Source organism: Panthera leo, chromosome D1 (assembly GCF_018350215.1).
Source record: "Panthera leo isolate Ple1 chromosome D1, P.leo_Ple1_pat1.1, whole genome shotgun sequence".
NCBI lineage: Eukaryota > Metazoa > Chordata > Mammalia > Carnivora > Felidae > Panthera > Panthera leo.
The window spans coordinates 70,735,768-70,787,196 of NC_056688.1; the positions used below are offsets into that span (position 1 = coordinate 70,735,768).

Consider the following 51,429-nt stretch of genomic DNA (forward strand, 5'->3'; position numbering starts at 1 on the left):
CTGCCTCCCACACTAGCAGAACAAAAGGGAAGACGTGGCATGAACATCCTGCAGGGCTGCTGCTGCTTCAGGAGCTGGAACTTCGTGGACTGTGATATGGCCTAACCAGTGCCCAGAGCTGGGGGATCAGGGAGGCACCAGGAAGGGTCCTTCAGATGTGGAGAGAGTTGCCTTGGTCTGTGGTTTTAGTGCACTGAGGTCCTACTATTCTGCTTCCATCCTCAGTGAAGTGAAATTACTTGACAGAGTCTTAAAATAAGCTTCATTTTACTTGAGCTACCTTGTCTCACAAACAAACCCTCCCGAGACACCCACTGTGGTCGTCAGCCTTGGCCTCTTCCCGCATGTTCTCCTTCACCATGCTGATTCAGAACAGACCCGTCAACTGGGAGTTGAACTGCCCGAGAGTTCTGATCATGGCTGGTCTGTGATATCACAGTGTTTTTAAATGCAGGAAAGGGAAGTTCTGAAACATGATCTTTTTTCCTCCCAGAACACTAACCGTTTTGTACGCTTCTTTTCAGGTGCATTGTACCATTGTTTTGTATTTTATAGTTATAAAACTCTTAATGCTCCATTAATTAGCATTGCATAAAGTCTGTCAACAGGAAGCGTTACCTTCACATTTGTTTAGTCTCTCCAGTTATGAGCAAGGTTAACTCCCCATCTTGTCTGATTTCCTTTTACTGTGTCATTAAGGTTTTGGGGTTTTCTTTATGGTTTGTGTTAGGCAGACATTAAAAGTTTAAGTGGGCATTCAAGGTCTTGGTTGTGAATGGATTGCTTTTTTCATGCTTTCATTTTTGGCTATTGATTGTAACAACTACATATTTTCAAATCTGTTTATGTTCCCTGCTGACCACTTGAGGAAATGAGGAATTGTCCAGTGTGAGAAGGGGTGCAGAGCAGAGATGGATTTGTGTCACATTCACATGTTCCGTGTCTCTTGTGGACAGTGTTTGAGTAATGCATAGCCTTTGTGAACATTGGGGGGTGTCCCTTCCCCCTTTTTCCCTGGGAATGAGCCAAGTTAATTGACCTGTGCTAGCACCAAATCCATGTCCTTAAACCCTCTGAGGGCACAGTCAGTACAGACGTTTGCTTTCAGCAGCTCTCATTTCTAATAATTAGAGCTACCTCGGCCACTTTGGGAAATATTAATTTCTATGATATAAAAGACTGAAATGACTAATTATTTGGAGATTGATTGCAGGTTTTCAGGCAATGGATTAAAGGTTGGTCTAAACAATGTCTTAAAAATACGGTGTACTTTGAAAATTGCTCATGTAATATGTGTTCACTATACAAAAATAAGAAAATGCCCATAAGTTAAAAAGAAAGAAAGAAAGAAAGAAAAGAAAGAAAAGAAAAGAAAGAAAGAAAGAAAGAAAGAAAGAAAGAAAGAAAAAAGAAGGAAAGAATGCTCACAATCTTACTACTAAGAGATGACTACTGTTATTTTGGTGTCTTTTCTTCCAAATAGTTCCCTGTGTCTGATGTACATGATTACACAAATAAATATGCATACTCGTGGGACTTTCAGTCTCCATAATCATGCAAACCATTTCCTACAATCAATCCCGTCTTACATACCTGTATCTATCTATCTATATCAATATTCACATCTGTATCTACAACCCTGTTCTTGTTTCTCTGGAGAGCCCTAACTAATACACTCAGTTTCTCCATTGGTAACATCTTGCAAAACTATAATACAGTATCACAAACAGGGTATTGATATTGATACGAACATTCCATCACCACAAGAATCCCCATGCTGCCCTTTTATTTATTTATTTTTTTAATGTTTCATTATTAATTTTTGAAACAGAGAGAGAGAGAGAGAGAGAGAGCGTGAGTGGAGGAGGGGCAGAGAGAGAGGGAGACACAAAATCCCAAGCAGGCTCCAGGCTCTGAGCTATCAGCACAGAGCCCGATGTGGGGCTTGAACCCAGGAACCTCGAGGTCATGACCTGAGCCAAAGTTGGAAGCTTAACCAGCTGAGCCACCCAGGCACCCCTCCCATGCTGCCCTTTTATAAGGCAACTCTGTCCCATTCTCCTCACCTCTACTGAGTCTGTTATCCCTGGCAGCCATCAATTTGTTCTTCATTTCTGTAATTTTGTTATAGAATTTCAAGAATGCTCTATAAATAGAATCACACAATATGTACTTTTCTTGGGTTTTTTTCCCACATAACATAATTCTTTTTTTAACTTCTCAAAATTCATAATTTTTTCACTTTGTGTAATTTCACATAGTATGCAAAATGTAGCGTGTATCAATAATGTGTTTTGGTTTTTTGTTTTTTTATTATTGCTGAGTATTCCATGGGGTGGATATACCCGATTTGTTTAGCCATTCACCCACTAAAGTACATCTGGGTTGTTTCCAGCTTTTGGCTATTATAAATAAAGCTGCTATAAACATTCATGTAAAGATCTTTGTGTGAACGGAAGTCTCCGTTTATCTGGGATAAACACCCAGGAGTGCAATTGCTGGGTTGTATGGGGTTGTATGTTTAGTGTTCTTTTTAATTTTTTAATTTAAATTTTTTTTAATGTTCACTTCTTTTTGAGAGAGAGAGAGGGGGGGGGGGAGGGGCAGAGTGAGAGGGAGACACAGAATCTGAAGCAGGCTCCAGGCTCTGAGCTGTCAGCACAGAGCCCGACATGGAGCTCAAACTCACAAACTGCCAGATCATGACCTGAGCTGAAGTCAGATGTTTAACCGACTGAGCCACCCAGGTGCCCCATGGATGTTTAGTGTTTTTTTAAAACTACCAAACTTTTCCAGAGTGGCTGTACCATTTTACAGTCCCACCCGCAGTGGGACCAGCAAGCGATCTGGTTTCTCTGCATCTTCAACAGCATTTGGTGTTACTTTTTATTTTAGCCATCCTAATAGGTATGAATTTCTGTAATAGTTATAGTGCTACTCAAATGATCTATTCCACATTGGGCGAGTTTGGTTGGTTTGTGTTTTTCAAGGAATCAGTCCATTTAACCTAAGTTGTCAAATTTTTGTATGTAGAGTTGTTCATAGTATTGTTTTTTAAAAAAACTGATTTCTCTTGCCATTTGCAACAGTATGGATGGAGCTAGAGGGTATTAAGCGTAGTAAGTCAGTCAGAGAAAGACCAATACCATATAATTTCACTCATATGTGGAATTTAAGAAACAAAACAAATGAGCAAAGGGAAAAAGAAAGAGAAAGATTAACTAGGAAACAGTTCCTTAACTGTAGAAACAAACTGATGGTTACAGAGGGGAGGTAGGTGGGGGGATGGGTGAAATAGGTGATGGGGATTAAGGAGGGCACTTGTGATGAGCACCAGGTGTTATATGGAAGTGTTGAATCACTATGTTGTACACCTGAAACTAATATTATACTGTATGTTAACTAACTGGAATTTAAATAGAAACTTAAAAAAATCATTGATTTCTGCTATTTATTATTTCTTTTGCTTTGGGTTCATTTTGTTCTTTTTCTAGTTTCTTCAACGGAAGCTTAGATGATTGATCTGAGATTTTTCCTCTTTTCTAATACGTGCACTTAGTGTTATAAATTTCCCTGAAAGAGATCTTCTATATTGCATGGAGAAACCTTAGTGTAACTGCCACGTATATAGCTCCCTACCGAGGAATTCAATTTAATTCAGCAAATATTTATGGAGTGCTTGGGCCAGGCACTATTCTAAATCCTCAGTATACATCAGGGAACAAAGCAGACAAAGATCTCTATCTTTGTGGAACTTACATTCTAGCTGGGGGAGACATGCAATAAATAGCATGCATAATTTAGATAGTATGTTAGAAAGTGGTAAGTAGAGGAACAAAAAGTACTGTAGGAGAAGAGGAATGGATATGGGGAACTATCGTGTTTAATACTATAGTACTTACAGTACTGCATTTGATACTACAGGTGTAGTATTGAATAGGTTGGTCAGGCAGGCCTTGTGGAGGAGTAAAGATCTAAAGGAGTTGGTCAAGCCAGTATCTGGGGGGTATGCTTCAGACAGGTGGGGTGGCGAGAGCAAAGGCCCTGTGATGGGAGCATGCCTGGATGATCTGAGGAAAAGCAAGGCAGACGGTGTGGCTGGAGCAGAGTGAGCAAGACAGAAAGTGGTAAAAATGAAGTCAGATTATAATGGGGGCCAGGTCTTTAGGTCTTGCTCTGAGTGAAATTCACATTGCAATATGTGAAGCAAAGGAATGACATGACCTGGTTTAGGTGTTCAAGGAATCACTCTGGGTGCTATGTGAGGAATAGAGTACAGAGTAGAGAAGCAGGTGACCTCATGGCAGGTGAGAGGCAGTGTGGCTTGGAACAGGTAGCAGCAGCAGGCATGGTGAGAAGTGATTACATTCTAAATACATTTCCAGAGTAGAGTTAATAGGTGTTCTTCATAGATTGGACTCGGGGTGTTCAAAAAACATAGACAGCTGTTGCAGCAATTTCTTGCTTGACATGTCTCCAAAGGCAAGGGAAATAAAAGCAAAAATGAACTATTGGGACCTCATCAAGACAAAAAACTTCTGCACTACAAAGGAAACAATCAACAAAACTAAAAGGCAACTGACAGAATGGGAAATATATTTGCAAAGGACATATCAGATAAAGGGCATATCAGATAAAGGGTTGGCATCCAAAATCTATAAAGAACTTAGCAAACTCAACACCCAAAAACATATAATCCAGTGAAGAAATGGGCAGAAGACATGAATAGACACTTTTCCAAAGAAGACATCAGATGGCTAACAGGCACATGAAAAGATGCTCAACAGCACTCATCATCAGGGAAATACAAATCAAAACCACACTGAGATAACACCTCGCACCAGTCAGGGTGGCTAAAATTAACATCTCAGGAAACAACAGATGCTGGCGAGGATGTGGAGAAATGGGAACCCTATTGTACTGTTGATGGGAATGCAAACTGGTGCAGCCGCTCTGGAAAACAGTGTGGCGGTTCCTCAAAAAATTAAAAATAGAACTACCCTACGACCCAGTGATAGCACTACTAGGAATTTATCCAAAGGATACAGGAGTGCTGATTAATAGGGGCACATGCACCCCAATGTTTATAGCAGTGCTTTCAACAATAGCCAAACTATGGAAAGAGCCTAAATATCCATCAACTGATGAATGGATAAAGATGTGGTTTATGTATACAATGGAATACTACTTGGCAATGAGAAAAAAGGAGATCATGCCATTTGCAGCAATGTGGATGGAACCAGAGGCTATTATGCTAAGTGAAGTAAGTCAGTCAGAGAAAGACAGATATTATATGTTTTCACTCATATGTGGAACTTAAGAAACTTAACAGAAGACCATGGGGAAAGGGAGGAGAAAAAAAGTTACAGAGAGGGAGGGAGGCAAACAACAAGAGGCTCTTAAATACAGAGAACAAACTAGGGTTGATGGGGGTGGCAGGGGAGAGAGGAAATGGGTGATGGGCATTGAGGAGAGCGCTTGTTGGGATGAGCACTGGGTATTGTATGTAAGCAATGAATCATGGGAATCTACCCCCAAAACCAAGAGCACACTGTATATCCTGTATGTTAGCCAACTTGATAATAAAATAAAAAAAAAACCAAAAAACCACAGGCATCTGGATAACCACCTTGATATTGATCCATAAACATAGGTGACCACATTCCATACCACATGCACCCCTCCCACCTGTACAACCCTGCTTGCGGCTTATTGGACAATGGGAGGCACTTACCTAGGAGCAGCTGATCAATAGGCTGGACATGAGCCTATAGAGTATCCTGGCATGGAAGTTTCGCTCAAGAAGGTGGCAATTAACTGTGCCAATGATTTTCTCTTTCAGGAATCAGAACTGGAGAAATAAGAAAAGATGATCAGTGAAAGCAGAAGCTGAAAGACACAGAGAGAAGGCAGTATTCAGACTTCATGAGTAAGCAGAAGCAATGAATAAACAAGAGCTCTGAGCAAACAAAAGCCTCACGAGGTAGCAAAAAAGATATACAAAGTGACGAAGGAAGTGATAGACCATAACTAAGAGTATCAAATTCTCAGGAGAAAGTCAATGGCCTGGGTCACGGGCCAACCCTGAAGCCAGAGGTACAGTCACCTCCTGTGTTACCGGAGGTGGGGGAATAGTACTAGACAGGCAAAGACTACAGGTGTGCCCCAGCCATGTAAAGTCAGGCTGGAATCAGCTCTGTAAGAGCCAGCACTACATTTGAGCCAAAATTCTGAGGGTACAAGGAAGCCAGAGAGAGGAGCGGAAAGCTGTCTACCAAGAGAAGCAGAAAGTGTAGCAGGTGCTCAGAGAGAAGCAGGGATGGCAGATGGTATGGCCACAAGATACACCACTGCATCTCACCTACCTGTTTCAGTCCCATCCTGGGGTGTCCTGGCTGTGCTGACCGCTGCACGTTAGAGCTCCCAGAGCGTGTCCTTTGTAAAAGTTTGAAATACCTCCTTCCTGCTTGCGTTAGTGGGAGTCGTTTTTGGTTAATGCTCCAGCGATAAAAATGGTACGTTTGGCTGGAAATTTCTTGGTGCCTACTTATCCCTCCGGATTGAGCATGGCAGACAAGGTATAAAAGGTGAAGATGCAAATATATGGGATAAAGAACTAGCTGGAGGGGTGCTTGGGTGGCTCAGTCGGTTAAGCGTCTGACTCTTGATGTCAGCTCAGGTCATGATCTCACAGTTTGTGAGTTCGAGTCCCACATCAGGCTCTGTGCTGACAGTGTGGAGCCTGCTTGAGAGTCTGTCTCTCTCCCTCTTCCTCTGCCCCTTCCCTTCTCTCTCTCTCTCCCTCTCTCTCTCTCTCTCTCTCTCTCTCAAAAAATAAACAAATGAAAATTTGAAAAAAAAAACCTAGCTGGAACCATGTGAAGCATTTTACATACCTTCTCTCATTTAATCTGTAGGGTCAGGGAGGTAGCATTATGGCTCACAGGGAGGCTCAAAGAGGGTAAGTACGGTCCGTCTTCATTATTCACTTAATCTGTATTTGCAAATTTGCCTACTCACTAAAATTTATTTGTAAGCCTAAATCAATACCCCCAGTGCTTTCGCAGTATTTACAGACCTGTGCAGCGTGGTGAAAAAATTGAGTTGTTCAGCGTGCATGTTCCCAGCTAACCTAAAAAAAGCAACACTCTGAAACCTTTCTGTTTCAGCTCTCACACTGTAAACAAGTTTCCGTTTTGCAGTGTATTTAGTGCTACATTTTTCACATTTTGTGCTGTTTGTTGATGACTTCACTGTTTAAAATGGCCTCAGTTGTAATGTCGAAGTGCTGTCTGGCGTTCCTAAGCCCACGAAGGCCGTGACGTGCCTTACGCTGAAAATATGTGTCAGATAAGCTTTGTTTAGGCAAGAGTTATAGTGCTGTTGGCTGTGAGGTGAGTCAATAATATACATTAAATGTTCTGTCTTTAAACAGAAACTTACATAGCACGAAAGCTATACATTGATTGGCTGATGAAAATGTCATGACTGGAGGCCCGCAGGAATCTACCCCTGTATTTCCCCTAGGAGTAATAATAGTTCAGTATTTGCTAATTCAGTGTTTGTAGAGACTTCACAGAGCGTAACTACTATGAAAAACAAGAATCCACTGTCACACGTGCAGGATCGGAACAGTGGCTGCCTAGCTCCAAAGCCTCCCCTCTCTGATTCTGGACACCTTGTGCTCATTCCATTCCACCATGCCATGCTTCAGAAGAGAAAGAAAGACTTCTCTGCACAGCTTCCAGTGCTCCTTCCACTGCGCAATGCCGCCTTCTCTAGAACTTGTTGCCTAGTTGGGAAATGAGCAGGTAGGAAACGACTGTGGAAAACGTAGTAGAATCTATGTTAGGGCTGGGAGAGTAATGTGTAGCAGTTAGTCACCACTTATCTCTTAAGTATATGTGGCAGGCTTTGCTCATCTACCACAGCCCTTTTCCTGCTTCAGCCCTGATGGGGTTTCACAGTCCTCAAGATAGGATTCCAGGCAACCACTACCAGTTGATCAGAGTTGGCATCCAACGTGAAACTTTTATGTTCCCTGCATGACAACCTGCACCCTTGAAGATTAAGCATGCACTTGGAGGGTCTGAGTTGCCAGACTTAAGGAACTTTAGAGGTAAAACAAATGTGTCAGTCTGTTTCAAAGCCTAGACCTTCTGGTTTCTCTGAGAGTCCAGTTAATTGCCTTTGCAAAGGCTTTCTGGGTTCCTTTACATAAAACTTTGATCCTGAAAGATTCATCTGGATGGGAACATCTTCCTTGGTCATCTCTGAATCACCTGTGACTGGAGCACTGTCTAGCATAGAGTTGGTGCTCAGTGATATTTGTTGGATGAAGGCTTGGGGACCTAGACTGACATCTATCTTCCCCAGGGAGAAAGAGTTCTGATGTAGGCCAGTGACAGTATGGAATCCTTAAGGGCACAAAGCAGGGCAGGCACAGCAGGGGGTGGGATTTTCAGGGCAAGCCATCAAGAAATTGTAAATGAAACTGACTTGGAGCTACATTCTGTTGAATCTCTCTGCCTCTTTTTTTTTTTTTTTCACTTCTCTTCATGTTTTCTCCTATGGCTTACCTCTTTACTTCTGGTAAGATGGATCTCAGAATCCCCAGCAGGACTAGGCTATAGGCATACAGGGAAAAGGAAGCATGAGCTGGTAGCTAGTTTTGGTCCTGAACTAAAGGACCCCAGCTTTCAGTTTCTAGAGCTGCTGGGCACCAGTTCTGCCCTTTCTCACAAAGGACTCAGGACGTTTACCACTGCATCAGCATAGCCCAGTCCCTCTCTTCCTCTGCCCTATTTCCTTTCCCCTTCTTTCCTCCATTAGTCATGACAAATGGGGTTTGATAAGAAATAAGGAAGAGGTGATGGGAAGTCAGGCCATGAAGAGATGGATATATTTGGCTGGGAGAGCCTAAAAAGAGAATGGCACGTAGAGCACCAATATAGCATGGTGGTTAGGATTGAAAGAATGTTGTTAGGTTTCTGGACCATGTTTGTTATTTTAGTCACAACAAGTAATGTTCAGTCAAAACCTCTGCCCTGGTATTGGGAGAGCTAGAGAAAACTGGAGCCTTCCAATCTGCAGCTAATTCTGGGGAAGTTGTGTGGTACTTACAGCCATGGGAGACAACACATGGGCTTTGGAGTAAGATTGAGCTGGGTTACCACTTGGCCAGCTCTGTACTGTGGGGCAGGTTCCTTAATCACTCTGGATTTTAGTTCTTTCATCTGTAAGTTGAAGATAATAATAGTACGTACTTTATGGGATCATAGTGACTAAAAGAAATGAGGTTTACAAAATGTCGTAAAGTGTTCTTAGGAAACTCAAATGGTATCGTTATCATTACTAACATGATCATCTTGTGTTATTTACTTACACATAGTGAGGTATTTCCTTTTTTTCTCAGCTCTGAGGATGGAAGCAAAATAGACTTGAGTTTTGAGTTTCTGAGAATTCATAAGAGGAAGACAGACACTCAGACAGTCTGTCTGAGAAGCAATTCTGATAGTTTAAGTGTCAGGAAGCCCACAGAATTCCCCAGCAGTGACTATAATGGGGACTCTAGTGACCATTAGTTCTCAGGATCATAGTGTGACTGACTAGGAAAAACACAAAAGTCTTACTTTGGGCAAGTTTGCCCACACTGCCTGCTACCCTTCCTCTACAGGCTTGGATAGTAAGGGGTGGCCATCACCAGTTTAGCCAAGAAATGAAACAATTAGCCAAAGAGCTGGCTATTAAGCTACTGTAAGCCCTGACACATTTGGCTTTACCTCCCCAGTCTCTGTGACATTTACTTTGCCACAGCTGGGCTCACTGATGCGTACTCCCCCTGGCCCCCAGGTTTTGCCCATCACCCATTGTGTTAGTTTTAATGCTGCTGTTACAAATGATCAAAACCTTGGTTGCTTCAACAACACAAATATATCATCTTATAGTTCTAGAGGGGTGCCTGCGTGGCTCAACTGGTTAAGCATCTGACTCTTGGTTTTGACTCAGGTCATGATCTCATGGTTTTGTGAGTTCAAGCTCCACATTGGGCTCTGTGCTGGCAGCTTAGGATTCTCTCTCCCTCTCTGCCCTTCCCCCACTTCACTGTCTGTCTCTCTCTCTCTCAAAATAAATAAATAAACTTTATTTTTAAAAAATGATCTTATAGTTCTAGAGATCAGAAGGGCAAAATCAGCCTCACTGGGCTAAAATCAAGGTACTGGGGGATGCCTGGGTGGCTCAGTCCGTTAAGCGTCTGACTTTGGCTCAGGTCATGATCTCTTGTTCACGAGTTTGAGCCCCACCCCACATCATATTCTGGGCCAACAGCTCAGAGTCTGGAGCGTGCTTCGGATTCCGTGTCCCTCTGTCTCTCTGCCCCTCCCCAACTTGTACTCTGTCTCTCTCGCTCTCAAAAATAAATAAAACATTAAAAAAAATTTTTAATAAAAAAATAAAATAAAATAAAATAAAATAAATAAAATAAAATAAAATAAAATAAAGGTTTTGGTAGGTAAAATCAAGTGTTGCTTTCTAGAAGCCCTAGAGGGGACAATCTGTTTCCTTACTTTTCCAGCGTCTGGAGGCCATCTACATTTCTTGGCTCATGGTCCCCTTCCATTTTCAAAGCCAGCAATGGCAGGCATCGAGTCACCTCCACTGGCTTATCACATTTCCTTGTGACTTTTCTGCTTCCTTCTTCCATATTTAAGGACTCTTATGATTACAAAGGGCAACCTGAATAATCCAAGATAATCTCCTTATTTTAAAGTCAGCTGAAGGGCACCTGGGTGGCTCAGTCAGTTGGGCATCAGATTTCGGTTCAGGTCATGATCTCACTGTTCCTGAGCTCCAGCCCCATTGTCGGGCTCTGTGCTGACAGCTCAGAGCCTGGAGCCTGTTTTAGATTCTGTGTCTCCCTCTCTCTCTCTCTGCGCCTTCCCCTCTCGCACTTTTTCTGTCTCTCTCTCTCAAAAATAAATAAACATTTAAAAAATGTTTTTAAGTCAGCTGATTAGTAACCTTAATTTCATTTGCAACTCTTGCCATCGTTCCACAATTTCCCTTGCCATGTAAGGTAACATATTCATAGGCTCTAGAGATAGGATGTGCATATCTTTGGGTGCCCTTGTTCCGCCTTCAACAACTATTATCTGTTATGCCCTGCTCTCTGCTTCTAAACCAGAATTTAGAATTTAGTGAACTCCCTCGGATACCAGGCCTGAGCCATCCTCTTGGTGAATGGTGTCCTTGAATCCCATGCTGGAGGAGCTGGTCTCTGGCCTCACTGGCTCCCTTCCCTTCACTTGACCTTCATATTGAGGATCAAGTGACCTAAGGTGTTGTATACTGAGCCTGCGAGTACTCTGGTTTCCCTGCCCAAACTGGTGGGTAGGGGAAACTTTTCTTTGTTTCTTCAACAATATTCAGATTTTTTATTGTGATAGCTGGCTAATAGATCCAGTTTTTCTTTGATGAATATTTTCAAACATAAGAAGCTTATCTGTCCATTCTATGGCACAGCCTTATCTGATAGTACTTTCCTTAACTCAATTAATGCCTGAGGACAGTTTATACAAACTACAATAATCATTAGCTACCAGTGCCTAAAACTACCCGCAGGCGCCTGTACTTTTTAAGACATGTACATAAAGGCATGCTCATACCTTCTCAGACACATGCACGAAGGCACACTCATCTACACACACAGTGGTCAGTGCAGTGGGAAAAAGATCTTAAACATCTGTTAAGACATGCTAGATGTCTACAGAGTGATGTATGGAAGTGTTGAATTACTATACTGTACACCTGAAACTAATATAACACTGTATGTTAACTAACTGGAATCAAAATAAAAACTTAAAAAAAAACCCAAAAGATGTGTTAGATGTCATCTTACCCTAAGGGGAAGAAAACGTTTATTGAGAACCTGCTTTGGTGTTGGAAACTATATATTCTTAAACTTACTTTAATTCTCCTTACAATGCAGGAAAACAACTTTTATAATCGCTCTTTCACAAATGGGAAAATTGTGGGGTGCCTGGGAGGCTCAGTCGGTTAAGCATGTGACTCTTGATATCAGTTCAGGTCATGATCTCACAGTCATGGGATCAAGCCCCATGTCATGCTGTGCACTGATGGCAGCAAGCCTGCTTGGGATTCTCTTTCTCCTTCTTTCTCTGCCCCTCTCTGCTCACGTATGCCTGCACTCTCTCTCAAAAGAAATTAATAAACATTTAAAAAAAAAATTGGGAAAATTGTGACCCACAAATCACACAGCTAGTAAGATCTCAACCTTTCACTCCTGGACTGTCTGTTTCTAAAATCTTTTTTTTTCCCCTTTACCTGACCAGCCCTTAAAGCGAGGGATGGGAATGTCGAAACTGTTATTACTGGAGTGACCCCTAGAGTTTTATTGAGGTACCCAGGGACTCCTCACATGGGGGGTGAAGGTGCTAGGTAAGAGGCAAGCCCAGTGGGCTGGGCAGTGGGCTCATTCCCACCTTCAATGAGGCCAGCTCTGCTATTATTCGTTCCACATATTGGGATGCAATGTAATATTTCAACAGAAAAAAAGATGGGGTGCAGTTCTGCTACAATAGTCTCTTGAAGGCCATTAGACTAGAATATGGCCACCATATCTCTGGGACTGTGGAAATCCGTCCTAATTGTCCCCAATTAATTAACCAGTTCTTCCAATGCCTTGGTTATTCTCTGAATGTGATCAGGGGCTTTGCTGTCTAGAATGAATGAGATCACCTCAAGTTAGTGACTGATGCAAGAATTATTAAGGTAGAGAAGAAGCAAGATTCTCCAGGCACTTTGCTGCACCACACACAGAATATAAGCTGAGGGCAGAAGGGAAGTCAGATTCATGTCAGAGAGAGTGCTGATCAGACCCTAGACAGTGGAAGATTCTACAGAAAAGGAAACCCTGACGGTGATGGTGAATGGGGTATGAGGAGGTACACAGATATTTTGAAAATTGTCCCTTTTAGGGACTATATGCAGTTCGGATATTGATATGGTCCCTTCTGAGAGTCTGCCTTGCCATACCACTGATTGGCTTGTAGTGAGTCAATATAAGACTCTCAAAGCAAGTACAGTCCCATTAGAGTATCACTTATTTAAATCTGTAAAGGAGATAACAACTTTGAAAATTTAAGTCAGCACCTCCTAGGCTACCATGTCTGGGTGAGTCACTATCTTAAAGAAGACAAACAATCATATGTGGAATATAAGAAACAAAACAAATGAGCAAAGGGGAAAAAAGAGAGAGAGAAAGAGAGACAAACCAGACTCTTAACTATAGAGAACAAACTTATGGTCACCAGAGGGGAGGTAGGAGAGGGGATGGGTGAAATAGGTGATGTAAGGAGTATGCTTGTGGTGACCAGCACCAGGTGATGTAGTCACTGGAAGTGACTGAATCACTATATTGTACACCTGAAGTAATATTACACTGCATGTTAACTAACTGGAATTTAAATAAAAACTTAAAAAAAAAAAAAAGACAAAAGATAAAATGAAAGCTACATTTTCTCTTCATTCAGGGTATACTCTTACCCCTGCTTCCCTGAGTAATCCCTTGCTTCCTTGGTAATCCCTGCTTCCTTGGTAATCCCTCAATGAAGAATATTAAAAATAGTCAACATTAATTGATGAAGCTCTTGAATCTTTACAAGCACTTGAATCTTTAACAGAGCCTCAAACTGTCCTCCCAAATCCACCCTGCCCCTCTCCCATAGTAATAGGGTTCCCAAGTTTTAGCTGTGCCCAAGCCTACCTGGAATATCCCAGCCTCCCTTACAGCTAGGTGTGACCATGTGACTAAGCTCTTGTCAATGAAATACAAGCAAAAGTGTTATATGGCAGCTTCTAGCAAGTTTCCTCAAAAGATAAATGGTACATGCCTTTTGTCTCTTCTTCATCCTTTCCCCCATCCTGCTTCCTGGAACACAGAGGCGATGGTTGCCTCTCTAGTTACCATCTTGGACCATGAGGGTGGGGCCCACACTGGGAAATGAAGAGCAATGAGCTGAACCCGGGTCCCTGAGGAGATTGTAAAGAAACTCTGTATTTTCTAACTCAGGACTTTGATTCGAAGGAGAAATCAAATATTGTTTAAATCACTTATATTGTATTTCTGTTTCTCACAGCCAATATTAATACAAAATGATACACTCTGTACTAGGTGCTATATTATTCCAGTTTTGCAAATGAGAAAACTGTGGCTTAACCAAATTAAATCATTTGCCAAGGTCACCCAACTAGTAGATGAAGGAATTAGAGTCTGAATCACAGTTTTTGCCAAAGCCCAAATGAGAAGCTCTCCTCGTTGTTTACTCTCAGACCATGAGGGCGATAGTCTCTAAACTTCTCTGGTTGGCAAGAGCCTTTAAAGAAAAGCCCCTGACAGTGTCTGGTCATGAGACTACAGTCTTCAACTTGCCCCTCCATCATCTCTTTCAAAAATAAAATTCACAAGCCACAAGGGTCATGGTGAGACTCAATTGAGTATCATCTTGTGAGTTCTGGGATGTCACAGCATCCACCAGGGGTCTGATTTGCATGAAGACTTTTAGGCCTTCTGGGAGAAATGGTATAGAGGACCATGGGAACTAATGACTGGGACCCTAGGGATATGGTTGACACCCTTGAACAGAGAGGGCATGATGAATTAGGCCATAAACCTAGGAGGAGGGCAGATGCCTGATGGTGGAAAATCAGAGGACTATCTTTTTTTTTTTTTTTTTTTTTTGTATTTATTTAAGATTTTTTTAAAAGTAATCTCTACACCCAACGTGGGCCTAGAACTTACAACCTCAAGATCAAGAGTCCCATGCTCCACTGAGTGAGCCAGCCAAGAGCCCAAGAGGACTATCTTTAGGTGAGAGTGGAGTGGAGCTGGGCAGTTGAAGGGCATATCCATCTTGCTATGGGCCCAAGTAAGATAGGTGATGGAGGCTGAGTTAGGTGGTGTCACCAAGTGAGTCCCAGACCATATCAAACCTTAGTTCATTAAAACAGCTTCATGGTTATATGAGCCCAAATGTACTTGTTTAGATGCCAGATGATCTAAGATTTGTTGGAAATGCTTTCACTTTTTAGAGGAGCAATTTCATTCCATTTTAGGGTTAGAGAGAGCCATGGTATGATTAAATAGAGCTAACACTGGTATGGTGATCAAGGTTGGGGGACAGAGGAGGCAAATTGACAACATCAGCAGAAATAACGGAAAGGGAGAAATGGACCCTCTTCCCCTTGACTGCACACATCTCCATCAAGGGGAGAATCACAACCAGTGGTGGACAAGGGGCAGATGGTTGGTTTATCTGAAGACCTAATTAGAGGCACAACTTAGGGCTCATCTGACAACAGGCTCCTTAGGAATTGGAGGGAATATTATAAGGTATGTTTCATAAACCAGATATAAATGGACAAATTACTATATGATTCCACTTATATGAGGTACACAGAATAGTCAAATTCATAGAAACAGAAAGTAGAACAGTGGTGACCAGGGCCTAGAGAGGGGGGGGAATGGGAAGTTGTTGAGTGGATCCTGAGCTTTAGTTCTGGAGATGGACACTGGCGATGTTGCACTCCAAACGTGAATGTACTTAATACCACTGAACTGCCCACTTAAAAATAGTTAAAATAGTAAATTTTATGTATATTGAACACACCTACAAAAAGGTATGTTTTAATGTGCAGGGCATACATTTTTCCCCCAACCTCTACATCCCACTGAAGAAAGGGAGCCCCAGGTAACCAACACTGTGGCCAGAAATCCTGTACCTTTCGCTCATTCCTGCCTTGACCCTGTCTTCTGCTCAGTTTCTGCATTTACTTGCTTCTGACATTGGGCTTCTCCCATTTTTGACCTTGTTCCTTGGACTTACTGCAGATTTGGTTGCTAAGGCTCAACTGCTGACATATATTCTTGGAATACATTTGTTCTTTTTCTCTGTCTCAATTATATCCCAGAGGCCCTGGGGAACTCTGGACCCCTGCTCCCTGAAGCTGTCCCTACCTCTGGGGCCTCACTTTTGCCTGTGGCCCCACCTGGCTTAATTTGGCCTCTCTCAAGGGCAAATCAGATACCTAATCACCCAGGCCCACACTGCTGTCTCTCTTCCCTAACCCCCTAGACTCTAGGACCTACAGTACTTATCATCTACGGAGTTTCTTGTGACAGCCCTCAAGAGAGTGATAAGAGCTGAGGCCAGAGATGACCAGGCCACTCTGACCAGCTCCAGAGACAAGATAAACTAGCAGAGAGGCCCATGAGTGCACAGTGGCTTATGTGGCCAGCCTAAGAGTCAGGTGGTTCTAATAGCAGGACCCACAGACCATTTTATGTTTTGCTTTCTTTCCTGCTGTTACACTGATGAAGGCTGAGGCTTCCCTGACCAGTGCAAGCTAGATAAGATTGCCTCAACTACCTGGTTCCATAACATGGAGGAACACAAGCCCCCTGCCCCTCCACCTACTTTTTGGGAATTTTTAGAGGTTCTTTCCTAATCCTCTCTGCCTCCAGCCTTCTGCATTTGGTTTCTAGATCTGCATTTGGTTTGCTTGCCCCCATTCAACCCAAGTTTTACCAAGATTCAAGCAGTTATCCAAATATTTCATCTCAAGCAGTTAATTCTCCCCTATTAGGAGCACTAGTACTAACCTTTAACATAATACAATTTTCTGTACTCTTATATTCTTTTAGTTTTAAATGTTATCATATCAACGAAGCCAAACGTGATGAAAACAAGACTATCAATGTGATCCATGCCACTCAGAATAAATTAAAAAGCTGAAACCCTCCCAAATCAGACCTTATATGATAGCCCTTTCTATATTTATACCCAAGTGGATACCCTTTACCTCCAGTCTCCTTAGATTATGCAGCAATTCCTAAATCTAGTTGGATATTTGTCACCTGGGGACCTCTGATCAAGCCCCAGATATTCCAATTAAGTAGATGAAAGTGGGGCCTGGGGTTCTACATCTGAATTGAGGGAAAAATTCCTCAGTTATTATTTAGGATCACTGATAGCACTGGCCTCATCTCAAGGGCTCAATAGCCACATGCAGCTTGTGCCTACCATATGGGTCAGTGCAGATATGGAACATTTCCATCACTGCCTAAGGTTCTAGTCAATAGTGCTGATCTATACCATTTATTGTCCATAGCACTTACTGTGATGTTTAGCAAAGGTAGCTTTACCCTAATCCTTCCTCCAACTTCCAGACTCTTACCACGCCATCAGGACCATCACTCCCTTAACAGAGAACCCTCTGGACCCTCAGAACCTTCTCTGACTGTTCCCTCTAACTCTTGGCTTTATTTTGTTTCCTCCATTCAGGGCCAAGATATGGTGGTGGGGTCCTCTTTGCTCCCAGCACATGCTTCTACATTCTTGTGAAAGACCCACACACCAGCAGCCAATGCCATTTGGTTATTATTACTCTTCTCCTTCTCACTGCTTTGCTATCAGCCTCCTGGTCATCTCATTCACTGAAGACTTTTACACTGGGCTCACAGTGTTCCTGTTTACCTCAGACCTTGCTGTCACCTTGGATAATGCCAACATCCAGCTAACAGTTGGCCTCTCAGTTCCTTGACCTTCTCATCTAAAAAAAAAAAAGAAAAAGAAAAAGGTAAGAATAATGGGGCACCTGACTGGTTCAGGTGGAAGAGCATGCAACTCTTGATCTCGGAATTATGAGTTTGAGCCTCACACTGGGTGTAGAGATTACTGAAAAAAAAAATAAGTAAACTAAAAAAATGGTAAGAATAAGAACTAACACTTGCTAACACTAAGCTAACACTTAGACCAGTCACTAGTCTAAGTAATTAGCATGTCGTGTATTAATTCATTTGATTCCATGACATCCTTGTAAGATAGGTCACTCTTGTAATTCTCTCCATTTTACAAATGAGGAAGCAATTAAGTAATCTGCTCATGGTCGTGTCACCGTTAAGTAGTGAAGGCAGGACTCAACTCAGGCACTCAGGTCCCAGAGAGCATGCGCTTCTGTTGCTTCATACTTCCTCCTTCCGATGATGATCTTTCTTCCATTTCAGCTTCCACTAGCCACTTCCACTGTCATACCGTGAACTCTGCCATCACCTCTACCTGTATCACCTTCAAATCACTAATTCAGGCATCCCAGCCTCTGACCAACTTCCTCTCCCTCCAGCAGGTCAATAAATCCAATCAAAGTAACAATAATAGCAGTTACATAGTCTAAGAGTTTTTCACATGTTAACTCATTCATTCCTCACAATTCTGTGATGAAGGGAGGTATTACTACCACTGTTATACAGATGAGGAAACGGAAGCACAGAGAGATTAAGTAACACATGTAATGTCACACAGCTCATAGATGTCAAAGCCAGAATTGGAATCCACTCAGACTCCAGAATTTCCATTCTTATCTACAGTGTTAAGGATGATAAGCCTGGAGTTGTGGGGAAAAGCATTATCATCTGAGGATTTTTTTTTTTTTTCAAACTACCCATGCCTACCCTCCAGTTCCAAATGTTTGCTTGTTTATTTATTTTGAAAGATACTTTCAGATTATCTAGACATTGGCCTCATATTGAGAACCACAAATCAAATCATTTCAACTACCTCCCAACCTGGCATTCTAGTGGAATTCAACCAACTGCTGTCCCACTAGCCTTTGTCAGGATAGCTTCGCACAAACAGGTCAGGGTTATGCCTGAGGGGCTGCAGTGAGCAGGGATGGGCAGATTTCTTGATGCCTATATAATAGTTGATTTTTTTTTCTCATGTCCATCTGATTCAATCCAATAGCCAGGAAGAGAACCAACTGTGTAACTGTGGAGTCTCGGAGCAGCGATTTGCTCCTTGGCAATATGATGGCTTCTAAGACAAGAAGAAAGCAGAATTAGAGTTGAGCAAAGAAAGTATTCTTGGCATAGGTCCAGGGGAAAAGCAGTCTGGCTGAAACGGTTCAGTTCCCGTGGCCAGGAAGCAGCTATCTACGTAAACAGGAAGTAGAGAAGGTTGGGGGATAGGGCAGTGGTTAGATGGTGAGAACAGGAGCTGACGCCAGATGGGTGTCAAGTGGTTACATTGAAAAGAGATTCTGATATAGGTCCTGACTTTGCACATTAACCAGCCTGCTCTCACCTGGGAGGCCTGGTTTCACCAGAGTGTCTGTCTGTGCTGTATGTGATGGGTCCTACTCTTAAATGGATACATCTTTGAACACCTGCCTTTTTTGCTAGTTGTCTGCTAGGTAGTTTTATTTTATATGGTTTAATAGTCTAAACACTCTGGAGGATAGGGCTATTATTTCCATGTTTGTAGGTGAGAGAACTGGCTCAAAGGGATTAAGTTACCTTGCCCAAATTTATTTACATTACACCATTATACAGGACACTTTTGAAAATTGTCTTCTCTCTGGGATGTCTAGGTTGCTCAGTCAGTTGAGAGTCTGACTCTTGATTTCAGCTCAGGTCATGATCCCAGGATGGTGGGATTGAGCCCCACATTAGGCTCCGTGTGCTGAGTGTGGAGCCTGCGTGGGATTCTTTCTCTCTCCCTCTGCCCCTCCCCCCTGCTCACACATCTCTCTCTAAAATAAAAAAAAGAAATAAAAAGAAAAAAGAAAATTGTCTTCTCTCTGAAAAGTGACTATTGAGCATAACCTATTAAACAGAGAGTGTGTGCATTTTCTAAAGATGCCATAACAAATTACCACAAACCTGTTGGCTGAAAACAATAGATTTATTTTCTCATCATTTTGGAGGCCAGAAGTCTGAAATCAGGTTGTCAGCAGGCCCATACTCCTTCTGAAAGCTCTAGACGAGAATCCTTCCTTGCCTCTTCCAACCTCTGGTGGCTCCAGACATGCCTTGCCTTATTGGATGCAAAACTCCAGTCTCCTCCTCTGACTTCACACGGTCTTTCCTCATTGTCCTCATCTTCTCTTCTGTCTCTTATGAGGACCCTCATCATTGGATTTATGGTCCACCAGGATAATCCAAGGTGATCTTATCTCAATATCCATAACTTAATCACAGCTGCAAAGAGTTTTTTTTCCAAATAAGGTAACATTCAAAGGAGCTGGGTATTAGAACATGGACATATCTTTTTGGAGGCCACCATTCAACCAACTACATTGATATTATTCAAACATCAATGCAGATTGTGTATACATGCTTCCGAAGCGAGCATATCAATGCAGATTTTGTAGTATTTTAATAACAACCATGGAATTTAGAGGGACATTATCTTGATTAGACTTCCCATGGCCAGATCTCTATTCTTTAAAAGAATAAACTTCCACAATGCTGGTCTCCCCACCCAACCCAGTCCATCTTCCCAAGACTTAGGCCTATCACAATTTCAGGAAAAGAGAGGAAGATACGGCAAAAGCATGCGTATTTTGAAAACGTCCTCCAAATGAAAATGATAGACCCTTCCCATAGTGCACACAACCACACATGGTTGAGAAGTACTTCTCTGAGGGAATATTATAACCCAGGCTGATGGGAAAGGGGGATCCTTAGGGTATGCTAATTATGCTTTGGGGAAGGAAAGAAAAACATCTAAAAACAGTAGTGATCATGGAGGCTGAGAGTTGGGTCAATCCAAAGAACCTCAAATCCGAAGAGCCGGGCTGGAAAAAAGGGCTTAATTACTGCAAGGATGTGATGCCGTTGTCCATGCAGTCCGTCTGGAATACAAATGCAATCATGTCACTCTCTGCTTGAGATCTTTCAGAGGCTCCTTATGAATACTGAATGAATTCCACATTCCTTAATACTGCACACTAGGACTTGTCAAAAGTTGGCCTCTATCTACTTTTTTAGACTCCTCTCTCACTGCTCCCTCTGAAAGACTGTCTCCTCCTGCCACACCAAAATTCTTGTTATTTCCCAACAAGGCATGTCCTTTATTGCTTTTCTAGCCTTGAACATGCTGTTCCATCTGGTTGGAATCCTCTTCTCTCTTCTCTGCCTGCTAATTCCTACCAACACTTCAAGACCAGTTTCCCTGCCATTTCATCTGCAATTCTTCATCAACAAGCCCCTTTAATCCTTTCCATGAGTTGGCACCTCCCTGTACTGTGATTTCAAGTCACTCTGTTCATGGGAACTGTTGACCTCTGTCCCATCCAACTTCTCTCTTCAATAGTTTGAGAGCTTTCAGAAAGAACTGTATCACATTCATCCCTGAATCCCTGGTGCCTAGTAGGTGCTCAATAAATGTTTCCTGAAAAATGAAAGGACTAGATGATCATGGATTCAAGTCTGAGATACTTGGTTTGGTGACAGTGAGACCCAGGATTTTACTCTTTGTAAACTTGTCAGGCTGCAGCTAAAGGCAGAGAAGAACACAGAGCCAGTCCTAGAAATAAGTCCAGAATAGCACAAGACAGAATTGTAGGAAATGGAGTTATCCAGTTTGGGAGCATAGTGGTATTGGTTTAAGACAGACTGGGAGGCCTCAGTCCATTTTCCCATGTTCAGCATGAAGACTGTGGAAGTGGAATTATGTTGGGGTTCCCCATCAATATCAATGACAATACATCTGAAGGGTTGAGGAGGACAGGTGAGCTACCAACTAGAAATGTCAGTACTGATACCAGGGAGCTATGTAGTTATGGGATGAATTAAGGGAAAGAGGACAAAGGGAAATACGTGTGAGAGCCCATTTAGGAATTTCCTGAACAAAAGAATGATAAGATGTTGGGTCCTATTGGCCAGCACACATGTATTGGTTAAGAGTTTATTATGTTCTTGGTACCTGCCACTCTTAGGCAATTCTGGGGAAAGTGTATCATATTGCCCACCTCTAACATTTGTTCAGGGCATCTGAACCATAGGCTGGCAACAGCTAATGATGTCATGGTGTGAGAGCTCTTAAAATGATGTTAGTAACCTCTGAATCAGTAGGCTCAAGCAACACAGTGTAGTGATTAGCAATCCAAGGTCTAAAACCAGAGTGCATACCAATTGGACAAGTTATTTGACTTCCATGTGCCTCGATTTCCTCTTTAGTAAAATGGGTATGATAAAAAGGTTGTTTTAAAGTTACAATGGGTTATTTCATTAATAAGAGTATTCAATAAGCATTACCTATTATTACAACTATTAAGAGGCAAATACAAAAGGAATTTTATCAAAGCATCAAATTGTACACCTTAAAGTTATACAGTGTTATGTGTGAGTTACATCTCAATAAAGCTGGGGGAAGAAGAGGCAAATACACCAAAGTGCGACCTTATGAACAGAAATAATAATAGTTATCCTTTTCTCACCTGTTGGAACCCGTACTAGTTAAGACTCTTTCAGTTGCAAATTACTGAAACCCAGCTCAAACTAGCTTAAGCGAAAAAGGCTTTCCTGGCTGGTCTATCTGGAAAGCCCAGAGCCCCTGTACACCAGCTTCAGTATAGTTGGTTTCAGGAGCACAGAGTCACATGATTACCACTTGGCTAAGATCTTTTCATCTCCCAGCTCTTCTTTCTTATCTAATTTTATTCTCAGGCAGGTTCTTCTAGTAGAAGCAGAATGGCTGTTGGCAACGTCAGACTTGTGTTCTCACAAAGGAACAACCATGGTAGAAACATCCAGCAAGCATTCTAGCTCCAATTCCTCTTGGCCTAAATTGTATCCCATGCTTATTCCTCAACCAATCTCTGTCTCTCTGTTTGGTGAGACCTAGGCCATGGACCTACCCCTGAGTGAGCAGAAGGGCCTTTCCACAAAGGCAAAGTAGGGTGTGGTTACCAGATGAAAACCAGTTGAGGCATATTGGGACAGATTTGGATTTTTGTGGAACCTGAAGCTTTGTACTTTGGGCTCTCTTTAATAAAATTAGCATAAAATTACAAATTAAAAAATACATCTGAAATTGAATTTTGTTTAGACTGAGAAAATAAACCACAACAAATTATTGGAATCTTGGAGAGTCGGGGAAGAGAGTTAAGCTGGTGGAGTAGCAGGGAGACCCTATGCTTTCCTTGTCCCTGGAGCACAGCTGGATAAATATCTAATCATTCTGGAATCTGGGAGATTTGGGTTCTTTTCTTTTGAGGTCCACTTAGGGTATTTATCAGAAATGCTTATCTATAAAAAAGCTTCCTGTCACGTAGTTTCCTTGCCCCATCTAGAACACTCTGTAACTCCTAGAATCTCCCGGCACTTCTAGGGACCCATGCAAGTGAAGGGCTCTGAAGCTTAAATTTTGTGAGCTTCCCAATAAATTCACCTCTGGACACAGGGCAAGCGAAAACAACAGATGTCTATTTCTTAATAGCAAGTTCCTTGTTTTAAAGAATGGCGATCTGGACATATATCCTAAAAACTCTGCTCAGGCCACCACGTCTGAGGAACCTTGGGTCCTGGCAGAACAACTGATCATCATTTTGTACTTTGCGGCACTGGCCAAGCCCAGCTGGATTTTTGCTGCATGGATTTTAACAGCTCTGCTCTCACGTAATTCCGTGCTTTAAAAGGCCATGTTTTATTTGGCACTGCTGCTTTCAACAAACTTACAGGGACCATTGGCCCCAGGAGTCCAAAGCTGAACCTGTCCTGCCACAACTCCCAGCCATGTCCTGATTTCCTCTTCTTCTCATCTACCTTTGCCTGCACCTCTTACTTCTCTTCTTCCTCCTCCTTTTCCTCCACTTTTTCTTCTTCCTTCCTCCTCTTTCTCCCTGATTATTTTGACAGATCTTTGAGTTCAGACAGTGCATCACACATGAGGCCTAAATTATGAACAAATTCCACTGACGTCAGGCCATTTGCACATCCAGTGAACTTGGCTCCATTTTTGGCATCTCTAAGCTGTGTCCATTGGGGATGCAGACAAGTGCCTTCAGGGCAACAGAGGCATTCCAGATGGTGGTGTTCAGATAGGCTCCCCGGCACACTGCCTCCCGTCTGGGCCAGTGCTCTGAATGCCATAGGCCACTCTAGGCACATCCCCACAGCTGCTGTTGACTCTTGGAAGGAGCGCAGCAAACATACTGTGACTTATCAGGGGAAACCTGCAGATGATTAACTCTGGGCCCATTATATGCTGCATTTCCACCCAAGCGGACTCCAGGCTGGGGGTAAAAGCAGGATAGGAGAGAGAGGGCAGACACAGTGGAATACCAGGAGTCTGGCAGCAACTGAAAATGTTTTCCCCTAGCAAAGGAGACACATCAGTGGGAGAAAAAAAAAATTTAGAGGTAGACGAACATAGGTTCGGGTGTCTATTTCACTCATTACCTGTGTAAACTTGATAGATTGTGGTAGATATCTGCGGAGCATTCTTTCCCACACTCCTCTTTCTGAAAACAGTAGCCTCTTTCCTTTGGGGGACTACTTTGCTACTCCATATGGCCTCAGGGCTCTGTCCTCCCACCCCCACTCCCACTTCCACTCCTTCTCCCTCCTACCCCTCAATGATGGTACGCAGGGGGACCAATTACAGTGTCACAGCCCTCTGGACATAGCAAACAAACACATGGTTTATGCCAGCCCATTGGAGTCCTTCCTTGAAAGTTTCCAAAATTTCTAAATTAGATCAAAGCTCTACAAGAATGTTAATACACCTTACAACTCAAAAAGGAGGGAGAAATGAAAATAGCTGTCAGTCTAACTGGGAGAAAGGAGACATCCAAATTTAAAAGGCTAAGCCTCTACTTCTCTGAATTGCTGCCACAGCTACCTAGATTTATGGGGGTAATGTGAGATTACACATACGTGAATTTTCCTGGCAGCTGAAGGTTAGCCTTTCTAGCATAAAAGGACCTCTTACTATTTTTTTAAATGTTTTTAAATTACTTTTCTAAAATGTTTTATATACTTCCCTTGCTTTCAAAATGGGAAATACCACATTTAGCCTCTTCTGGGAGGCTCAGGGTCATCAAAACGAGCCTCAGTTAATAGTCTATGTGATAATACACAATTCTTAAATCCTTCCTGCTCACCCCCAGCTCTCCAGGGAGAGCCCCCAGCAAGAGCGAGCTTCATTCATAGACAACACTCCCGATTCCCTTCCTATCTTCATACTCCCTTCCTGATGTGTGCTCATGCATTCCTCTGGCTCCCGAACTTCTGTTTGCTTCCTGCTTTTAGTTCAGCAGTTTCCCCTTAGATCTCACCTGTGATACAGCTACTCTGTGGCTGACCTTTGGTCCTCTTCCTCATGTGCCATTCTGCCTCTGCCCTTGGGCCCTGTTCTGCTTCCAGCTGGCATTTGCACTGAGCCAGGTGAGGGTCCCATGACAAGGGATCAGATGTTAATGTTCCTGTCTCCTTTCACATGGTTAAATGAACTGGGATCATTTACTGCAGGAACAAACAACCTTACAAACCACCATAACCCCCAGAGTAAAAGTTTAAAATAGCTGAGGGCGGAAGAAGGGTTACAGAGGATATTTGCACTTACAGCAGAGTAGTGTCCTATATCTTGATTGGGCAGGATAGATATCACTTCTCTGGGGACCATCAGTCACCAATTTTACTGGTTGGGTTGCAGATGCTTCTTTGCATTGTCGAATTTTCAAGCCTGACAGCTAACCTTGACTGCCAGCCCCTGCTTTACCCAGGCCTAGCTTTCGCTTGTTCTCTCCTAGCTGACACATGAGCCCATTGCCACCCAGGTTACAATATTTTCTTTCTGCTCCAACAGGCCCATCTCTTCATCCCCCAAAATGGTTTTAAGATGAGTTAGAAAAACATGAAAATGTATGTATATACATGTCAAAAGTGGATCTTGAACCGTTTTCAAGATGAAAGGGAGCTAATATGATAAAACTGTCATTCTGAAAAAATAGACACTTTTTATTAAAATTTTTTTTAAAGTTTATTTATTTTTTAGAGAGAGAGAGCATGAGCATGAGTGGGGGAGGACCCAAGAGAGAGGGAAAGGAAGAGAATCCCAAGCACGCTCTGCAATGTCAGCATGGAGCCCAATGCGGGGCTCGAACCCATGAACCATGAGATCATGACCTGAGCCGAAATCAAGAGTCAGACACTCAACCGACTGCACCATCCAGGTGCCCCTGACACTCTTTTTAAAAGCTATAGGAAACATTTCCAAGGATGAATCATGCCAAATTAAATGCTTAAATTAAGTATAAACTTCTCATTCTCATTTTAGAACTTCAGAGAACCCTGACCAATTCCGCATTCTCAGTTACCTGCTAGGTAGTAGCTTCTTGCCTCCTTGACAGGTAGCTGGGCCATCTGCCTGTCCAGCCACAGAAAGCGCACAGAGCCCAGCCTGGAGGCCTCCTTGCCTTTGCACCCCTCTTGCTTACCCCATGCCCTGTTGTACCCACTCTTACTCTATCATCCCATGGCATACTTTAATGCAGTGGTCCTCAATCCTGGTCACACCCTGGCATCATCCAGAGAGCTTTTTAAAAATTCTAATGTCCAGGTCCAGTTAAGTCAAAATCTCTGTGGCTGACGCCTAAGGGTAGAATTTCCCCCACATTTTACTGAGAAAAATTTCAAACATATGAGAAAGTTGAAAAAAATTTACAGGACCCCTATATACCCACCACTTAGATTTCACTGTTATATTATACATGTCTCTCCATCTGGTAACATTTTATTACTGCATGTCTATGTATCTATTAACATTCTGCTAATCATTCATTAATTCATCTTATTTTTTAAAAAACTTTAAAGTAAATTGATACCAGTGTGTTTAGGGAGGAGAGGATAGAAAGTTATAGCTCAATGGTAACTGACTTTCTTTGGGGTGATGAAAAGTGTCAGAAGGAGTAATGACGGGGCACAACATTGTGAATGTAACTAATGCCACTGAATTATACACTTAAAAATGGTTATAATGAGGGCACCTGTCTGGCTCAGTCAGAAGAATGTGCAACCCTTGATATTGGGGTCATGAGTTTGAGCCCCATGTTGGGTATAGCGATTACTAAAAATAAATAAATAAAACTTAAAAAATGGTCATAATGGCATATTTTATTGTATGCACACATTTGTATATATTGTAAATATATATTGATTTAACCACAAAAAAAATTTTCTAATTGCAGATAATGATGTTTTGCTTCTTGAGCTTGGATAGTGTGTGTGTGTTTACTTTTCTTTATTCTTTATTCTGTGTGCCTATATCATAGATATTCCCTTTTATCTCCTAAGTAGAAAGACTTTTAAGAACAATGAGTAGTAGTCTTTACCTGCAGGAAAATACCTAGATGTTCTTTCTACCAGAAACACCCACTTTCTTTTCTTGACTTAAATATATGTGGAGTCTCTCCCTCACTACTGCAGCTACCACAAATCTCCCCTTCTTCTGAACTTGCTTAATATTTTTGCCGTTCTTCCTAACTCTAAATTGAGTACTATGTCATTTCCTGGTCCTTTTGTCTCAGGTAGAGAGGTAGCATGCTTGTGCTGGTCTCTGTCCAACCCCACCCTTTTGTGCTCTGCTCTTGTATTGCCTCCATGAGCTCTTGATAGTTAAGGCCATGGGACACACCATCGAGGCTTGGAAACAGAAGGGAGAAGCCAGAGTATTCCTCACTCTTTCCCTGCTTTCTGTGGAATCTGGCAGGGTCCCACCAGACAGCCTCTCCCTACCTGGCCCCAGCTCTCCCTTGGACAGTTTCACCAGTGTTTCTGGCTTCCTCTGCCTGACAGCCCAGGTTTCTGGGCTCTGGTAACACTGTCTTCTCCCAGTGTCACCTGTGCAGCAAGGGGAGAAGCCTCTTGGTTTTGCTAAATCTTTGGGTTGCTTTTCCATTCCCTATTTGGCTTCTTCATTCTTCCATTCATCTATGTAACGAATCCTTTGTGAAAAAAAAATTCCCTTCCCCTGAAAGACCTACTTATTCTCCAGGATAGATTCGCAATTGCTACAACAGATAGTAAAAAAGAGCAAAGGCTTGGAAGCTGGAGGGACGTAAAACTAAATCCTGTTGCTTACTCTATGAACTTGGACGAGTGACTTAACTTCATTCTGTAAACTGGGGGGGGGGGTCACAACACCTGCCTCATTGGGCTGTCATAAGTATTAAATAGCGTACAAGCCCAGCCATACTATAGGGATGGTGCCTGTGCCGTAGCTAGGACTCTGTCAATGGTAGCTACCATTATTGATTTATAAATTCCTTGACAGCATGACTATAATATTACTCTCTTTGTGTCCCAGTGCTTTATGTAAAGCTGTTTGTCGCATTCTTGCCTCTAAAATTTTATTTCAGCAGCAACTTATTGAGCACCTGCTCCGTGCTAGCAATTGTCTTAGGCACTAATTCTAAGAAACATGACAAAAATAAAGCCCTTGCTTCCAATGTGCTTGCAATGTAATGGGAATAAGAGACGTGATAACAACTACGTCTATGGAAAGGCAAACACAGCAAACTGAGACACATGTAACATGGATGGATACATGGCTGGAAGAATGAGGACTGACTCTGCCTGCGAATATCAAGCCCAACTTCAGAGGAGCATCAACTCTGCTGACTTTGAAGGAAGAGAAGACTTCCAACAAGCAATGAAAGCAAACAAGGGGAGCACAGGCTGAGGGAATGGCGTGACTAATGGTAGGGCTCTGATCATGCATGTATGTTTAGAGCACAATTTGTCCAGCCCTCTCCTTTAACAGGAACCTGTGGAGGGACACCTAGAGGGAGACCTTGAAATCCTTTCTACTTGCTGAGCATGAACTTGATTGTGCAAGTAAAAAAATCAGGAAATTTTTGAGGAGAGGAGTGATTTGATCCTTCCGCAACCCAAGAAATAGAAAAGTGGAGTTTGAGGAGACCTGTTCGCAAATTCCTGCGATGGTCCTACTGTGGTGTGATTCACAGCACTTGGGGATTGATTGATATGGGGGGTGAGGAAGAGTGTTAGTTAAAATTGGCCCTAAGGCAGCATTTCACAATCTGTGCCACAGAATAATGTCTCATGAATACCAACAATAGTTATAGCTATTTTTTCAATGTCTTTAGAAAAACATAGAGATATACATTTCACACACTGGCCTGTCATTATAACATAAGGCTCTACATGATCTGACTCAGATGACATCTTGGAGCTCAACTCTTCCTTTTGCTTAGTAGACTCTAGTTTTCAGCCATTTTTCTCTTCCTCAGATAGACCAACCTCGGTCCTGATCCGGGGCCTTTGCACTTGTTATTCCATCTGCCTGGAAGAATTTTCCTCCAGACCTTTGCTTATCCTTCCATGATCTGGCACTTTCTTACCACTCTCTGTTTACTTACTCTCCTTTGAGCATTCTCTCCCCCTTGTTCTTCTCTGAATATATCAGGCTTGCGTGCTCTAGCTCCAGGGTTTTTGCATTTGCCACTTCTTTTAGCCTAGAATTATCTTCCTCTAGGTTTCTGTAAGACTTACTTCCTCATCTTTTTCAGGTCTTTCATTGGGTATGTGTCACCTTTTCAATGAGGGATGCCTGCAACCCTATTTAAACTGTAAAGTTTAAAATTAGATAGTTTTGGGGCACCTGGATGGCTCATTGGTTAAGCATCTGACTCTTGATTTTGGCTCAGGTCATGATGTCGTGGTTCATGAGATGGAGCCCTACATTAGGCTCTGCACTGCCAGTGCAGAGCCTGTTTGGGATCCTCTCTCTCCTCTCTCTTTGCCTCTCCCCCTACTCACACCTGCTCACACATACACTCTCTCCCTCTCTCAAAATAAACAAACATTTTTAGAAAATTTACAAAGGGGCGCCTGAGTGACTCATTTGGTTGGGCATCCAACTCTTGCTTTCCACTCAGTTGGTTTCCCACTCTTGGGGTTGGGATCAAGCATAGGGTGCCATGCCAAGTGTGGAAACTGCTTGGGATTCTCTCTCTCTCCCTCTGCTCCTCTCCCCTGTTTGTGCTCTCTCAATCTATCACTCTCTAAAAATAAAAATAAAATTTAAAAATTATTTTTAAAAATGTTTAAAGGATTTAAAAAATAATAAAATAAAATTAGATAGTCTCCCCCTGCTTTTCCCCATGGCACTTAATACCATTTTGGTGCACTATATATTTTCCTTTTTATTTTTGTCTTCCCACTCTGGAATATGAACTCTGTTAGTTAGGACAGGGGTTCTTACCTAATTTTGTTTATTCTTCTGTGCCTAAAACAGTCCTGCCATATATGGTAAGTACTCAATAAACATTTGTTGAATGAATGACTGAATGAGTGGAGAGATAACTCCTGTCTCATTCTATCTTGGGTCTCAGATAAAGTGCCTTCCTCAGAAATGCGGTCTCCAATCTTCCCATCCTAACCAGCCATTTCCATCCTAGTTATTTTTTTTTCTTTTAGAGAGAGAGAGTGAGAGCACAAGCAGGGGATGGGGACAGAGAGAGAGAGAGAGAGAGAGAGAGAGAGAGAGAGAGAGAATCTTAAGCAGGCTCTAAGCTCAGCACAGAGACTGGATGCAGGGCTCGATCCCACAACCCTGGGATCATGACCTGAGCCAACATCAAGAGTTGGACACTCAAGTGACTGAGCCACCCAGGTGCCCCCCCCCCCCCAGTTATTATCTAACATCGCCACATTTTATTTTACTCATAGTACTTGTCACTACCTGAAATTATTGATTATTTACTTGTTTATTGTCTGTCCTCTTGCTCTTCCATTAGATTGCAGGCTCCATGAGACCTGGGACTGTGGTGCATAGTAGATAGTCACTAAATATTTGTTAAATGAAGGAGAAAAAGCTGTGCTGACAGCTTCTCATGGATTATCTTACCTTCTGACAGTAACCCCCGTTAAATAATACCATCAGACTCCTCTTTTCTCAAATGACGCAACAGAGGCTTACAGCACACTTACACAACCTAGAAGGTGGTAGAAACCAGATTTGAACATAAGCAGTTTGATTTCAGAACTAATTCTGAGTTAATTTATTAACTGCAAGACTTCTCAGACCTTCTGAGTCTATAATCAATAAGAGAAGGAAAGAAAGCATATGCAACATTGCCCAAACTTATGTGACCACAGAATCCTCTTTTTTTGGTGGAATATTCTTAGAGTTTTATGGATATGTTTTCGAAATGCCATTATAACATTTCTAACCCATTTTATTAGGAAGTTCATAGAGTTTTATTTATGGGTCAATACCATAATTCCACTGTAATCCCATGTAGCCTAATATACCTAAGAGGTGTGGTGGGATGAAAGAATAAAGGTTTTCTCAATGGGGAAGAAAAGAGAGCCCAGGGTTATTGTCAAAAAAAGCAATGGAAGAGGAAAAGTATCTAAGTGAAAGAGACCCAAAAATGAATAAATAAATGATTAAAGGTAATGCTAGTATGGCACAAAGATCACCTTTCTTTCAGCAAAATCTGACTGTTCAGTATGTCGGCCTGAGTAAGTAAGGCAGCAGAAAATTAAGTTGGCCTGTAGCACAGAGGAGCCTGCAGATTTTCAGTGGATGAGTAGACATTGGTATTGTTTACTCAACATGGTTCTCTCTCTTCCCTTTCTAATAGAACCCCATGTTTGCCCTTGTAAATCACCCTCTTTCATGCTGCCTCGTGCTTATCTCCCTGCTACTGAATGGTGTAGAAATGAAAAGGTCACCTTGTACATTTCTGGTCAGCAAGACATTAAGGCAAGTCTGCCTGGGGACTTCTTGGAAAGATTGGCCTGTTTATTGAAGAGCCAAGCATAGGTAGGGGTGTTGTATCATGTGATGCCCAGAACTAGACAGAGCTAACATGGACTATGAGATGGCAAAGCAGAAAAAGGGTATATGAGCTCTTTAGCTTTCTTATGTGCTTTATTATTTATTTATTTGTAAGCCAGATGTCTTGAGAGGCATATTCGAGGATTAAATTGTAGGTAAGGAAGTAAATCATTCATCACCAGCGAACAGCGTTGTTCACGGCCATGTGTTTTTCTGTTTCAGAATTTTAGCCACGACTCCCTATTTCAGGTGACTGTCAGTTGACTGTTTCAGGAAGCAGGGGCTGGGCCCCAGTTACGCATGCAGTGTGCACAGGGTGTTGCAACCAGGGTGGATCGCTGCCAGCTCAAGGGTGCTGTTTAAATTGGAAAGAGCAGGACTGGTGTCAGAAGTGAGCGTGAGGGCAGAGGCCATCAGATCAGTGGTGTCATACTGGAGTAACAGTCCCCAAAGTACTTCGGTTGAGGAGTTTAGGGATTCTTCCCTTTCATTCCTAAACTAAGTTCTCATCTGCCGGGTACCCAGCTATGTGGCTGTCCCTGGGTCTTTTGAAATTCCTACTTGAAACCTGCAGTGTCTGCTGTCCTTCCACTTTAAAACAGGGGGCTGGCTGCCTGAGTTCTTGTCTGAGGTCCTCTGGCTATAGCCGAGAGAAAATGGAGACCAGGTCAGACCCATCTCTCTCTTTCTTCTTTTTTAAAATTTATTTACTTATTATTATTTTTTTAATGTTTACTTATTGTTGAGAGAGAGAGACAGAGACAGAGACAGAGCGCAAGCGGGGGAGGGCAGAGAGAGAGAGGGAGACACAGAATCCGAAGCAGGCTCCAGGCTCTGAGCTGTCAGCACAGAGCCTGAAGCAGGGCTCAAATTCACAAACCACAAGATCATGACCTGGGCCAAAGTCGGATGCTTAACCAACTGGGCCACCCAGACATCCCAATTTATTTTATTTTAATACCAGTTTAGCCAATGTACAGTGTCATATTAGTTTCAGGTTTTAGGTGTACAATGGAGTGATTCCACTATTTCGTACATCACCCAGTGCTCATCATGACAAACGCACTCCTTAATCCCCATCGCCTATTTCACCCATCCCCTCATCCACCTCCCCTCTGGTGACCATCAGTTTGTTCTTTGTGGCTAAGAGTCTCTTTCCTGGTTTGTCCCTCTCCCTCCCTTTCTTTGTCTCTTTTTCTCTTTGCTATTTGTTTTGTTTCTTAAATTCCACATATCTTGGGCTGCTTCCATAATTTGGCTATTGTAAATAACGCTGCAATAAACATAGGGGTGCATATACCCCTTTGAATTAGTGTTTTTGTATTTTGGGGGTAAATACCCAGTAGTGTGATTAATAGATCATAGGGTAGTTCTTAGTTTTTAACTTTTTTTTAAATTTTTTCTTTTTAATGTTTATTTATTTTTGACAGAGAGAGAGACAGAGCATGAGCGGGGGAGGGGCAGAGAGAGAGGAAGACACAGAATCCGAAGCAGGCTCCAGGCTCTGAGCTGTCAGCACAGAGCCCGACGCGGAGCTCGAACTCACGGACCGCGAACTCACGGACCGCGAGATCATGACCTAAGCCGAAGTCAGACGCTCAACTGACTGAGCCACCCAGGCGCCCCCTTAGTTTTTAACTTTTTGAGGAAACTCCCTACTGCTTTCCACAGTGGCTGCCCCAGTTTATATTCCCACCAGCAGTGTGAGAGGTTCCTTTTTCTCCACATCCTTGCAAACACTTGTTTCTTGTGTTTTTTTTTAAGTTTATTTTCTTTATTTTGAGAGAGAGAAAGAGAGAGAGGTGGAGAGAGAGAGAGAGAGAGAGGAAGAGAGAATCTCAAGGAGGCCCCATGCTATCAATGCAGAGCCCAACTCAGGGCTCAGTCTTACAAACCATGAGATCATGACCTGAGCTAAAATCAAGAGTAGGGTACTTAACCAACTGAGCCACCAAGGAACCCTTTGTGTTTTTGACTTTAGCCATTCTGACAGGTGTGAAGTGGTGTCTCATTGTAGTTTTGATTTGTATTTCCCTGATCATGAGTGATGTTGAGCATCTTTTCATGTATCTACTGGCTATATATTTTTTAAGTTTTATTTAGTTAAGTAATCTCTACACCCCATGTGGGGCTTAAACTCACCACCCAGAGATCAAGAACTGCGCTGGCTAGGTGCCCCCAACTGGATGTCTTCTTCATAGAAATATCTGTTCATGTCTTCTACCCATTTTTTTTTTTTAATTTTTTTTTTCAACGTTTTTTATTTATTTTTGGGACAGAGAGAGACAGAGCATGAATGGGGGAGGGGCAGAGAGAGAGGGAGACACAGAATCGGAAACAGGCTCCAGGCTCCGAGCCATCGGCCCAGAGCCTGACGCGGGGCTCGAACTCACGGACTGCGAGATCGTGACCTGGCTGAAGTCGGACGCTTAACCGACTGCGCCACCCAGGCGCCCCATCTTCTACCCATTTTTAATTGGATTATTTATTTTTTTGGGTGTTGGTTGGTGTAAGTTCTTTATATATTTTGGATACAACCCCTCATCAGATATGTCATTTGCAAATATCTTCTCCCATTCAGTAGGTTGCCTTTTAGTTTGTTGGTTGTTTTCTTCTCTGTGCAGAGCTTTTTTTTTTTTTTTAATTTTGTCCCAATAGTTTATTTTTGCTTTTATTTCCCTTGCCTTTGGAAACATATCTAGAAAAAAGTTGCTATGGCCAATGTCAGAGACATTATTACTTCTGCTCTCTTCTAGGATATTTATGATTTCCTGTCTCACATTTAGGTCTTTAATCCATTTTTAATTTATTTTTGTGTATGGTATAAAAAAGTGATCCGGTTTTATTCTTTTTCATGTAGTTGACCAGTTTTTCCAACACCAGGTGTTGAAGAGACTTTTTCCTATTGGATATTCTTTCCTGCTTTGTTGAAGATTAACTGACCATACAATTGTGGGTTTATTTCTGGGTTTCCTATTCTGTTCCATTTTTCTATGTGTCTATTTTTGTGCCAGTGCTACACTGTTTTGATTACTACAGCTTTATAATATAACTTGAAATCTGGAATTATGGTATCTCCAGCTTTGCTTTTCTTTTGCAAGATTTCTTTTTCAAACGGCTTTGGCTATTTGGGGTCTTTTGTGGTTCTGTATAAATTACAGGATTTTTTATTCTAGTTACGTGAAAAATGCTGTTGGTATTTTGTAGGGTTTTTTTGTTATTTTTAAAGCAAGTTTAGTTATTTATTTTATTTTGAGAGAGGGAGAGCAGAAGAGGGGCAGAGGAAGAGAGAGAGAGAGAGAAAGAGGGAGAGGGACTTCCAAGCAGGCTCCATGCACAACATGGAGCCTGATGCAGGGACTGATCTCAGGACCATGAGATCATGACCTGAGCTGAAATCAAGAGTCAGACACTTAACCAGCTGAGCCACCCAGGTACCCTTGCTATTGGTTTTTTGATAGTGATTGCATTAAATGTGTAGATTTCTTTGCGTAGTATAGACCTTTTAACAATATTTTTCTTCCAATCAATGTGCATGGAATGTTTTTCCATTTCTTTGTGTCGTCTTCAGTTTCTTTCATAAGTGTCCTATAGTTTTCAGAGTATAGGTCTTTTATCTCTTTGGTTAGGCTTATTCCTAGGCATCTTATTATTTTCGGTGCGGTTGTAAATGGGATTGTTGTCTTAATTCTCCTGCTGCTTCCTTATTAATGTATAGAAACGCAACAGCCCTATCAAAATAACACCAGCATTTTTCACAGAGCTAGAACAAATAATCCTAAAATTTATATGGAACCAGAAAAGACCCTGAATAGCCAAAGCAATCTTGAAAAAGAAAACCAAAGCAGGAGGCATCACAATCCCGGACTTCAAGCTATACTACAAGGCTGTAATCATCAAGACAGTATGGTACTGGCACAAGAACAGACACTCAGATCAATGGAACAGAATAGAGAACCCAGAAATGGACCCACAAACCTATGGCCAACTAATCTTTGACAAAGCAGGAAAGAATATCCAATGGAATAGACAGTCTCTTCAGCAAGTTGTGCTGGGAAAACTGGACAGCGACATGCAGAAGAATGAACCTGGACCACTTTCTTACACCATACACAAAAATAAACTAAAAATGGATGAAAGATCTCAATGTAAGACAGGAAGCCATCAAAATCTTTGAGGAAAAAACAGGCAAAAACCTCTTTGCTCTGGGCTGCAGCAACTTCTCTGGAGGCAAAGGAAACAAAAGCAAAAATGAACTATTGGGACCTCATCAAAATAAAAAGCTTCTGCACAGCAAAGGAAACAATCAGCAAAACTAAAAGGCAACCAAAAGAATGGGAGAAGATAATTGCAAATGACATATCAGATAAAGGGTTAGTATCCAAAATCTATAAAGAACTTATCAAACTCAACACCCAAAAAACAAATAATCCAGTGAAGAAATGGGCAAAAGACATGAATAGACACTTCTCCAAAGAAGACATCCAGATGGCCAACCGACACATGCAAAAATGCTCAACTTCACTCATCATCAGGGAAATACAAATCAAAACCACAATGAGATACCACCTTACACCTGTCAGAATGGCTAACATTAACAACTCAGGCAACAACAGATGTTGGCGAGAATGTGGAGAAAGACGATCTCTTTTGCATTGCTGGTGGGAATGCAAACTGGTGCAGCCACTCTGGAAAACAGTATGGAGGTTCCTCAAAAAGTTAAAAATAGAGTTACCCTATGACCCAGAAATTTTACTACCAGGTATTTATCCACGGGTTACAGTTGTGCTGTTTTGAAGGGACATATGCACCCCCATGTTTATAGCAGCACTATCAACAATAGCCAAAGTATGGAAAGAGCCCAAATGTCCATTGATGGATGAATGAATAAAGAAGATGTGGTATATATATATATATATATATATATATATATATATATATATATATACATACAATGGAGTATTACTTGGCAATCAAAAAGAATGAAATCTTGCCATTTGCAACTACATGGATGGAACTGGAGGGCATTATGCTAAGTAAAATTAGTCGGAGAAAGACAAATATCATATGACTTCACTTATATGAGGATTTTGAGAGACAAACAGATGAACATAAAGGAAGGGAAACAAAAATATTCTAAAAACAGGGAGGGGGACAAAACGGAAGAGACTCATAAATATGGAGAACAAACTGAGGGTTACTGGAGGGGTTGTGGGAGGGGCGATAGGCTAAATGGGTAAGGGGCACTAAGGAATCTACTTCCGAGATCATTGTTGCACTATATGCTGACTAATTTGGATTAAATTATTAAAAAAAATTTTTTTAAGTATAAAAGGATAAAAAGGTTTAAAAAGATAAACATTAAAAAAAAAGAAATGCAACAGATTCCTGCACATTGATTTTGTATCCTGCAATTTTACTGAATTCATTTACCAGTTCTAGTAGTTTTTTAGTGGAGTCTTTAGGGGTTTCTACACAGAGTATCATGTCATCTGCAAATAATGAAAATTTTACTTCTTCCTTGCCGATTTGAATGCCTTTCATTTCTTTTTGTTGTCTGATTGCTGTGGTGAAGACTTCCAGCACTATGTTAAATAAAAAGTGGTGAGAATAGATGTCCTTGTCTTGTTCCTGACTTTAGGGAGAAAGCTCTCAGTTTTTTTCCCATTGAGTATGACGTTCACTGTGGGTTTTTCATATATGGCCTTTATTATGTTGAGGTATGTTCCCTCTAAACCTACTTTGTTGAAGGCTTTTATCATGAATGGATGTTTTGCTTTGTCAAATGCTTTATCTGCATCTACTAAAATGATCATATGTTTTTTTTATCCTTTTCCTCTTTTTTTAAAAAAAGTCTATTTATTCATTTTGAGAAAGATAGAGTGTGGAGGGGGAGGAGCAGAGAGAGATGGAAAGAGAATCCCAAGCAGGCTCTGTGTGCTCAGAGCCTGATGAGGGGGCTTAATCTCATGAACTATGAGATCATGACCTGAGCCAAAACCAAGAGCCAGATGCTTAACTGACTGAACCATCCAGGTGCCCCATCCTTTCTCCTATTGATGCAATGTATCACATTGATTAATTTATGAATACTGAACCACCCTTGCCTGCAGGAAGTAAATCCCGCTTGATCATGGTGAGTGATTTGTTTAATCTACTCTAGGATTCTGTTTGCCAGTATTTTGTTGAGGATTTTTGCATCTATGTTTATCAAAAATACTAACCTGTAGTTCTCTTTTTTGGTGGTGTCTTTTTGGGTTTTGGTATCAGGGTAATATTGACCTCATAGAATGAATTTGGAAGTTTTCCTTCCTCTTCTATTTTTTGGAATAGTTTGAGAAGAATAGGTATTAACTGTTCTTTAAATGCTTGGTAGAATTTGCCTGTGAAGCCATCTGGTCCTGGAGTTTTGTTTGTTGGAAGTTTTTGATTACTGATTCAGTCTCCTTTCTGGAAGACTCATCTTGAGTTGTTGGTAACTCTAGGGGCATGGCAACTCCACAAAAATAGAGTAGGGGGTTCTCCCTGGCCAGATAATCCTGTCTACATAAGATAAGATAGCCATGGGCTCCAGACTCTGATTTCAACAGATTTTCAGATGCTTTAAGAAATGAAAGTAAGTAGGGGCACTTGGGTGGCTCAGTTGGTTAAGCGTCCAACTTCAGCTCAGGTCACGATCTCACAGTTCATGAGTTTGAGCCCCACATCGGGCTCTGTGCTGACAACTCAGAGCCTGGAGCCTTCTTTGGATTCTGTGTCTCCCTCTCTCTCTGTCCCTCCCCTGCTCGTACTCTGCCTCTCTCTCTCTCTCTCAAAAGTAAATAAAACATTTTTTAAAAATTTTTTCAACAAAAGTAAAAGTGAGCACTTCTACCCCTCATCCCATGAATTTGCTCAGGTAGCTTGTCCAAGGCCACACTTTTAGTTTGTGGGAGAATGAAGATTAAAATCCAAGTTCTAACTCCCAACATCTGTGCACATAACCATGACTAAGTGAGACCTTTCAAAGTGTGTGCCCAGTAACTTCACACATGAGAAAATCCTGTGAAGAGCTTGTAGTCAGAAAAAAATAATGAGACTGGCCCCCACTCTGACCTGCCACCAGTCCCCACCTTTCACTTCCACCTAAAATTTGGCAAAGCCTTTCACTCTCAGTATAGAGCACTGGTTCCTCACCGTGTATGCACAGTTTCATGCTTCACACCAAGCATAGCACAAATAGGTATATGGGTCCTATCTCAAACTCAGGAATCTCTCAGATTCCTCCCATTAGTGGAAGGGGATCCAGCAGGATGGAGAAACCCATGAACCACTAAACTTTGGTTGAAGAGGCAATCTCCATTACTATAATGGAGATGGTTTTCCAGAACTGAGCACTTGGACAAAGCTGCCGGGGGCAGTGAAAAGGCTGGGCTATCATCAAGCTATTGGAAGTAGCAAGGAAAGTTGTCCTATCATCATCACCTCTCTGGGACATTTGTTTAAGAGCTAACAGTGGATTGTGTTTCATATTCTCTTCCTTGGCTTGATGGGTTCATTCATTAGCAGAGAGCTCTGTGCCAGGCTTTCCAGCTCCTTTTAGACCTTCAAAGGAATGAAAGAATGATAGTTACAGAAACTTGTTTATATATATAATAATAACATATAAAATAATAATTATCCTATAAGTTTATAATCTCAAAAATGCTTACAATTTGACCCTTTTTTTTGTAAGAAAGAATGGAAATCATGCTGATAGTCCTGGAGAAGCCATATTTGGACAGGCACTAAAAACGACTCTTGGTGATACAGTGGACGAAGTGGTAATGAAGTTTAAATAAATGAACTTGGATAGGCACGACAAGAGCTGTGGCGATTGAGCTAAAGTACAGAGAAAAAGAGAAAGACAGAACCCAGCTTGCACTGAGTGCCAGTTGCCTTTACGCTGAAAGCAGAGACAAAGATAGTGAGTGTTTTTTGTGGATTAGATGTGGGCTCAGCAGAAGACAGCCAACCTGGAGCCATTTAAAATTTCACTCAAGAGTCCTACTCAAAAAGATGAAGTGACCCCAACAAAGGGCTGGTTCACCTGATTCCCACTGCTGTGGGAGGAAATAGAAGTGACCAGCGGGAGGTAAATGTTTCACCCACAGTACAGGCAGTTCAATGTGGGAGCCTCCAAAGTACCCATGAAACCACCCACGAGAAGAATAGTCAGCTTTGAACATCCACCAGAAAAAGACAGCTTTAAACATTTGCCACAGCCAGAGGAAACCAATGCCAAAGTACCTTGGTGCCAGTCAGGTAAGACATTTCCTACCCTTCAGTTCTTATTCCTCTCTCTGTTTTAATATTGGAGGATCCAGAGGCAGCCTGGGGGCAAGTGGGGACGGAGGAGGGGAAGCATCAAGTAGGGGAACAGAGACGAGGCTAAGACCTCTCTTTCACTGCAAGCACTTTGTCAAGGGGAGAAACTTTAACTTTAAATGGAATTTGAACTTTAAACTATTACATTTAAATTACTGAACATTTTGATTAACAAAATAGGACTATTCAGATGACTAGATATAATTGGAAGACCTTTTTTTTTTAAGGTTTTATTTTTTTAAGTAACCTCTACACACAACATGGGGCTCGAACTTACAACCCCGAGATCAAGAGTCGCATGCTCTACCAATTGAGCCAGCCAGGTGCCCCCACGGAAGACTTTTATTATCTAGGAGAGTCCTGGGCTGGCCTTCCCTCAAGAGAAGGACTAGCTCCTCAGGATGGGCAGTGTGAAGAAAAGGGAAACTTGTTTTTGACTGTGTTGATTCAAAGTATCTGCCATAGTGTTTTGCCATACTTATTTTTCTGTTATATGAAACTGAAAATGTTCTAATACCATAGTGAATATTTCATGCATAAATTAAATACCAAATATACACAAAAATGAATTTCCTAAAGTAATATCTTACTTCAAATTCTATTTCTCTCCGCTTATTGGAAAGGACATTTAATAGTCAGAAGAGGGGCGCCTGGGTGGCTTGGTTGGTTAAGCGTCCGACTTCGGCTCAGGTCATGATCTCACGGTCCGTGGGTTCGAGCCCCGCGTCAGGCTCTGTGCTGACAGCTCAGAGCCTGGAGCCTGTTTCAGATTCTGTGTCTCCCTCTCTCTCTGCCCCTCCCCTGTCATGCTCTGTCTCTCTCTGTCTCAAAACTAAATAAACGTTAAAAAAATTTAATAAAAAAAATAGTCAGAAGAAATGTATTTTAGTGCTAGAAAGGGCTTGCAAAGGGTGCTCTTTTCAGGGGATTTTGTAGGGAATCAAACATGACATAGTATGCTGACTTTCTCAAGAGAAAGTTAAGCATCAGCCTCTTTCCTCCCCCTCATAGAGGAATCAAGCCACGAGCTGTATGTATCAGCTTTTTTAGTTCACAAAGCTATGGAACTAAAGCTTCTTTTAGCCTTTGGATTCCTGGGGCATTTCTTGATGCTGTTTTCCAATTCATAATTTTATGGATCTATTTTTTCTGTTGCTACATCTATGCATTTTGAGCATATTTGTTTCTTGCACTTGTAACTAAATAGTCGACCAGCCTAAGTCCAATAGAAATGTAACTGAGGCCACATATTTGCTGCTTTTAGCATCCCTAATAATTTCCATCTTTCATTACTCAGCCATAAGTATTAGCATTTTTATTTTTCTGCCTTCCACTCACTTTTGTAAACTAGGTTCAAACAAAATATTCAAATCATTGCATACACCAACAATGCTTTACAGATAATAATACAGCCCAGACAAAATAGGATCAATTGCTAAAGATACCATCATGAAAACTTTACTAATCAGCAAATGTTTGAGAATCCCAATTTATGCATATAAAAAGTGGGTTATACGATGTCCAAAGACAGTGTCAGGGTCTCATTCATCTGAGGGTCACTAGTATCTAGAAACATGATGCTCAATAGATGTTTGCTCAGGGAATGAATTCCCTTCCTAGAAGGTGTGGAGTAGATTTGCAAGTTTGATAAATTTTACCTGATTTTTGCGATGTGTACTTAATCGTGTTAATTCTACTTCTTTGACTATTATGTTCAGGCCATTTCAAATATCTAGATTCAAACCTTTCCAGGTCCCCAACACAAAGATGGAAATATTGGGACAAACACAATTTTGGGCCACTCCTTGTCATGTCCTAGAGGTACACATGAGAGACTAAGATAGTTAGAAGTTGTTTTCCTTTAAATCACCTCTTTTGAAGTGTTTGTCAAGACATTTGGTGACAGATTTCAAATGTGACCATTTAAAAGTTTAAAAGAAATCCAAGATAAATAAATGCAAGACTACAGAACCAAACTTTATGAACACTACTAATGTATTCACCAGCTGGATGTTTCTAATTTGTGCGTGTCAAAAGCTTTCCTTATGAAAATAGAATTATAATAAGAAATGACTAAATTAAAAAGCATGGAAGCACTCAGTTTCTTCTTGAATTCTAAGTCCACCACTTGTTGGGACACCCGGGTGGCTCAGTCATTTGGGCATCCAACTTCAGCTCAGGTCATGATCTCACAGTCCATGAGTTCGAGCCCTGTGTCAGGCTCTGTGCTGACAGCTCAGAGCCTGGAGCTTGCTTCAGATTCTATGTCTCCCTCTCTCTCTGCCCCTCCCCTGCTCATGCTCTGTCTCTCTCTGTCTCAAAAATAAATAAAAACATTAAAAAGAAAAAAAATTAATTCCACCACTTGTTAACTATATGATCTTGGGAGAGTTGCTTGGCTTACCATATTTCAGTTTCTTCTTAGGTAAAAAGAGAATAATAGAACTTTTCCCCCCATGAGACTTTAGGACTAATTGTGAGACAGAAAAGGAGAAAATAGATGGTGATCAAAGTATCACCTGCTCAACTGATAAAGATTCAAATTGAAGATGTGGCCTAGATGTATGGTACCAATAGGCATCCTGATGTAGAACCACGGTCATACACTGAGTAGCACTAAAACTGCTCGTCTCTCCAGGCAAGAGCCTGCCTCTGTAAAATGTACGGAGTGGAGAAGCAAGATAGAATGAATGCTCTTTGTGGATCCTGGGTTAAAATGAGGTAAGCAGGAGCTGAGATAAGCATTTTAAAATTCTTCTTTCTAAATTTTTAAAAAATATTTATTTATTTTTGAGAGAAAGACAGAGCATGAGTGGGGGAGGACCAGAGAGAAAGGGAGACACAGAATCCAAACCAGGCTCCAGGCTCTGAGCTGTCAGCACAGAGCCCAACACGGGGCTCGAACCCATGAACCATGAGATCGTGACCTGAGCCAAAGTCGGACACTTAACCGACTGAGCCACCCAGGCACCCGTTAAAGTTCTTTTTTCTAACTCATCAAGATGAGAAGTCACTCCTCTTTCCCTGTGGGAGTATTGAGAGGGGTTGTCAGAGAGTTGACAGGAGTATTACATTAGTGAAGCTCCTTCTATAAACATTGGCATGGGGGGAAATTTCCTAGACTTTTGTTCTCTTAATCCATAGGGCTAGACCAGTTAGCCTGTATTCAACCAGGCTGTGTCTATCTCCTCATGGGGAAGAGATCAGCAGACTATCAGGATCGTCATATTCTCACTTTCATAAGGCTGTTCCTCCAACACTAATCATGCTCCTGATATAGTGCAGGTGAATAATGATGCTTCTGCCTTCAAAATGCTCTGAAATAGGCCAGATGAGTACACTAACTAAATTAACTCAGAGGCAACACTGTGCCCAAGGCTGAAAATAAATTTCCTATTTTATTTCCCAGCCTAAATTATGTCTAGCCAAGTTGTCCAATTACGGTTGGCCCTTGAACAATGCTGAGGTTCAGGATGCTGACCCCCCCACACACACAATCAAAAATCCATGTATAACTTTTGACTCTTGAGAAACCCAGCTACTAATAGGCTGCTGTTGACCTTGCAGATAACATAAACAGTCGGTTAACAGGTTTGTATATTATCTGTATTACTTACTGTATTCTTACAATAAAGTAAGGTAGAGAAAAGAAAAGGTTAGGAAAATCATAAGGAAAAGAAAATACATTCACAGCACTGTTCTGTATTTATCAAAAAAATATTACTTTAAGTGGACTCTCACAGTTCAAACCTGTGTTGTTCAAGGGTCAACTGCACACATTGGATTACATTGGTCCACTAAGAAGCAGAGTCCAATACATGTAAGAGATTTACTGGGAGAGGAGGTAGAAGGTGAGAAAAGCCCTCAAACCACAGTGCTGGTCTGATCCCTGTGCAAGAAGAGAAGGAAAGGATTTTTTCCTACACCTGGATAGGAAGACTCTTAGACTTATAGTATAGTTCCTAGAAAAGTTAAACCTGGTTGATGGGGAATCCTTGAGCCAAAGTTTTTTGTTGGGGAGTTCTACCTCACTGAATGGCTACGCCTCACTGAAATGGGCCTGCTTTGTTACCCCAGCCATCCTCAGTCATTCCTTTACCACTCTGCTCCTGGCTCTTTCCAGAGCAGACAAGAACACGTGCTTTTTGCAGGCTGAACTATCTGAAAGAGAATGGTGAAGGGGAAGTGAACATTGGTTATATTTGATCTTTGTCATGTGCCCTCATCCCAAACTCATCAAAGTTGCTTCTCCTCTCCTGGGAAGTAGTAAGTGCATAGACCAGGAAGATTACAGTAGTTCTTCCTCATCCATGGTTTTGCTGTCTGTGGTTTCAGTTACCTGAGACCAACTGCAATCTGGAAGCAGATGAGCCTCCTTCTGACGTCTTGTCAGAAGGTCAGTGGTCGTTGCACTTACGTCATTCACCTTAGTTCATCTTATCACGGAGGCATTTTAGCATCAGACATCACCACAAGAAGAAGGGGGAATACAGGAGAATAAGAGACTTTGAGAGAGAGAACACATTCATATAACTTTTATTACAGTATATTGCTATAATTGTTCTAGTTCACTGTGCCTAATTAATAAGTTAAACTTTTTCATGGATATGTATGTATAGGAAAAAACACAGTTACATATAAGGCTCAGTACTTTCCACGGTTTCAGGTATCTGCTGGGGGTCTTGGAACATATCCTCTGCAGATCGCAGGGACTACTATACGCTCATGGAAAGAAATGTAGTCCGTATGGAAGGAAAGATCAGGAGTGGAGTGTAAGTGTTTCCCCATAAAGTTATGTGAAATACTTAGCACAGTGACTGAAAAGAGATTAGTACTCAAATGTTGGCTATTATAAATCGAAAAGGAGTTGAAAAACTAAGATGAAAATTATTTCCAGTTTGTTATTTACAGGAGTAGGGCAATCAAGCAAATTCTATAATGTTGGATTTTTTTTTCTCAGATTTTTTTTTAAGGGTAAAAATCTATATTTGGAAGTGTCCTTTTAATGATCGTCTATGAATACAACCTACTTCAGACATGGAAACAGCCTCCAGACAAACAAACATGATGAGGTCAGTGGTGAATTTCTTTTCCTTGGATCTCAAGACCATAGAATTGGATTAATACTAATCTTTGGTTATGATACACTCTCCTCATTGGTTCTTCCCTCTCTCCCTCCTTCCCTTTCCTTCCTCCCACCCTCTTCTCTCCTCCCTGCCCTTCCTCCCTGCCTTGTTGCCCCTTCTTCTTACTAACTTGTGCCCCCTCCTAGGGAATCTTACCACATCAACGCCTCTTTCTGAATGGAATAGGACTTTTGGACTCTTTTGCCCTTTTCCTCCTTTCCCTCCCAGGCAACTGTCTTTATTTGTTGGGCTGGGTTTCAAATTTGAATAAACACTGAAAGTGACAGACTTGTCACATCTGGAGGAAGCTGCTGTTTCTTTTGGTTTTTCACAGAATTCTAAGTGCATCCCTAAAGCTCAAAGAAAGGGTATGATTTTGACTCAAACTTTGCCCTGTTTGCCAACCTCAGGGAGTCTAGGTTGAGTTAGGGAGAATGTAACAAAACCTGACAGTAGACAAGTTAATGTGGTTTGGAGTTTTATTATGAAACTTCTGCATAGTTCTGCTTTTCACCCAGTTGTGTCATAAGAAAACAGCCAAAACAGTCATCTCAGTTTTTGCTAACCATCTTTTAGAATAACACACACATTCAGTATTTAAATTTTCTGTATTGTAATTAACAAATTAACATAAGATGTTGAAATTGTATTATGTACTGATTCAAACAGACTTGAAGCTATTTTCTTGCTTTCTTTCAGTCATGACTATATATATACATGTATGTACAATATCAAGATCTATATAAAAATATTCACATTAAAAACAAACAAAATATTGGACTTTAAATTTTTTTAACAAGTAAGAACTTGGTATATTGTTCCCATGAGTCCTATTTATTTATTTATTTATTTGTCTATTTACTTAGGAGCAGAGAGAGAATCCAAGCAGGCTGTCAGCATGGAGCCCAATGTTGGACTTGATCCTGTGAACTGTGAGAACACGACCTGAGCCGAAATCAAGAGTTGGATCCCACCCAACTGAGCCAGCCTGGCACCCCTGGACTTTATTTTTATTATATACACAATTTTTTAAGATTTTTTAAAATGTTCATTTATTTTTGAGAGAGAGAGAGAGGCAGAGTGTGAGTGGGGGAGGCGCAGAGAGAGAGGGAGACACAGAATCCAAAGGAGGCTCCAGGCTCCAAGCTCTCAGAACATAGCCCGACATCGGGCTTGAACTCACGAGCCATGAGATCATGACCTGAGCCAAAGTCGGACGCTCAACTGACTGAGCCACCCAGGTGCCCCTGTGTACGCAATTTTTATTCATTAAAGAAAACTTGGATAATACAAAAAATTAGAAAGAAGGAGAAATTATATATGGGACAGTTTCTTAATTCACTCTACTGGCAACTGATAACTGTGTTATGTGCTGAGAAAAATACATCGATGACAAGGACATGGACTGTACCCTTTAGGAGAGAGACATAAATAAAATACATGTATTTTTAAGACAGTGAAAGGTTAAGTTTGTCAAGCATCTGCAGTATTTCAGAATTTTCCTGTTACCTTTAACTCACTCATCTGGAGGTAGGCTCTGTTTACCGAGAGATCACATGATCTCTGGGAGCCTGGGCTGTATCGTGACTGAATTTGAGGTCCAGTCTTCTTTAGATTGCATGTATCTGCAGTTCATTCTTTAGAGGAGCAGCAGTTGGAAAGAAATCTTTCTCCTTGTTACATGGGATGGGAGGAAGAGTGATAAAATGTACCCACTGAAGACAAAGAAACTACTTTAAGATGGAGGTAGAAAGGGGACATGGTTACCCAGTATATTAATGACTCATTCCACGTTTCACAAGAAGGTCAACCACCAAAGCAGAATGTTTTTTTCTAAAGCTATTTTGAATAAAATTTTGAAAAGGAGCGTTTTAACAAAATAAAGTCAAGAGTTTTACGATTTTCAATAGGTGTAGTAAGACACCTACTGATCCTGTATAAATGTGCAGTCAAAATCAATTGACTTTTTGTGCTATTAATGGCAGACTTCCATTGATTTCAGATAATTAGAACTGTGTCTAATATTTGTAAGTAATTATGCTGAGAACGATACAAAAGAAGTAAAGCTGTGAGATCCTGTATTTATGATCATTTAACATAGCCAAAAAAAAATGGAAGAAAAGTATTTCGGTTCTTAAGATATTTGAGGCAACTGGACATAAGGAAGAAACTGGAAGTTGTCTTATTCTGGCTTTCTTCCACTGATGCAGCAAAACCAGGCAGTTTCTAATTCTCCCTTGATCATATTTTTAATATACTTATATATGTATATCAAACTCCTAACAAAATCACCACTCCTTTAATCTGTTGTTTTCATTTATCCATCTGTCTAGCATCCATTCATCCAGTAAATATTTATTATGTACCTACTACCAGGGATAGCACTTTTTTGGACAGGGTATTACCAAATACCTCAGTTGAAGAATATTCACATGTCACTGAGATATGAGTTTATATAATAAAATGAAGCTGCTACGGGAAACCTGGAGTTTATTTACAAAATAAATGAGCTTCAATTTAAGGAGCAAGTAGCTCTCAGTTTTTTCAAAACTTAGGGTGGCTTGGTTGTTTGTTTTTAAAGAACACTCCTGGGGCATCTGGGTGGCTCAGTCAGTTAAGCATCTGACTTCGGCCCAGGTCATGATCTCATGGTTCATGAGTTCGAGCCCTGCGTCAGGCTCTGTGCTGACGGCTGAGAGCCTGGAGCCTGCTTCGGATTCTGTGTCTCCCTCTCTCTCTCCCCCTCCCTAGCTCATGCTCACTCTCTCTCTCTGTCAAAAATAAATAAACTTAAAAAAAATTTAAGAACACTCCTAAACGACCATGCAGTTCTGAGTTACAAGTTTCTTTTACTAATGAACAAATGAAAAACCCTCCTCATGGCAAGGAGCATCAGCAATGGATTATTTGACTCTCACTGTGGTTTATTTCATTATACGATGAGTCACATTTTTTCCTTTGTTAGTTACAGAGGTTGAACAAAATCTGGTGGGTATATCTGACATAGGCTACAAAATATAAAATTGTTCCTCAAAGTGTATCTCTGGCTTCTAGTCTCTCTCCAGAGTCCTGGCCATCTATTATCCTTTGCCAACCAGACATTTCCCCATTAGTGTTCTACAGGCACTGTGGACTCAGTATATATAAAGCTGAACTCTATGTTGTCCAATTTTCTTGAATTCTCTCTCATACTTAGTGGTACCACCATCTACCTGGTTTTTCAAACTAGAAATCTAGAGCCTGGGGTGGCTGTGTGGCTCAGTCAGTTAAGCGCCTAACTTCGGCTCAGGTGATGACCTCACAGTTCATGAGTTCAAGCCCCACGATGGACTCTGTGCTGACATCTGGGAGCCTGGATCCCGCTTCAGATTCTGTCTCCCTCTCTCTCTCTCTGCCTCTTCCCTGCTTATGCCCTCTCTCTCTCTCTTTCTCTCTAAAAAATAAACATTAAAAAAAATCTAGAGCCTGTCTTTGCTGACTCTAGATTGTCTATGCCCATCATAGTTCTTAGGTCGTCAAGTTCTGTTCATTTTATCTTCAGAATAGGTCTAGAATTTTCACTTCATCATCAGTGCCACTGCTTTAGAGCCACTCACCTTTATCTTGCCTGGACTGTTAGAAAGACGACCAAAGGTCGTCTGCTTCTGGTCTCTCCATACTCCAGTCTATCCTCTCTACTGCCATTAAAGTTATCTTTTTCTAACTTAAATATGTTCATGACACTCTCTTTGAAAGTGTTCAGTGGATTCTCCTTGACTATAGGAATGAGTCGAATCATCTTAACACAGAATTAAGAACTTTTCTAATCTGGTCCTAGATTTTCTTTTCAGGCCCATTTCTCCACAAGTATTGCGTACTTCTGCCAAATGGGACCACTCGGCTAAATATTCCATGCATGCTCTTTTTATACCTATGAGCTATTGAATATGCCCTCTGCCCAGAACGTCATTACTCATGTCTCCACTAGGTAAACCCCTACTTACCATTCAGACGATAGCTCAAATATTACCTCTTTAAAAGGTCATCTTTGAAATCCCCTGGAAATATCAGTACCTCTACTCTCCGAGCTGGGCTATTCTTTGTTTGCCCCTCTAGATTCCCTGTCCGCCATTGTTTACCTGCCCTGTGCCATTGGAGGCTCACCTCTTTGGACAACATAACCTGATTTTCTTGCCCTCTGACTTTTTGGTGGATTTGAATAATGGGAGGCACTGGAAGAAGTTCAGAGGGCAGAAGAGAGTGAGATTATAGTAATATTTCCCTAATTCCCTTCTTCCTGGGCCTTGGACTGGCAGGGGCTACTGGAAGAGTTCCTGTTGGGTAGATCTTCTTGTAGCTCAAGTTTTCTTTCTGGGTTTTGATAATAGCTCCATTCCTTGGCCTCTTCAGGCCTAGGTGTGGGGGCCTTTTCTCAATGCTAATACTTAATTGTCCCTAACTCAGTAAATAAAGTCCTTTATTAAACTTCCTTTATTCACTCCTTTTAGGTATGCCATCTGTTGCCTGTTCTGATTTGTGCACTCCTGTGGTACCATTTAGATAGCTCTATCACTGTTCCTAACACATTGCATTCTAAGTATTTTTGCCTATCTGTCCATTTCTCCCATTAAACTCCTTAGAAAAGGTCTGAATTCAGGGAAAGAGTCCGTGTGACTAGGTAGAAAGGAACCTTCATTTCTTACGAGGGCTTTGCAAAGACCAGGGTAGAACATGCAGAGGCCAGAGAAAGGAGGAATCCCCAGAATGTGCAGAAAACCTGGGGGACATGGGAGTTATCTTTGAGAATCAGGTAAGGAACTGCCTGCCTGCCTGAACCCAAGGAGTCAATCTCGTTGCAAAGGGAGATAATAATTAAAAGGAAAATCAGAAAGCAAGGACTAAACACTCTGGCCCAACTGATTAGCTGTGTCAACCTCAATACCAACTTGAGCTAAAATCAGAGATCCTTGGTCTGACATTTGGGATTCACTTGTAGAGTCTTCTAGACCTCATCTAGTAAGAAGACCAAAAAGTATAAACAAAAGGGCAATGACTCTAAGAACTTTCAGAGCTGTTAAAAGTGAGAGTTGGAGAACCCCTATATAGCATTTCTCCTTTCTGCCTAAGTTTTCAACAAATTGAGAAATAAAGATTAGGACAGATAGAGTAAAAAAAATAATAATGATAATAGTAATGATAGCTCAAACTTCCAGAGCACTGATTTTGTCATAGGCACTGTTTTAAGTGCTTTGTATGTATGACCTCAGTCTTCAGGCCAAGTCTGTGAGTATGGTGGCTCCAACTCTATGAGGAGGGGCAGAGGGCTCTTAGTCCCATTTTGTAGGTGGAGAAATGGAAGCACAGGGAAGTTGAGTAACTTTGCCCAAAGTCACATGGCTGTATTAAGTGGCTAATCTGGGGTATTAACCAGTTTGGCTCCAGTGTCTAACCACTATGCAATATTGCCTCTTAAGATAAACGTTTATTTTGGATAAAACTAATGTTGGAGAATGTGATTTGCATCCATGAACAGAAGGATTTCTAATAACGAACGCCTGGTCGCAGACAGTGCCGGTCTTCTGCAGGCTTCCCCGCATGGGACCTGTCTGTGGAAAACTTAGACATGGAAGAGCAGGCTTCTTTGCAGGCAGGTTGCCTGTGAGGAGAAAGAGAGAGAAAGACAATAAATGGGGGACTTGCCTATGCAAGCCCACTTTTTTTTTTCATGCTCATCGATCCGGTAAATTCTCCTTTCCTGGGAGAAAAGAGTTGAGGGGTGGAGGAAGGTTTGTGGTGTTATATTAGTGGATCCCCCTCCACCAGGAAGGAAACATCAGGAATTGGGAAGAGGTATTTTCCCTCAATGCAATGTCCCTATATTTATTACTTTTTATTACCTTTTTAGTTCTTAATATCTATGCACATTGTACCGTAATCATTTACATGACTGTCTCTACCACCCACTTTCTTCCTCGCCTATGTACTTTTTTTTTAATGTTTATTTTTGAGAGGGAGAGAGGGAGAGGAGGAGGGCCAGAGAGAGAGGGAGACAGAGAATCCAAAGTGGTCTCTGCACTGTCAGCACAGAGCCCGATGCGGGGCTCGGACCCATGAGCCATGAGATTGTGACCTGAGCTGAACTCGGAAACTTAACTGACTGAGCCACCCAAGTGCCCCTCACCTATGCACTGCTTAATGGCAGAAATCTTTTCTATTAATCTCTGGATCTCCAGTGCTTAGCACATGGTACACACTCATTAATAGCTCATTAAACAAAAGAATGAATAAAGAGATACTTTTCCCTA

The 51,429-nt window shown here is 41.6% G+C and overlaps 1 long non-coding RNA gene across 1 annotated transcript; it reads left to right on the forward strand.

Annotated features, from left to right (window-relative positions):
• Positions 1-5,850: 5,850 nt before the first annotated feature.
• LOC122200667 lies at positions 5,851-7,802 on the forward strand. Its single transcript, XR_006193886.1, has 3 exons — positions 5,851-5,929; positions 6,918-6,961; positions 7,625-7,802. It is a non-coding gene; the product is annotated as an uncharacterized LOC122200667 (long non-coding RNA).
• The last annotated feature ends 43,627 nt before the right edge of the window (positions 7,803-51,429 follow it).